This window comes from Eublepharis macularius, chromosome 9 (assembly GCF_028583425.1).
Source record: "Eublepharis macularius isolate TG4126 chromosome 9, MPM_Emac_v1.0, whole genome shotgun sequence".
Taxonomy (NCBI): Eukaryota; Metazoa; Chordata; class Lepidosauria; order Squamata; family Eublepharidae; genus Eublepharis; species Eublepharis macularius.
The window spans coordinates 49,386,248-49,458,336 of NC_072798.1; the positions used below are offsets into that span (position 1 = coordinate 49,386,248).

The 72,089-nt window shown below is 41.5% G+C and overlaps 1 long non-coding RNA gene across 1 annotated transcript; it reads left to right on the forward strand.

Annotated features, from left to right (window-relative positions):
* Positions 1-31,313: 31,313 nt before the first annotated feature.
* Positions 31,314-52,019, forward strand: LOC129335396 (uncharacterized). Its single transcript, XR_008597605.1, has 3 exons — positions 31,314-31,401; positions 42,975-43,038; positions 51,532-52,019. It is a non-coding gene; the product is annotated as an uncharacterized LOC129335396 (long non-coding RNA).
* The last annotated feature ends 20,070 nt before the right edge of the window (positions 52,020-72,089 follow it).

The window sequence follows — 72,089 nt, forward strand, 5'->3', positions numbered from 1 at the left end:
TCTATGGGGAAGAGATACAGACATATTATCAGGTAAGCGCTGCTCCAAACAGCATCTGCTCTCCAGAAAGATATTAGATCTGTTCAGGCATTCACATGGGAACAAATGCAAGGATCTGATCAAGATTGTTCCCTTGGTTGTACTCCTGCAAGAGCCTACTTGTGTATGCTTAAATATACATATGGTCTTGTACATGTAATGCAATATTGGAAGTTTCATATGTATGTATGCATGTATGTATATATGTCTGTATGGTGTATGCAGATGATACCGCCGCAGACTGTACCAGCAGACACCACACCAGTGAAACCCTTCAAGCATTAACTTAACATCCAAATGAGTGTCTTAGCAGGAATTATAAGATCTTTGATGAGAAAGATTTTATTACTACATCTGAACTAATACTACAAAACATTCAAACTTGTTTTATAGCAACAATACATGCAAATTGTTCAACATTGTTAAGACACAAAAAAGTTGTCCACATATATCCTAAGGTAAGATTGGAAGGATCATAAAAGTAATGATACTGAAAGTATACAGGTATAGGTCTGGTCACTTGAATTGGTACTGGGCTTAGAAGAATCATTAGTCCTGGGAAGGGTTGCTGGCCATGCTTGGCAACTGGACAACAGTCAAGAGGGTAAGAACATGGGAGGTATCTGACAGTGCCAGAAGTAATGTCACACCACTCTAGGAATCTTATATACCTCTCTGGCTAAAACCAAAGAGTTTCCTGTGATTCCTAGAGAGGACTGTCATCATTTCTGGGCTTCCCCTGGATGTAATGTCACACCATTTGCTCAATGGTGTTTTTTTTATTTCTCTCCCCACTGTTCTGAGAGGGACACTTGACAACCCTAGTCCTAGGCCCGGAAGTGATTCTGAGGCCTTGCCTTCTGGGAATCTTACATATATTGTCTTGATTTCCATAGTTGAACAAAGGGGCATATACATTCAACAAATAAATATTCTCTTCCCTGAAGAAGGATAATATGTATCTAGGGAGACTTGGGTAGTAGTAGGCACTTACGAAATTGTATCCTGTTCAGTTTTTAATTATTGTGGACAGTTTTTTTCTCCTATTGCTTGGCGTTTTCTACTTCTTTGTTGTATATTTCATACTACAAATCAAAGTCCTTCTGGTCTGGACAATTAGGTGATACCACAAAGACAACCCAGATCTCCCAGAATGGCTGCTTTTGTTCAGATTTTGTAGCATATTACTGAGAGAGGCTGTCAACCATATTGAAGCCAATACTGGAGAGTCCATAAGTCTGCCTAAAATGAATAGTGTGTGTGTGTGTATGTGAAAGTGCTAGTTGAAGGATGAGATGGGTTTCCCTGGCTGAGACTGGGGAAGTCCGAATTCTCTGTTCCTCTTGCCCTCCTCTTTCATCACCTCTTCTAGCTCTTCTAATATTTACTTCCACTTCTTGGAGAGAAAATTCCTTTTTCCTCCCCTTTCTTATGGCTGGTGATGGAGCTACTTTTGTGAGGAAGTAGTTTCAGGCAAATGTGTTCACCTGTTCCCATCCAGCTTTAGAGGGAGGTGGTGTGCCTCTCATCACCTTCTGCACCATTACCACTGCTGTGAGTGGTGCAAGGTGGGCTGCAGAGGCCCTTCCTCTCCACACAGCATGGACCCTACAGGGGCACCAGGAGCAGAGGCTGCAAGTTCTCCTGGGCCACTGCTTCCTCCCAGGATCCATTGATGGTTAGATGCAGAGGAAATTTATCCAAGCCCCTCCCCCCCACAGCCCCTTGGAGTCAGAGTGGCACAAGTGGGGTGAGAACCTGCAGTCCCTCTGTATTGCTGCCTCTGCTCCAGTAGGCTGCATGGAGTTTCCAGCATTGCTTTGAGCTGGTGTGGATGCAAGGGAGGAGATGCTCCCCCACCCCACCATGCATGCACAGTTGGCCACCTGGAAGGGGCTCAAGTGAAAGGGCAGAGGCTTTCGCTCAGTGGTAGAGCATCTACTTGACATGCAGAAGGACTTATGTTCAGATCCCAGAATCTCCCACTAAAAGAATTAAGGGGAAGGTGATGTGAAGGACCTCAACATGAGACCCTGGTGGAGAGCTGCTGTCAGTCTGAGTATTTAATATGATATAATATACAATACTGACCTCAATAGACCAAGGGTTCAGTATAAGACAACTTTATGTGTTCATGTGAGTTCACTGGGCCATATTAAGCTCCTAAAAGGTCACTGGGAGCATGACAGCTGTTGAATGTCAAAATAAATTCATACAATACAATACAATATATGCAGTGGGGTGAATGGTGGGGCACCTCCTCCCATGCAGCACTCCCACTGCTTTGGGCAGCCAACCCAACTGAGCCAACCCTGCCCATCCTCCAGTCTGTCTCACAATGACTCTTTGACTGGGCTTGGCATCTTGTTGGTTTTCTTTCCAGTGAAATTCCCTTAGTTCAGTAAGCACTCATCGGAGATACAAATTTATCAAGCTCTGCTCTCAGCCTTATAAAGAATGGCTCAGTTTCGGAAAGCTTCATGTAAAATATGAGAAATTGGAAATAAATGGTATTATTTGAATTCATTCTGAAGTTTGAGAGCTGTCATGTTCCCAGTGACATTTCAGGAGCTTAATGAGGCCCAGAATGCTTCACTTTGCCTTGAACTACACAGCTTGCCTCCAGCCTGTCCCTTCCCCTCAAATGCACTTGACTGTGGTGGTGGCAACATGGAAGGCTAATGACAATAAGCAATTTTATTTATTTTTATTAATTTACCTTCTGCATTCATTTATACTCCACTTTTCTCCCCAGTAGGGAGGCAAATTGGCTTACAAATCCCCCCTCCATTTTATCTTTACAACAATGCTATGAGGTAGGTTAGGCTGACAGTGTGCGACTGGTCCAACATCACTTAGCAAACCTCCATGGGAGAGTGGGGATTTGAACCTATGTCTCCCAGATCCTAGTCCAACATTCTAACAACTACACCACACTGACCCTTTTGATGGTGATAGTGATGATAATAGAGCCTCTATCATTTCTGAGAAAGCTACCAAAGCAGTGTCCCAGATGACAAAACCTCTGGTCCAGAGGCTCTGGCAAATGTCATTGCCCGTGGTTCCTGAATCCTTCAGTACACTCTGGCAGCATTCTGAAGCATAACAAGACCTTCATGCCAGCATGAAAGGAAAGTAGCATCTGTGGCAATGGGGAAGGCTGTTGCTATAGAGAATGATGAGCCTATTATGATTAATGCCCAAACTTTGGAGAGGATATGGGCATTACTCCTAATGGACAGGGAATTCTGAACTGGAAACATTTCTATCCTCCAAATACTGGAATTCATTACCACTGCTAATGCTCTAATATAGATGTATAAATGGATGTTCACAAATGTTTTATTAGCTGTATTTTTATTTCAGGTAAATAGATGGATGTATTTCCAAAGATGGTGTAAAAACAAATTTTATATTGTATGAAAGATGTTGAAATGCAAAGAACAGGGCCAGGGAAAGGTGACATGAAATCCCAATGACCAGTCATTTAACCTTGTGGAATGAAGTTGGCACTTCACTTTTGAAGTGAACGTGACTCAAATCCAAGCAATATAAGTCTGAGAGATTTCCTGGTTTTGTAAATGCTATTTAATTTGCATTAGCAACCATGTCAATACTTGCTTCTGGTGCCTGTCCAGTTCTACCAGCTCCCTAGTCATTAATATTCATTTTGACATTGAAAAAAAGTTCCCAGAGGTGGCTACTAGAGAGCTGAATCTTGTTCGGGTTGACCAGCATAAAATGCTCAATGACACATTTGAAAATGCATTTTCAGTAGATCCAAAAAAACCTTTACCCACTCAGCATTTGCTGATTTTCCTCAGGGAGCAAAAATATTCCTTGAGTACTGTCTAACTTTCACTGATATCACTGTAAATATTTCCACTGACCTAAATAATCTAAAGCTTAAATGATGTTCTGAGTTCCAATAGAGAGAAATTGCACAAGTACACTGGTAATACACAGATACAACTGACTCTAGAAAAGAATATTGGATGCTATGCTGAAAGTGAATTCCTTTTTGACAGAGACACTGAGAAACTGTATCAGCTTCCAGCCAATAAATAGTTTATAACAGAAGAATTATAATAAAGTTGGCCTTAACTATCAAGGTTTTCACAGACTAACTTCTTATTTATTACCCAAGAATGTTATTAAATGACATATAAAAGACATCTTAGTCATTTCAGGGTATCATAAATCTGGTACGACACAAAGAAACTTGTAGTTTGCTCTGATATATTGTGTGTTTATTTTAAGGCAGAGCAAAATGTAAATAGAATGTCACAGTTTAAAAAAGAATATTTACAATTAGTAATTAGCATTTTTGTTGCAAAAATAAGGTCCAAGAGTGAGTGAGGTGTAGTGGCTAGAGTGATGGGCTAGGATTTGGACAACTCAGGTTTGATTCCCCACTCTGCCTTGGAAGCTCTCGGGGTGACCTTGGGCCAGTCACACCCACTCATCCTCACCTACTTCACAAAATAAATCTGCATTTTGCTTTTTACAATACTCAGAGCCAAGCTACAAGTGATGCCTTACACAGGTTGGACACTTGTCAGCTTCCCTCAAGTTTTGATGGGAAATGTAGGCATCCTGGTTTCACAGCTTGGCTCTCCATTACAGCTACTTGCCCTCAAACCATATGGTTCTTCCACCTTGGGGAAACTCTCAAGGTTGCAGAAAAATGTGAAAACTAGAAAAAATGGAAAGCCCACAAACAAGACAGCACAGTCTGTGCATGAGCAGACAATTGCCTCCTCCCCTGGGAAATGCTGGGGCTGGGAGAGAAACCACTGTGGTGAGCCTGGTGGGAGGCTGCCTATGGAGGGAAACATCTCTGTTGCCACTTCCAATGAGGCAGATAATATGGAGTCACCCAGGAAGTGGAGGGGTGGGGGAGATACCACTGCCATACTTGACATGGTCAACATGCACTCTGCTGGGCTGCTGGGCAGGCAGTATGGGGGGTACCACTACTGTCCTTCCAGCTCCAAAACTCCTGTCAGCTGTCATGGGTGGGGCCAGACACCACCACTGCCACAGCCATGGCTAAGATGGTGACCATGCTGTTCATCGGCCACCTGGACTGAAGGCACAGGAGACCTCCTCTGCCACCTTAGTGGAAAAGCTACACTTGACCAGGATGCGGGAGAAATACCAGGGAACAGAATAGAGGGGTCAAGTAACAACCTAAAAATATATATAGACGTTATTTATTATAGATGTGCACAAGTGTAGATTAAAAACAAGTTTAAAACATAAGGCCTGAATGGCAGGCTACATGTATATGCTAAAACTTGGTACATTGTATATGCTAAAACAAGGTACAGATGATGGTACAGTGCAATGACCAACACAAATAGACCAAGGTACAGTAAAAAAAAAACCGACCAGATGCATTTCTGCCCTAAGGCCTTTCTCAGTGGTCAGTTGTAAACAATTTATAATCAAACACACCCACACATATAGAAACCAAACATGAAATGCTCCTGGTGTTTTATCTAGAGCTGTAACAAAAAAAGGGAGGAAGAATTTTTTTTAAAATATATAATATAGTCTGTTATTATGTAGTAGAATTATTTTAGGTAAAATACTAAATCAAAATTTACCTCTAGTATTGTGTGATAAAATGCAAATATTGTAGTAGACCCAGGACTGCATTCACACAATGCTCTTCATTTTTGTATTTATAGAAAAAATGTATGAAATTTGATAATTATTCCATAACAAACTCTTAACTATCAAAAAATCGGGTTCTCAAAAAACCAATTACAAAGCCTGAGGCTTGGTTTCCAACGTATAAGGGTGTGTCCCATCAATCTGCAGTAAAGATAGAATGGCACTTTAACCTAAAAAAGTTCAGCTATATTAAAAGGTAGAAGGGTGATGCAATGTCTCCCATGTGAAAAGTAGACATGGGCATGAACGGAAAAAAACCCCAAACAAGCTGTTCGTTGTTCGTTGCCATTCACGAACAACGAACATTGAACAGTAATGAACATGACCCTGTTCACAAACATGTTCATTGTTCGTTGTTTGTGGCCCCTTAAAGATCCCTTTAAATTATCAGCTGGCAGGTGGCAGGGGAAATTCCCCCCTGCCGCCGGCCAGCTAATAGTTTAAAGGGCCCTTTCCTGCCACGTGCAAGGGGCAGGGACCTTTAAACACCCCACAAACTGACCTTCCCAATGTCCAATACCCACCAAATTTGCAGGGGACATAGTCCTCACTGTCCTGTGAAGACTCCCCAAATTTCAGACAGATTGCACTCCGGGAAAGTCATGATCCATGGGTCCTTCCCTTTGTTGTCATTTTCTCTTCACAGTGGCAAAAATGGGACTCTCTGCTGGAAGTACTTTGAACGGTTAAAGCCAGAGGGAAAGCCAGAAGGAGTTCAGACTTCAGTCCCTGCCTTTGCCAGGGGAATTGATTGAAAGGCTCCAGACTGTCTGGCTTGACAAACGGCTGATGAAGGCAACGAACGAGGCTTGCAACGACCACTTGTTCGTTTAGAATGGAGCCTCACAAATGGCTTGTTCGCGAACAGACGAACTGGCTGTTCGTGGGTTTTTTTGTTCATAATGCTGTTCATCCCCATGTCTAGTGACAAGGAGGTATGCTCTCAAAGGAGGTGGAGGGGAGGGGGGGAGAGAGAAGGAAGAGAACACTGAAATGGCAGGGATACAGCACATATTCAGTTAGGGTCATTGTGCAAATCAAGTCAAATCTATCTCAGACACAGCAAGTCCAGTCCACTTCTTCATTAAGTCCCCCAGGCATCAATGTTTGTAGGTGGTGAATCCAAAATACTTCTTTTCTGCAGGAGTTTGTGAGACCCTGAAGATGTATTCTGTATAACTTCCACAACCCAAAATTGCAGCTGCTTCTCCGTGTGGCCAGCAGTGAGATAGTGGTTAACAAGTGGGGCATTCAGTTTCTTTAATCTAATACAGCTCTTATGCTCACAAATATGAACTTTAACAGGTCTAGTCGTCATACCTACATACATTAAGTTACAGGGGCACTGAATAACATAGATAACTCCCTTGGAATTGCAATTGCTAAAAGAATAAATTACAAACGTCCTAGTGTTTGATGAATTATGAAAAGGAGAAATACCACCAATGTCCTTGAGATGGCGAAGCATGAATCTGACAGAATCAGGGGAAATACCTGCCCTGCAAGTTTGCAGGGGCCCTGCTTGTAAAATCCTAGTGCTTATTTATTTATTTAAAACTTTTTTAGCTGCCTTTCCTCCAAAGGTGCTCAAAGTGGCTTACAAAGTAAAACAATGCTTAGAATTTATCAAGGTCAGAAAAACACTTAATGCTTTTCTTCACCTTGCTTATCAGTAGCTGGCCATGAAAATGCTGAAGTCCTCTTGATTCTTTCTGGCAGATTCAGCTCATCAGTCCTCCTGGAATAGAGAGTCAATGAGAATTAAAAATATTCACATGCTCTTACGGGCATTTTTTTGGTGTTGGCAAGATCAAACTAAAAATCCAACACCTCAACTAACAAATGAATGTGTCAACATGCAAACTTTTCTCCCTGCAGCAATTTGATGATACCTGCTATCTTTGCAATTCAGTTTTGACTACATTGCCAAATTTCCAAGTGAAGAACTCTCATGACAAGTGTTCCCCTGAGGTGGGTCAGCTAAAATGTAAACTCCTGATTATAGATGATATAGTGCTACCCTTGTATATCTCAAGGTTGTAGAGCTGCCAGAGTGGGTCTCCAGGCATTTTTATGACCTATTTATATTTCATATATCACAGTGGATTTTTTCAACATGTGAGAAATGAACTCTACAGGTAGCAAATCTGTGACTGTCAAATAGCCTGTGAAATCATTTTTTTTAGTAATGTTGTATCAGAGAATTCATGCCCAGTGCAGTGCAGTAGTGTAAAATGCAGAAGAGGGATGATGGCACTGAGAGCTACGGCAACCTGACCATACTCAATTCTTTGTACAAAATTGGAGAAAAAGGAGTATGGAGAATTTCAAATGCTTCAGTTCTCCTTCGGAAATAAAAGTAGCTAATTGAGCAGAAGTGATTTTGTAAGTATCTCTGGTGTGCATTTAAGCAATGATACCATTCACATATATGCTGATTATCCTCTCAGAAGGATGTTTTTAAAGTTCAGTATCACCTTTCAGCATTCAAACAGGCACTTTGTCTTAAAGCCCCACCTGCTACAACCCTTTTTTCAGCAAGGAAAACCAGCCATTTCTGCCTTTGCCTTAAATATGTTATATTGGCTCTCTTATTATGACATTCCAGTAATAGCAGTGTGCTTTTGAAACATGTCTCCTATCTGTTTTAAATATCAGAGTATTCTTCATGAACTGTGAGTATATTGGTCTATGCAAAATCCTGTTCAAATTGCATGTAAGTAGATCAATAATTTACAGGCCCTTAGTGAATAAGCATAACAGATGCTTTGGATTCCTCCCTGCCTTGCTTAGCTCCAAGGTTGAATATTATTATCTGTCTTTAAAAATGAACCTGGATGACATTTTCTCGATCTTCAGACTGTCCATCTTTCATCCAGAAAGCTGATTTATTTGCAGTGCATAATAACTCCATTATAATCAAAACACATTCTTGTTTCAGTACTTCCATGGCACAGAAACTCTGCCTTAAATTTTGCTGGCAGCATGAGAGCCATGGCAGTGAAGATCCTTTCTGTGCAACAGGTCAACGTGAGAAGTTCCGGCCTACACAAGAGGAGCCTACACTCCTCATACTTGTTTCCATGTGTAATCATAGAAACACTTGATATGTGAAAGCTTTCTATTGAATTCAACACAATTCCACACTTAAATATTCTGAATGTAAGGAAGAAATAGTCCTTCAATTGTTTCTCAGTCCTATGCTAAATAAATATGCTTGGGTTGTACAGCTGTCTTAAGTGAGTGTCCCCAATCCCTGGAAAGGATCTTTGACAAAGAGCAGAGGAGTTAGACGTGTTAGTCTGTGGTAGCAAAATCAAAAAGAGTCCAGTAGCACCTTTAAGACTAACCAATTTTATTGTAGCATAAGCTTTCGAGAATCAAGTTCTCTTCGTCAGATGCATGGCACAGAAACTGGTCAAATACAGAAGAGGAGGGAGGAAGAGGGGAGGAGAGAGAAGAGGCAATTAGGGCGTGAGAGGGAGGGTGCAACCAAAACATTCCTTTGCTAGTAAATGTAAACATCTCCTTTTGGTGTTGGGGTCAGTTGGAGTTTGCCCTGTTAGTTTGTAGCAGCAAAACCAATTCCAATGCAGTATAAGCCTTCGATAACCACAGCTCTCCCCATCAGATGCATCTGACAAAGAGAACTGTGGTTCCCGAAAGCCCACGCCAGGTGTCACATTATCACAGGTAACAGATTTCCTTTACAGAGGCTGGGTCTGGGGGAGCCCAGTGACACCTGGCGTGGGCTTTCGGGGACCACAGACCAGAGGAAAAGAAGATGTGATGAGAGAAGTCACTGGTATTCATACAAAGATGCAGTATGAAAATTGCACTTCCAAAGTCACCTGAGACACTGTCAGGACACTTTCCCCGTTTAAATCCACCAGGAGTCAGGGTGTGCATTCATTTCAAATTGAAAAAAAAAGAACAAAAGAAATCCAGTTTGTCATCATCCCTTGGAATCCATTTTTTTAAAAAGATATGGAAAGGCAACAAATGAACAAATGTGTTCTCCTGTTGCTGCTATACTTCCCTCACTTAATTTAGAGATCAAAAAGAGTCCAGTAGCACCTTTAAGACTAACCAATTTTATTGTAGCATAAGCTTTCGAGAATCAAGTTCTCTTCGTCAGATGCCTGATAGAACTTGATTCTCGAAAGCTTATGCTACAATAAAATTGGTTAGTCTTAAAGGTGCTATTGGACTCTTTTTGATTTTGCTACCACAGACTAACACGGCTAACTCCTCTTAATTTAGAGAGTAATCCTAATCAGGTCTACTGAGAACTAAATTTCCTTGAACTCAATAGAACTTACTTCCAGGTGAAGTGTGCATAAGCCCTACTTTGTTGATACCAACTGCTGCTATCCATGGGGGTAGCAGCCTCTAGCCAGTAGGTTAGAGATGCATTGCAACAAAGCAAACCATGTCTGGCATTCAAACATTCCAGAAAGCAGAGTCCACACTTTAGATTATCACTTGCATATTAATCTAGAGAGCTTTGGCCACAAATAGACATAACAGAATTCTTGACCGGGGTCCCGGTACATGAGATGTTTTGTCACCTGGGTACTTGAGCATTTAGCAAGGGAACATTTCACAGCTCAAAATGCGCATGGGGTTGTAAATGGAGCAGGATGAATAGTACTTGCTATTGAAAAGAAAACTGCGAGGATCTCTTTACAATAGGGCCCCCCAGTTTGGTTGCTGTGCTGCTCTGCAGTATATTTTTTATAATGGTTAATTAAGCCCTTATTGCTGAATCATTTGACAAATGACAAGGCTGTTGTACTTTCAGAGGTCTTCTATGTAAGCTGCAAAAGTGTGTATGAAACAGAAGACTTTTATGCAACACTAACATTTTTATTTGTGCTCTGGTGTAAGGGTTGAGTCTCTACTAGTTCAATTTCTTTTCTGTTTTTAATTATATTTTTTCCTTCTTCTGGCATGATCAGTGTTACACATTTTAAAAATGTATATATATGCCCAGAAGCCTTCAGGAGCTGGATACATTTTTTTAAGTGCCTAAATAAAAGGAAAGCAGCACATCCTGAGCGCAGCTGTAAGTATAATGTATAAGCACCATGCTCAAGTTATCCATATTCTTAGTCAAATTAAATTGAAATATACCAGGCAATGGCATTTTTACATTATCATGGTTTCTGTGAGTAATAACAGCCAAAGCTGTATGATTTAGAGACAAAACCATATTGTGGGAAAATGAAAATCAGTACTATGAACCCAAAGAAGGTATTATTTTTCCATTTCTTTATAATGTTTGTCTCAGAGGATTATGAGGGGGTTTTTTTGGTTGTTTCATTTTGTTTTTATGGAGTCTTTTCTGTGAGCAGAATTTTATCCTTAATGTAGCTGGGTGGTCCTGCTGAGTTTCTTGTTTATCTTGTTTCCAAATATTTAATCTTGTGTTTGTTTTCACTAGGTTGCTGTTTCTTGTCATCTCATTCCAGCCACATATCTCTGAGTATCTAATAGTTACCTTGAGGTCAAACATAGTTTCTTTTTGTTTGGGACCTTATCACCAATGGACATTATCCGGATTTCATCTGATGGGGTGAAAGGATGCACCTTCATTCCTCTTTCACAGCCATATTGTGGAAGATCTTGCTCTCCCATCCCCCCACAGACTCTCTCTCTCTCTCTCTCTCTCTCTCTCTCACACACACACACACACACACACACACACAAAGACACACAGAGGCACATCTGTCATAATTTCGATGTAAATGCAAAAATATCTGTGAAAATTAAGGGCAATGAGTAAATCTACTATTTTTTTCTTGCCAAATATTTTATGAATGAAGTTTTTGCATGAAGAAGAACAATGACTTTTAAGATTCATGTAGAAGTGTATTTAAGAACCTGGGCCAAGAAAGAAAGTGCCTATAAAGTTGTTGGGAATGTTACTTGTCCAATATAATCAATTTAGACTCCAGTCCTAGAATAAAACTTCCTAGTATAGTAGTGAATCAGATAGGGAAGCATCATGCACCACCATGTTTAGCAGACTGGGCTGGATCCAGTGTTCCATGAACATACTGGCAGATGCAGATTTTTGCCACAATCTCAGCAAAGTTGATTCATGGAGTCATGGAACCTGTGTAGCTAATAGCCACATGAGTTGGGCCCATGTTGCCCAAATTGGCACATGTGTTGAGCCCATAGCATACAAAGCATTCTCTATATATGTAGAGTAGGACTATGGCACCAGAGCAGCTTGATGATATTTCTCTTGGTACGGGATTGAATTATTGGGGTAAGTTAAATGTATTTTATACCTTTAGGTTATTAACCAGCAAACTTGAATCAGTCAGTCTCTCTGGTGGAAGGGAGCTTCTGCAGGCTGAGGACAGCAGGCCTTTCATCAGTGTGCTATTTGGAACATTCTAGCAGGTGGGCTACTCCAGTGTGAGAATGTCCAGGAGGACCTCCCCATTCTGATATCAAGCTGATATCTGCTTTTTGATATCAGCTGTCAGAAGGTCTTCTGGGGTACACAAATATCATGGTTTTGGGGGGAGGGCAGCCATACTCACAACATAACTACAGTGAAGGAATGAATTTTACTTGTATCAAAAGAAATTGCTGTGGGGAGGAAAATACAGCTAGTATCCTTGCAATGGCAAATAGCTGGATCCATTCTAGGATACTGACTGTAACTCAGAGCTTCTGTAGAGCAGAAAGAATTATATATGAAGTCTATGGGACTCCTGCCCTGCATGGGTGTGCAGACTTCTCTCTGAAACTGTGTTGGAGGCACCTAGGCAATATTTTGCCCATGACAAAACAAGCTATATTAGTGCAAGCCTACATACTTTTGTTTGATAGCAAACTAGAAGGAAAGGGCTGGCTGTCCCAAACAATAGATGAGGTGGAAAACTCTGCTTGGGATTAACCGCTCCATACTGCAAGCAGAAGCTCTCATAGTTCAATGTTCTTACACACACGCGTGCGCACACACACACACACACATACACACGTTTTCTCTCTCTCTCTCTCTCTCTCTCTCTCTCTCTCACACACACACACACACACACACACACACAATCCCTGCATAAAGAAAACTAGATGTCAGGTAGTATGGATCTATCTTTTTGTCTCCCTGAGACACTAGTTTTCTGTGTGCATGAATCTTTTTGTTTATGGAAGACCATTTCATCACGTGTGCTCTCCAGATAGATTGGTGATGGGCAGATTTGGAAGTTTACAAAGCTAAGCTGTGAGCCTGCACTGCAGGGGCCACTGAGCTCAGAGCTGGCCAGTAGTGTCCAACGTGGGCATCAGCTCACCTATTGCCTCTGGTGGTGTTGCTGGAGGAAGCAGTTGGTGAGCTGATCCCAATCATTGTTGCTGCTGGAAAGTTTGAGCCAAGTGACTTCAGCAGCACTAGTGAGGCTATTGGGGCCTGGTTTTACTTTTTAATGGCCCTCTGGAATTTCCCTTGAACTTCCCTATAAGTTCAGTGGCCATTCTCCCTCTGGATTCTGTACCTCATCTAAGACTGATTTGATTTCTCACTACAAGCTCTCACAGCTGTGTGCATGTTTAAGATAGGAGTGCCCATAACCTTCAAATATAAATCCCTTGTCAATGTATAATTATAGACTCAACCCCCAGTAAGAATGATGATTAATCTTTTATGTTTCTTTCTGGCCATATTAAATTGCACAGCTATATTATAAACCAGTTGAAACTTGCAAAACAAAAACCAAGCCAGAATGTGTTTCTTGTAGTCTGTGGCAGAGGCACTCCTGATCAGCAGATATCTCAGTTGTGGGACTGGGTGCCTGGTAATTGACCTTGTATTTCTCTCCAAAGTTCGCTTTGAAGTTTTCCTCCCTTTCTCCAAGTTTTCCCCAAGGCGTTTATTTTGATTGGATCCTGTTCTCACACTTATAGTTGATATTGTAATTGCCAGCTCAGATTCTGCCTCTTCTTCAAACTCTCTGTGTTCACGTAAACTGAGTATACTAAAAAAAAAAGCACACATGCTTGTTTCAGTACATCAAAATGTGAACCACAGATATGTGCTTCTGATGAGGGATTTTTTAGTTTAAATGTAAAAGGATCTACTGACAGGATTGATATTTCTGCAATCTAAAAAATATGCAGTTTAATTGAAATCCTGAACAAAGTCTGTGCCATCCTGATGAATGTTTTTACATTACATCCACATAGACCTTAGCAAGGTCATGCTCAGGATACAAGAAAGTGGAAGCTTAAATAAAGTTGTGGGTGAGTTGTTTTAGTAACCTTTTTGTAACCATTTCACCTTCCTTTGTACATATGCTAATCTCTGACACTTAACACTGACTGCAGTCACCGACTCTCTTTCTTTTACACATACAAATATATATATAAAAAATTCACTTTCCCTCTCTGGTTGTCTGTTGACAGAAGGCAGCAGTGTGCCTGATGTTTTCAAAGTATTGCAGCTCTTATTAGCTATCTATTTTGGTGGACAGGGAATGAAAAATGTCTCCCAGTGTGTTCATTCTATTCCTGTAGCAGCAGACAGGGCTCTTCTCCCCTACTACAAATGTGTTTGCTCTCAAATGTTTATGTTTATGTAGTCATCTCCCCTTCTCAAATAGACTATATTTTGGCATAAACCATGCACAATGGTTCAACAACTATGTACAAACCTCAGAGTAAGACAGTAGAAAAATTCCAGACATGTTCACACAAAGCTCAGTTCTGACATGTAGCCACTTCTCTTCAAGGTGAGAGGAATTATAGAAAAGTGGCACGAATCTTATTTCAGAGTCTAACACTGCAGAGCTAGAAGGGTATAACTCAGTTTAGGATTGCACTATGGTTCTACTTTCACACATGTGGTATAATGCACTTTCAATGCACTTTGCAACTGAATTTTACTTTGTGAGATGGGAAAATCGAAAGTGCATTATTCAGTGTGTGTGAATGCAGGCTTAGACTCTGAAATAGGACTTTTGTTGGCTACAATGAGCTTCTATGGACGTAGAAAGGTGTAATTCTGTGTGTACAGAATTGCAATGTAAACCATCAACAGAAACCAAACATTAAAGGAAGATCCCGGTTATCATCTGTGTGCTTTTTTTCTAGTATTAACACTTTCTGTTCCAGCTCAGGCACATTCACTTAGTATGGAAGAAGCGTCTCTTCCATTAGTGAGATATGAGTTGGTTGTGCTGGACTGGAAGCTCTGTGATGTGGCTTCTTTTTCCAGTTCTCAGGAAGATTTTATGTGTAGTAATGAGAATGAGCTTACTCCTGAGCATGACAAGCTGGTAATATGCAGCACAGCCATCTTTTCTTTTATAGCTTTAGGGATGGGAAGAGTGCTAAATATTGTTTGTTCTGTTCCAGCTTTTTTAAAAACAGTGTTTCTCATCTACTAATGTAACCTCTGGCAGACGCCCCAACATAATTTGGATTGGAACCATTTGAGTGTCCTGTTTTCTTTTTTATAAATGAATGATCTTATTTGGTTGACAAAAATGTTTTGCTTCAACAATGCATGTTTCATTCTCTTAGTCTAATGATTTAAGAAACCTTGCCTCACCTCTTTCTATGTCTTACCAATAAATCAGAATCTCATATTTGGGCCACAGGTGCTACCTGAGAAAGGACAAAGGCTCCTCATAATTTTGGTGCAAGCCGTATGTACCTAGAAATAGAAAATAAATAGCGATGTTTTCCTTCACAGTATCTTGGCAACTATACCCCTAATTTTGCAAGTAGCTGGAATGCTCCAGTTACGCAGGAGGTCCCAGTATCAGTCTTTCTTAACATTCTTATTGGTTATCAGGATGTTCAAATTAACAACTAAGAGAGTCAGACACCTGCACATGTGCCAAACAGCATTCACTTAGCATCACTGGTTGGTTGCGGATGCTTCTGCAGCCCTATGCAAACAATGTAGGCGTGTAATATCAGGGAATGTGGTATCATGTTCTAGCTTGGATAGTTTGTGCAAATCATTTTGTAATACAAAATGTACACATTTATGAATTCATCCTTTTATGAATTATGATAGGCTTTGGTAGAAACTGAGTAAACCCCAATTCTTCACATGGCCTGACTGAAAAACAGGGATTCCCACACCATTTTGCTACCGTAGGATATGCAAGGCCCTGGTTACTGAAAGACCTGGGGATTCTGACGTGAAAAGTAGATACAAATCTCCACAATGTAGCTTGAATCATGATCTCTACCATGTAAATACCAACAAGGACACATTGGAGGATGACGGGTATATTTTGGGAACATTAACATGTGAACAATTAATTAAGGCCACTTAGTAAAGAGTTAATGAAAAGATTCACAGATATGCAGTCAGCAGTGGTGAATGGTGCAAGGGTAGTTATAGAGAGTTGCCAAATGATGCATAGTAGCAACAGGCACGTGGCTATTAAGAACCACAGAAAGCTAAAAAGAAAAGCTGCAGATCCAATATTCAATTCAATCCAATACTCACAGCATGTAAGACTGGAAATGAAGCCTATAATGTCTTGTGGTGTACCAGATCTACCAGATTGCTGGAAATCACAATAAACCTTCAGACTTTTGGGTAGCATCACCAGAGTCCCTTTCCCTCGTGGACTATTTTAGTGTGGCCTCATTTGCATTTCGAGCATGTTTAATTTGTTTGCAGAACAGGTATTGTTTCTGCTAGTGAAATAGTTTCAGACAGTAAGGGGGACCTCCTAAGAGAACAGCAGACAGTTGCCTGGGGAATATTTTCCATGATGTGCAGTACTATCAGCCAGATGTTCAGCATCTGCCAATATTCAAATAGCTTGAACATATCTGATTAGGGAAAACAGATGACTACTCATGCAGGATTATATAGCTGTTGTTGCTTTCAACTTAAAGGCATACTGTTTTTTTAAATAATATTTTGACTTGAGACTTACTACTATTGTGTCTCTTTGTATTTTATGACAGCATAATTTTTTTGTCGGTGTCTAGTTCTGGCTCAATTGGCATATGAGTGTTCTTACAAAGCCACCTGGGAATTGTAGTTTCTCTCCTCACATCCAATATAACTCCTTCTCCCCAAAAAGCATTGTTTTCAATATTTTTAGAGAACTAAAAGAGATTTGTCATGGGCTTGTTAACTTGTGAAAGTTGTGTCATGGTACATTATTCTTGCTTCTCTTTATTTACTCATCTTCAAGAAAAGCTGAGTTATGCATTGTGCTGTGTATAACATCTAATTTGTACCTAAGAGGGCTGATTCTTGGCTGGCAAAATCTTCATCATGTCTGCATCAGTTACTGGACAGATACAGAGCAAATATACAGTAACAGTACAAACAATGAAGGTCAAATGTGAGTTGGGGGGGTGACCACTCAGAGGTTGAGAGAAGCCTAGGACACTTCCATTTTTCAGCACCCCCCATTGCCACCACTAGGACCGGAGTGCCTCTTACGTGGTGCCCAGCACAGCTCCCAGATGGCTGCCATCCCATCATGGCTCCTGGCCTCTGTTGCTGCCCTGGCATGGCTCTCACCTCCACTGCTGCTGAAGGAGGAGGAGGCTGTGCAAACACAGACAATTCTCTTGGTTTTGGGGGGCAGGATTGTGTTTTTTAAAATGCTTTCCAATTTTTCTGCAAACTTAGGAGAAAGTCCCTCCACATTTACAGAACTACCAGTTTTCTGTCAGAGTGCCCCCAATCCACAAATTTAAGTTTCCACAGATGGGTGACATTTGGCTATTAGAATAGATGGTGATGATGATAGTTATAGTGATGACTATTAAATATTGTGATTAACAGCTCATAAAAACAACTTTATTGAAGCAGACAGACCGAAACCAGGCTCAACAGGAGCCAATTTATACTTAAGAAAACTGCACCCCTTTTTAGCAATAACCAATACAAAGCAAGTAGTTAGAATCCTTCATTTGCATGAACTATATACAAAACAACTATTTACAGAACAGCGATTGGATTATAAGGCAACAGTTATGATCGGCCGTTACCAGTGCAAAAACACCCAATAGCCATGTAGGCCACAGGAGCCTCCTTTCAGACTCAAGCTCCAGCAATACACAACAATGACAATGTTAATTCATAGTGTATTACAGGCAGTGCTGCCCAGTAATGAGATACAAATTTAAAGTTGTATGATAAACGTTGTCTTCTTTCAATCCTGTCAATGTATCTTTGTGGCTGTATGTAATAATGTCAAAAGTTGAGGCCCTCCCTGAATGTGAGGCCCAGGCCAAATGGCCCTGCTGCCACCCCTCAATCCATGTGATAGGTCTTGGGTGACTGAAATTGACATTAAGTCATATTCTACTGGCCCAAGGCCTATAAACATAGTGAGAATTCATATAAACACCAAAACCACTTGGTGGTGGATCTTGACAAAATTTTCCATGAACTCAATGGAACTTCTCTATTTCCCATTGCAGCCTATTAATCTCTATGAAGCGCTGCTCCTGAGGCACTAGGTACCCTGAGGCACAACATGAGGTGGGTTTGAAGTATGAAAGAGAATTGATGGAAACTGCCGAGTTAGACTGGACCCAACCTGAGGTAGGTACTGAATTGCTTTTTTAATCCTTAGTTTACCCTCACCCTGTACTAGCCTTATGTAAGTTTTAATTACGAAACTGTGCTCACTAAACAAAACAAATTGTCATTGTTCACCTTTAAGTCAGCAACATGACAAAACAAAACATTTATTATTTCTACAACAATCACTATGAAAATGCCAACACTAATTAGTCAAATATATATATAAAAAGACAATATTTTGACACTAATTAAAATGTCACAACAAATTAGGCATTATTCTTTCTGGTTTGTGAGCATTTAAAAATAGCATTGCAAGGACATAAATAATTACTTTGGGTTTATTACCTGGAGAAACATTAACTGATCTGTTCCAAACCAAAAAGGGAAAGTAGTATTAGGGCTAACAAGAAATGTTAGATTTGGTGACTCAAGGGTACTCAATCCAAATATGCTGTTTGGACATCAATGGGATTAATTTACTTAAAAATATTAATAACATGACCCACAGTGCAATCCTGTGCAGTTACTCCAGTCTATGGGCTTCAGTGGCCTTAGATTGGAGTAAGCGTGCATAGGTTTATGCTGCCAGAGATAAAAACAGGAACAGTGCTCTTAACCCCAAAAGATGTAAATGTACAGCCCTGTTTTATCGGCACTGACTCCAAACCCAATGTACAATCTGATATCAGCTGCTCCTCTCTTTTGTTCTGTCCTTGGGTGATGTCTCATCATGTTCATTAAAAGAACTTGAGGCAGAAAAGATATGTTAACCAATTATATAAAACATCTCTTTTCCATTTGATTGAAATCTGTGGCACTCTGAGTCAGTTTCTGAATATTTATGCTTTTTAAAAAAATATACTTGGCCAGGATCCAAAGAGAGATTTTAACTGTACCCAAGACCTTCAAACATTCCTAGGGAAATTTTTGACTACTTTCTTTTCCAAAGCAGATATCTGTATATCGTAACTGTTTATACACTCCGAACCCACCCCCTAGATTCACTAAGTGGCATGAGGCACTCATCTCTGAGAAACACTAGTTTGAGCAACCTTGGGCAAGCAGGAGTAGTTATGAGTAGAGATGGGCACGGACAGAAAAAACCCCAAACATGATGTTCGTTGTTCGTTGCCATCCACGAACAGGGACTCACGAACAACCACGAACATGGCCCTGTTCACGAACATGTTCGTGGGGGTCAGCAGGCTCTCCTCCAGCCATCATCCATGTCAAGATCCCTACTGCACCACTCCCAGAAACCTGACCTGAGCAGGCACTAGGAAAGGTACCAATAATAAATAATAGCTTGGCCCCAGAGCCTGGCAGCAGTCCTGGAACTTGAAGGGGTAGATCCCTACTGCACCACTCCCAGAAACCTTACCTGAGCAGGCAGCAGGAAAGGTACCAATAATAAATAATAGTTTGGCCCAGAGCCAGGCAGCAGGCTCTGGAACTTGAAGGGGTAGATCCATATCCCACCACGCACAAAGAAAATTCAAGCTCCAATGCACTCTCTCTATCAAAATGCCAACAGCAACTGTCTCTCCACTGTCTGCAAAGTAAGAGCTGGGAGCCCCCCTCCCCCCCCGGTCTTTGATCCTTTGTTGTAACAAATTTGGAGCTCCACACTTGAAAGGAAGACCTGCCTATCAAGCTAAATTGGGCTTAGATTGGGGTTTCCAGGGCAACAGCAGGAGTTCAGACAGAGTTCAGACAATCCCTGCCTACGTTGCCAAGGGAATTGATTGCAGGTGCCAGACTGTCTGGCTTGATGAACAGCAATGAACAGCAATGAACGAGGCTTGCAACAACCACCTGTTTGTTTAGAATGAGGCCTCGCAAACAGCTTGTTCGCGAACAGCAGATTGGGCTGCTCGTGGCTTTTTTTTTTGTTCGTATTGCTGTTCATGCCCATCTCTAGTTATGAGGTTCCTTGGGACAAAGACCTTGTGTCCTACAGATCTATCCTCTCAAAAGATAAAGACTGGTGATCTTTTAGAAAGTGCCAACTGCCAAGTGGTGATGTGCACAGAAATTCTATCTGGGTTGATTTGTTCTTTTGACATCTTTGTATGATAGGTAATGCATCTGGTCAGATTTTTTTCTATGTTGTTATTTGTTTTCCTTGTGAATCACTTCCTTCCACTCAGGCAACGCAAGCCTAGATCACTACAGCATGCTCAGCTGCAGAAGTGATAAAAATACCGGGTGATTTCATTCCCCCTTTGAAGTGACAAGAGGTTCAAACTTCAGGAGCATGCCTGGATGCAGTAGCAGCAATGTGTCTGAGGGCTCTCACTGCTTTTCCAGGGATCACCAAAAGTAGCAAAGCTGCTAGTGGCTCTCTGCCCCCACCCCCAACACATAATTCCAGAAGTGCTTCAGAGACAAAATCTTAAGATGCTGATCAGTGCTGCTTTGCTGTGATCCCTCACTTGAATAAATTCTGATAGGCATCTGGAAACACTGGCCTTTTTCACACTGCTTACCTGCCACGGAACATCGTGCCAAGCTCCTGGAACACCAGTGTCTTCCTGGCGCAATTTCGTGCCAGGAAGACGCTGTCATTCCCGGAGCTTGGTGCAATGCTCCATGGCTGGTAAGCAGTGTGAAGAAGGCCACTATGTTGGATGCACCATCACCACTTGGTGATGCACCAAGCAAGCAAAAGGTTGAGTCCAAAAGCAGGAATGAAAAATATACAGCCCTACATGCCCACACCTGATTGAATACCCTGTACAAAACATCAGTTTTCTTCCCCAAGCTGAATGTTTGTTGTTTAAAACTCTAAATTGACTGGCTAGTAAAATTGCCCCCCACTCCAGTTTTGGGCAAGAACGGTGCTTGCCCTCTATCTTGGTCCCGTAATTACTACTAAGAAGTTATATGCTGAGGAGCTTAAGTTCCAGGACGTTTAAACAATTCATGTAGTTCTGAATATTTGATGTATCATATAGACTACTAGAAGGGTTTGTTATTTCAAATTTATACACTATTAATGCCCTTGGATATTAATAACTTCTGGAATCAACTATGAAAGCACATAGGAAATGGATTGAATTTTCTTATCACTGATTTTACTTGGCACATAGTTTCCATGCATGAATATCAAATTAAAACATTATAAAGGTCCTCTTCATTGTTATCTGACACCATATCTTGTATATAACATGCATGGCAACGGAAATGATGCTTGGTGGAAGCATATTCAGACTATTACAGATTTTATACCCGTGTGTCCTAAGTTCATGGTGTTGTGGGGAAAGATCTTGCATGCTATTAAATGAATGACTGGCTATGACTTACAATTCAACCCATTGACCATATCGCTTTGAGAAACATTTCTTCATATGAAAAGGCTTGAAATTTACTTTCAGAAGCAAAGATTTTGATTGCTACTAGTTTGCCAGCCACCTGAGAATAGATTGCTAAAATCTGGAAAGTTTTGGTTTAATGAGATGGATGATCCAATCATAAATCTAGCCAGTGACTGGGGTCTCATTGGTCTTCATATCTATAGATTAAAATCCAGCAGAAGGAACTGTAATTCTGTAAACCGTTTGTAGTGCTTAGGTGTTCATTTTTAATTAATTTTAATTAATCTCATTTTTATTTCACTTTTCTGCCACTAATGAAATGAGAGGTGGGTGCATGTTTGAATTTCTGGTGTTCCTAATGGGTGTAAGCACTTATTACAGAGCAGTGTGGCAACAAATGGCTCTGAATTTTACCAAAAATGTTTGAAGTGCAATTATATAATGCATTCAGATAAGCACATTTCCCTGTTACCTTCAATTATTATGATAAAGATCTAATTCTAAATCAAAACTCTGACACATGCCACAATAAAACAGTTACAATTATGTAATCAGGTTGCATTTGATTACATCCATGGTTGCAAGTCATATTTGTGCCTTGTGGCAGAGTGCTCCGTCTCTGTCACTAAGAAGCTTGTTTGGTCAAGTGATTTGTATGGAAAGAAAAAAAAAAACCCTGCTTTTAGATTCAGAAAAAGCAAAGGGAAGGAGAATAATTTATTTATGCTGCTCATGTTAGAGCGATCATTTATTCATACTGTTGATATAGTTTGTTCATTAGTTTCATATCACAGCTGACCATGCTTTGAAATACAAAGCAGAGATCCAAAAAGTGAAAACAAGTATCCCAAATCCACAGTATTTTATTACAGTAAATACTACACATGCACAAATACAGTGGCATTTCAACACATTTAAGCTTACAGGAGCGCACATGTGCGCGCGAAGCACGCGCACACTCCCTCCTCCCAGGTAAGAGCCAGGCTCCAATCTCCTGCTGGGAGATTGAAGGGGCCTGGCAACCCTATTTCTAAGCTATGTATATACTACAGAATTTCCTAGTTATATGTTGTGCCATCAGGTTCATGTTGCTTTCTGCTTGTTTGCATTTAATCCTCTGTGGTATCCCATATTTTGTGTACTCAATCTTTGTTGCTGAGTTGTATGCATATCATGGGATCCTGGAGTGTCGTCTTGTTGCTTATGATGTGTATATATGGATTTCATTTCTCTCTCTTTCGGGCAATCTATGACATCTAACACAACCCTGAATAGTGTTGTACATTTATAATCAGACTACTGTAACAACCTTCAAATTGTCATAGTGACTCATGTTGCACAGGTACACGATTATATAACTATCCAGAGAAAAATAATGCTGTGAACTAGGTAGATACATTTGACTGTATGTTGGCATCACATTTTGGCAAAAAGCATTCTATGAGACATTATAGGTGTGATATAATAGGTAAAATCAGGTATGTATTAATGTATAGTACAGATTATGGGCATGCTTACAATTCATAGTGCATATATCTTGACACTACATATTGGGAAGGCTGATTTCAAAGATTATGTTATTACAGTTTAGGATTTAGGACTGTTTTTCATGCAGGCAAAGGTACGGAGCAGGGATCTCTCACTAAATGTAAAATAGATGATTATCAGAGTTTGGGGTAGTAAATGGGGGAAAGACAGTTTTGTGTGTAAAACTCATGGGTCTGTCCAGTCTGTCAGGGTTTTTCTTTGTTGGAGATAGCAGCTCTGGGGCTTCAAACTACCATATAGTTGCTCTGAGAGAAAATGAGGGGAGCCACTTTCTCAGACAAAAGTCTTGGAAGTCTGGTTGTAGCCCTAGGTTTTGTGCTGCCAGTGCCTACCTTTTTGTAGATGAAAAACTCCGAATGTTTTTTTGCCTATGTAAGACTGCAAAATCAGGTCTGACTAACCTATCTGCATCATCTTTCAGGAAATGTCTATGATTGGAAAGAGCTGAACAGTGCATAGAAAACATGATACAGGAATCTCTTGGAATGCTCATTCTTGCACGCAGTACATTTGGCAATAGCTATGTAGAAGCCAAACTTTAATTTTACACCAAAAAGCAGATGATGAGACTGATAAAGAGAAACCAATCATGTTAGCACAGAGCAGTACTGGGATAACTTATTGTCTACATGTTCTTCACAGTTCTTTTTGTCTCTGTGTTCTAAACATAAATGAAAAGGTACACTTTGTTGCTCACTCAGCCATGAGCCGTTGCTCAATAAAAGTCAATGAAAATCCCCTGCCTGATTTCATCGGGCAATTAAATAGGCCCTCACAGCTTCATTCTGCTGCTGTTGGAGTCAATGGCATAGCCCTCATTCAGTTCAGTAGTAGCAATGTGAGCTTGTGAGAGTACTTTCACAGGCAACACAAAGGATGCATTTTTGCCTCCAATGCAGTGCCTCTCTAAACTTCTGAACTGGCATACAGAAAACAGCCAGTAGGAATGTAAATCATAGTTGATATTAATGAAGCTTTTCATAATTTGAACAACTGAATGGTTGCACACTTCTCTAAAGCAGATGCAGTCTCACCAAGGTGCAGTTTTTTGTTTCCAAATCTCCATCAGAAAACAGGTGCCATCAAAGCATATGCGTTCATTGTTGAACTAGGAAGCAAAATCAGTGGCATAATTAGAGCACAAAAACCATCCTCTTGTACCCGCATAACACATCTTTGCTATCATATGAACATGGGGGAATATGAGATTTTAATTAGCACTGTCTCCTTAAGTGGGCCAGAACTAGGGTTGCCAGGTCCCCTTGCCCTCCAGGTGAGAGGGTGAACCTGGCACTTACCTTGATGATCTCATGCCAATTTGGACCCTTGTGAAGCAGGGGGCATGCCTACTGCTGGGCATGATGACATCACTTATGGGAGGTTTTTGCCTCTTGGGTCTTCCCTCACTGCTGGCCAGGTGAGTGGTGACAGAGGGCAGAAGCTGGGAGTGGGGGATTTGTCATATGTTCTTAGCCATAGTAGGAATGTTTTAGCATTCTAAACCAATCCACAGAATTTCTTACTATCTCAGTGTACCTATTTATGCAATATTATACACTAGCCATTAGGCAAGGTAATAATTGAAGAAGCTTTAAAGATACAAATTACTGGAAACAACACACCTAGGCTGAGGTTCCTCTCTGGCCTGAAATACATGTAAGAAACAGGTAACAACTTTTGGATAGAAATGCAGCAGATTGTGATTACATGATTTTTTTTCTTTTTAGTTTATTGTTGCTCATCATAATGGGCGGGAGAGAAATACTTGTAAAATGAATAGTTGAAGTTGAAGAAGGCAAAGAATCTTTGACGTTTTAAGAATTCCAGTGTCTACAATGGTGGACTTTTTCATACAGCCTTTGTAACCTCGTTGTTATCCATTGCTGCCTCGACTTCATGTAAAGTGATGTGGGTACAGTAGTTTCAAACAGCATTTACATCCATTTAGGAATCATATGTGAATTGTGTGTGAGTCACTGTAGCCATTTCAAACAGTGGTTTTTTTTTTTAATGGTTCAAAGTTTAGCACTCTGTAGCATCAATGCACTAATGGGAGAAAGAAGTTTTCAAAAAATTGGCTCAACCCTGCATTGCAAAAGGACACAAATAGCTTTGTGTTAAAAAGTTAAAAAAGGGAGCGAACTAAGGGTTATGCCAGCATAACCTGTACTTACGCCAGTGTGATCCCCCCCAGGATAGCGGCCAGCCATGGTGCCATTCCACTGCAGCTTTACGCTAGTGCCTGGCGGACATAAGTGTAACATAACCCCCTGCCTCCCCCCCGGGGGGGGGTGTCCAGGGTGCAGAGTGCGAGGTAGTCAGCTCCCTCAACTGATCCAGGTTTATCTAGGATTGTCCAAGATTATAATTTTTTATAGATTTGTACTGCTAATAAGTGAGTTTGTAAAACCTGAAAACAACTACAAACACAGGGACACCACAGTATTGTACACTAGGAATTTCAAAGCCTGAGGAAGAATTTTTCCTTGGTATTATATACTATTATATCATTTTGTATACTACAGATGCTACACAGTATGAAATAATGGATGATAGTGTATGTTAATGGATGTAGGCATAGTAAGGAGTATATTTTTTACTTCTACATATCATAATCCTTTATATAGATGCCACAAATGTAACAACTGCTTATATATGAGCTTGTAAAATCTGAAGACAACTGTAAGCACAAGAACATCACAACATTGTACATGAGGATTTTCAAACCTGTGGAAGATTTTTTTCTTTGAAACGGGAGAATTACCAGATGCCCGTTGCTGTGTAATCTAACCAACATTTTAATAGTATTGATAAGTTATTGGATATTTTATCAACATCTGAATGGTGTTGATAAGTTGGACCTTTCTATTAGGCATTGTTTCCATATAAGAAGGGTGCTCTGTACTTGAGTATTATGGAGATATGTTATTTTTCTGTCATGTATATATGTTTGCAGTTGAATATAAGTGTTCCTGGCTTTAGGTGATTTTCTGATGTGTAGTTTATTTTTGAATTAAATATAATTGCACTTGTACACTAAGGATTTTCATCCTACTTATCCTAGCAGACATCTCAAATAATAATTATTTGTGGTTGACTATAAAAATCTACAATAGATTTATTATTCCCCTCACCCTGGCCACCATGTGGGAAACAATAGAGAGGGATAGGCTGGAGCCAAGCTGGGACTGGTGGGAGCCTGTGGCACAGGGCCATGACTACCTGGCTGGCCTGGTGGCAGCAGCAACAGCAGTTCCAGACTCCCTCTGGAACCTGGACAACCATCTGGCTTGCATGAAGGGCCTGCTGGAGGAGCTCGCAAAATCCCCCTGCCCAGCCCCTCCAGCCCCACCTCCCCTCCTGCCTCCCACAGAGTTGACCCAGGTCATGGCATGGGTAAGGCCCTGGCAAAGTGAGAGCATGCCCTGGCTGGCTGGGGACCAGATCTCAGACCTGGGGTGGGGAGAGGGGGAGCTGGGCAGCCCACAGGGCTGCTACTGGGCCAAGGTGCCAATCGCTAGCCATGGCATAGGCCATGGTGCATATGTCCTCTGTTTTATGCCAACGGCCGTCAGGCCAACATGTATGCTTCCTGTGGATGAATAAAGTTTGTTTTGAACACCGTGTGTCTTCCAGCATGCTTCCTCGCCTGCCAATGGGAGCTGTCCCCCATCACTGTCCCAGAAGTCTAACCTATGGGACATCCCAAGGGTGGGGACCTTGCCTCACTCCAGCCCTGTGGGGCAGGCATGACCAGCAGCAGGTAGGATGACTGTCCTGGACAGTCATGGCCCTGGCACCAGTGTCTGACCCCTGATGTATGGGTCCTGCCAGCGTTTCCAGGGTTACTGGGATGCGCCCTGTCATTGGGAAATCTCGCCAGACCCACCCCATGCCAGGTTGCACCTCCAGCCCTGTTCCCCAAGGGGACACAGCCACTGACCAATCATGCAGATCATCCCCGCTGGCGCACTTCCCTCTGAGGTGGTATTTGCCTCAAGCATGCCCCAACGCAGCAGGCACCTCTGGGTCCTGGGCCATGTACCCCAGCTTCTGCTCATCTGGGTGCCCAACCCCAGCATGACACCATAGTGCAGGTGCCACAAGCTTCACCTGGTCCCCAGCTGCCAGCTCCCACAGGGGAGGTGTTTTTGGGCCACGGGGATCGCAGCCAGCCCATTGGCCGCACCATTGCTCGCCACTGTCATGGGGGCAGCACAGCCATTGGTGGGTGCAGTTGGGGCCATCAGAGGAAGGGCAGGGTGGGCACTCATGACAGTGGCCATTCCAAGCCTTCCTGGGCTCAGGTGCTAGCATAGGTCTCCTGCTGAAGTGCTTAGGGAGGGAATGAGTGGCACAGTAGTTATACTGGCACACAGGCGCTGGCCTGGCCCTTTGGATTGGGCTGTAAGCATCTCTTCAAGGGATGCCTTCTTCCCCAGAGCATCAACGATATGAGTATGACACTAAAAGCACATTCCAATCTTTCCAAAAGTGGGACTGTGGAAAGGGAGAGGAAGGAAGCAGAGACAGTGAATGGGAAGAGAATGAAAGAGGGAGAAGTACTTTTTGGGAGCTGTGCTTCTTGCAATCAAACCCAAGGATCTCTTCTATGATGATCTTGTTGGCAGAGTGGTTATGCAGCAGTGAGGAAGGACTCTGAACTGATTAAGAGTAATGAAAGCTTTATTAATAGAGCTAACAAACTGGATAGGGAAGAGAAGAAATAAATCTACTTGTTTGTTCTAGTACAACAAGTTAATCACAGTGCACCCTGTTTTGTTTTTCAGTCAGAAGATATGTTTGTATTTCTCTTACCCTGGCTGTGGGTCTCTGTTTTTCTTTGGAACAACTAAAATAAGCCCATGAAGTACACCATGTACTTGCAGCTGGGGTTGTAAGCAAAGGGAAAGGCTGTTGCTCAGAATAAAAATGCTCCTGTCAGGGTTGCTGTTCCCTCCATAATTTCAGCTCTGCAGTTCTCCTTGTGTTTGTTGTTCCTATCCAAAAGAAAAAAAAATGATTTGCAACCTCAAGGAACAAAAATGACTGTGCATGCTTTTGTGTACTGATCTCTTCTGTGGCCTGAATCAAATTAGCACAATTAGCCAATACTGAATTGAGAAATCATTTTAATACATACAGAATAACTGTGTGGATTTTAAAAAAATGGATGTTAATCATGTGCTAACTTAAGAATCATTAGTGTGTGTGTGTGAGGTAGATCAGCATTCACAATGTAACATATAGGTACTGGTAGTTTTCACAGTTTCATATTTTGTGGAATAAAGAAAGCAGACAAATTGTCCTAGCAAGTTGTTTATTGTTCTAGCAAGGTTTACACTATTAGCATGTCATCATCCTGTATTCAGAGTAGCTTTGGATGTTACCTTCCCATGCAGGAATGGGATGTGCAATTTCCTTGGATGTCTGATGCAGGAGATGTGCATGCCCTGGATACAGAGTGTCCTCTTACACAACCCTTAGGCAAAAGAGGTATAAACGCTGAATTTCTGGCATGGTGCTGTTACAGGTTGTGTGTCCCTTCTCTTTGCAGCAGTCAATTTCAGAGAAGAGAGAAAAGATTGTACATCAGAATGAAAACATGATTGAGCAAATCATGAATATCTTTGCAGAGGCATCTGATCATTCAGTGGTCATCTTTGTGGAAACAACTCTCCAATTTCTGTTACAACCATGAATTAAAGTCATACAATTTCAGGGACACAAGGCTTTTGTTAACTTCTCACTCCTTCTATGAAACCTCCTTAGAATGTGCCAACTGTGTCCTAATTATGGTTGTCTGATGAAACAAATGTCCAGGCTTAAGGGGATATTTGCCAGGTGATGTAAATTTCCTCCGTGCCATGAAAAGCTCCAGTTGCCATTTCCCATATAGTAAACCTCTGTTAAAGGGACAAGATATTTTTCATCAGGCCTGTTGGCAACCCTATTCCTAATTATTTTCTTCCTTTATTCAGTGCAGATATACATGTGATCAAGAAGTCAACATAAGCATCTTTGATTCTATATGTGCAGAAAAAAAGAAAAGGGCAGAGAAGCTCTAGAATCCCCACTCCCCTACCACCTAGCACTTACCTATAGCAACTCTATCCTGTCCTAAATGGAGTTTAGTCTGGCCCCGCAAATGTTATCTGGAATATTATCTTTCTAGCATTCTATTAAGTCCATAACCAACATAATGTGCTAATTGATCTTAAGGGCTCTTTAAAAACATAAAAGATCATTTTATAAATTATAAAAAGGCCAAGAATTTGAAAGACACCCCCCTTTCAGAACCAAAATCAATTATTTTGCATATTATTCTGGAGATCTGTGCAAATTCACAATCAAGCTACGCATGAGACTTTACAACTGCAATCCTTTGCTATTTTGTTAAAGCAATTTAACACCCCCTAGATGCTGCCTTGAAAAGTAGAATGTAGTTGGAAAAGTTGCACAAAACTCTAGTAAGGTATACTTTGGCTTTCAGCTGAGCCCATATGTAAATATAAATACATAGAATGGAACAATATGGAATCTAGCTTCACGATCCTGATAAAACAATGTGCTGAGGGGCAGTACACCATAGAGAAGCAAGTGTTCCCTGATTAGACATTCTTACATTTTTTAAAAAAAAAACTCTTCAAAACCCCCATATAAGTTTTTATTTATTTATTTATTTATTTACAAAATTTAAACCCTGCCTATCTCCCCTCATAAGGGCCACCAGGGCAGCTAACAAATTAAATATATATATAATAAAATCATGCTTTAAAAAAACACCAAAAAGCACATCCTTAATACAATTAAAACCAGAGAGAAAATAAAACATTGGTCTAGAAGGAGGGATCCCTGAGGGAACACTAAACCAAACAAAAAGTCTTAACCTGCTGGTGGAAGATGGTAACAGAAGGGGACAGATGAGTCTCCCTGGAGAGAATGTTCCAGAGTTTTGTTGACTCAACTAGGAAGACCCTTTCCCAGGTTCCTACCCATCTAATCTCAGAAGATGGGGTCACCCAAAGCTTGGCCTCAAACAATGACCACAGGAGTCACAAAGGTTCTCTGCCAGCTCTTTTTTTCCTTTCAAAATCTCCTTCAGCTGCTCCTTCTAAAGGGCACAGATCCCTATGCTTTTTCTCTCACAGGAAACAAAATAACTTGGGGTCAAGCTAAATGTGCAAGTTCCCCAGACCCAACTCAAGTTTCCTGCAGTTACACAACAACTTTCAGGAATCACTTTTAAAAATAAAAGTGAGCCCAAATGGCCTTAGAATCCATCTGTGGGGGGAGGAGGACTTATTTATTTATTTTATTTATTTATTTTATCGTATTTATATTCTGCCCTCCCCGCAAGCAGGCTCAGGGCGGATAACAACATTAAAACATTTAAAACATTTCATTAAACATTAAACATAAAACATTAAAAACATTGTATAAAGATATTAAAAATAGCAGCACTCTTCCTCCCTCCACCCGCCCTCCTCCCTTCTCCCTCAAGCTGTTTTCCCATGTCAAAATAGCAGGGTATGGCAGTTCCCCCCCTTTTTTGCTCCACGTGGAGTATTCTGTGCACATAAAGCGGTAAAAACGGGGGGGGGGGGCTCCCCTGGTGTTATTTTGACATGGAAATGGCTTGAGGAGGAGAGAGGAGCCCCTCCCCTCCATTAGGGTGTTTGGTTCTCCTTTATTTTTTAACAACCATTTACTTTTTTAATTGCTGTATGGCTGCAGAAACTCAAATAAAAACCTGCATATTTAACTTGACCCTTGGAGAGAAATTATTCAGAGTAGAAAAATAGAGAAAGAGTTCAACACTCCCTTGAACACCTGTTCTTCTTCTGTTTCTGGCTGAAGCCTGCAGCTGCTACTTTTCATTTTTTTTAAAGAAAAGTTACTTGGCGATCTCTTCATCATGTCATTTGCCTCCTACTTTTGCTACATCGGAGACTTTTTCTTCCTGGAACTGTGTTTGTGGAGACTAAGGTGACTATGTCTCTGTTATTCACCAACTAGAAACTGTTGGGAAATATTCTGGCATATTTATATCACAATTACTCAGCTGACATTTTTGAAAGAGAGCACAGTGCAGAACAAGCAGTACTTGCAAACAGAACACATCGATTGGGGAATTTGCTCAGACGGTGCAAGTGACAAAACTGTTGCCTTTAGTATGATCTAGGGAAATCATTTGCAGTAGATACCTTCTAGGTTCAGCTATGGTGAAAGGTCACTTTGACGCTTGAGAGGGAAATCTGTGAGGACAGCACTTGCTCAGTAGGTTCAGACTTAATTTGTTACAATTGTTTCTGTTTGTATGAGTACATAATGACTTTTAATAGCTTTTAAGATGACATTTTAAACTGTGTCTATTAAATTTGTTAGCCGCCTTGGTGGCTCTGTGAAAGTAGAAAGATGAGGTAAAGCTTTTGTTAATAAATAAACAAACAAATAATGGAATGCCTATGCTGTACATTTATGCCCATAAAACACTTCTTTAAATCTCATAGCCAATAAGCAATGAACTTTGTGAAGTGTAGCTCGGTGAAGAGACGAAGGATCTCTAACAAATACTTCTCAATGCTTCCAGAAAAGCTAGAGTTATAGTGAAGAAGCCACAACAATTTAACCAGTAGTTAAATTTGTAGCATGAAGAAGCTAAGCTTATCATGTTCTCACCATCATTGAGTGTTTCCAGTTGCTGTTCAGCTGGGCAGCAGGAGGAAAATGGAGAAAAAAATGGGAGGGGCAATGGGCAGCATTCTGATGGGCTGATATCATTCCTTGTGCACCTGGAAGTGGCATCAATGCATCACTAGGGATGCTCTAGCATTTGGGCCAAACTCTATGGTCAAATGCTAGAGAGTCCCCAATGATGTGCTGGTGTCACTTCTGGTCACACAGGGAGTGATGTCAGCATGTTGCCATTATTACATCACTGGCATGCCTTCAACCAAGTAAGTCTCCTGCCTATTGTTAACCATGTGCTGGCAACCCTAGAAGAAGTCCTTTGTGTTGCCTAGCAACTTAGGTGCAAATCCTGACTGAGTCTTGGGCTTTCTGGGTAGTATTGTATAAGTAACTCTTGCAGTGTTACTTGCTCATCTGTAAAATGGAAACAGCATCCTGACACCTCTTTTAGGTTGAAGAAATCAACAATAGGGTTGCCAACACCGGGTCAATAAATTCCTGGAAATTTAGGGGTATATCCTGAGAATGGTGGGATTTGGGGAGTATGGTGTAATGGCATAGAATCCATCTCTCAAAGCAGCCATTTTCTCCAGGGCAACTGACCTCTTGAGTCTGAAGACCAGTTGTAATTCTGGGAGATCTGAGCATAGGCCTCAACATCATCAATCATTACCATCTTTCAATGTTCCATTTAAGGCAGTGACAATAATAAGTGAGAGTGCCACTCAGAATGTAATTTTAGAACTTGGAGTTTGTCCTGAATTAAATTTACTGGTCCATGGAAAGAACTGGGTTACTACTGAAAAGTCAGTGGCTTTTGGGATGGTTTGCAGTATAAACGTACGGTGGAGTAGATGGAGTAGTTGCAACTAGAGATGGGCACAATCAGCATTACGATAGAAAAATACCCACGATAATGGCGTTCGCGCGATCAGGACCCAGCAAATCAGTGCCGTCCACAGTGACTAATCCAGCGTTGGGGGGGGGGCTTCATCGGGGCTTGATTCGGGCCATCGGGATGTGATCGGGGATGCAGCCAATCAGGCACCAGTAATCTATTCCTGGGGCAACGGAGCCAGGGGAATGCCTGAGCTGTGTTTGCCCTCCTTCTGTCGCCCTGGAAACACGAATGGAAGCCCAGCTTTCCTTGATCAGCAGGGCTTCCTTCCTACCACGGAGCAGCAACGCACTCACCACCAGTTGGGAGAAGAGACCCAGGGGAGAGAGGGGGAAGGGGGTGTTCTGTAGCCATGGGCACTCCAAACTTTTTGCTTTTTTAAAAAACGGGGCTTTGTGGGAGGAATGGCTGTTTTTCTGTCTGTCACTCTCAGTTTTTAACCTGCTTTTAAAACACTATATTTGGTGGGAAAACCTCATTCATGGCTCTGTGTGTGTGTTTAAAATATGCTTTTGGAAGACTGGCTGCTTGCTTTTCAAATCAGGTGGGGAGGAATGGAGGATTCTGTCCCTGCTTTTTTTAAAAAGCTGGCTGAAACATGTTGATGGGGTGTCTCTCTCTCTCTATTTGGAGAGGCAGGGATGGGTTAAAAACTCCCCCCCTGCTCTAAGTGTGTGTGTGTGTGTGTGTTTGTGTGTGTGTGTGTAAATGTCCCCTCCCTGAGGGGAGGTGGCTCATCGCCAGGTTAAAAACTTTTTTTCCCTCTCTGCTCTCTGTGTGTGTGTGAACGTCCCCTCCCTGAGGGGAGGCGTCTCGTAGCCACGTTAAAAACATCCCCCCTCTGCTCTAAGTGTGTGTGTGTGTGTGTGTGTGTGTGTGTGTGTGAATGTTCCCCTCCCTGAGGGGAGGAGGCTCATCGCCAGGCTAAAAACTCCCCCCCCTCTGCTCTAAGTGTGTATGTGTGTGTGAAAATGTCCCCTCCCCGTGCCTACTGGGCCCGGTGGTCGCCGCCACCACCCACCTTCCCACATAGCTGGGAACAGCGGGGCGCCCCTCTGCTTTGGCCTCCCTGATCTGATCCACAGATCGTAAATGGGAGATGATCGGTGTGGATTGGTGATTTGGGGTCATTCCTGGCGCGGATCCACGATCAGCTTGGTCAGTAATTTTTTTGGGATCATGCCCACCTCTAGTTGCAACTTTTGAAGGAGCGGCAGATAATTGCTAAGTATTATTAAAGTAAAGCTTCCAATGAATGGCTGTATATTTAACTGCTAGGTATGAGTTCAAGAATAGTAGGAGTGACTTTATATCAGCTGCTGTGCAATTATTTCTGGATAAACATAATATTTAAAAACATGTCTTATACCATTAACAATATATAGCAGTTGAATGAAGCAAAGGGGTTTTGCTTCAGTCAAAGGGTTATTGAATATTCTTTGGAATGGCTTCTTTAATAAAACATTTGCTGTTTGTAGAAACTTTTTACTTTTTATAACAACAACAACAACTTTTGATTTATATACCGCCCTTCAGGGTGACTTAATACCCACTCAGAGCGTTTTACAAAGTATGCTATTATTATCCCCACAACAAATCACCCTGTGAGGTGGGTGGGACTCAGAGAACTAGAAGCTGTGACTGACCCAAGGTCACCCAGCTGGCTTCAAGTGGAGGAGTGAGGAATCAAACCCAGTTCTCCAGATGAGAGTCCTGCGCTCTTAACCACTACACCAAACTGGCTCCCATATAAATTTTAAAATGTATATTCTGCTTTCCTTCTTAATATGGATCCAAAGCAGCTGATTGCATTATTCTTCCCTTTTCTGCTTTATTCTCACAACAACCTTGTAGGATAAAATGAGAGATTGTGATGGGCCCAGGCCACTGAGCTTCCAGGGCAAAGTGAGAGTTTATATCCAGTTGTCCCAAGTCCTCATCTAATACTCTGACCACTATGCCTTGATGGCTCTCATTCTCCTCAAATATAGAATAATAATAATAATAATAATAATAATAATAATAATAATAATAATAATAATAATAATAATAATAATAATAATAATCTGCACTTATATACTGCTCTTCTAGACAGATTAGTGCCTCACCAAGAGCGGTGAACAAGTTAGTGTTATTATTATCCCCACAATACAGCTGGGGAGCTGGAGCTGAGATGCTTACCCAAGGCCACATACAGAATTCATGGCAGGAGTGGGATTTGAACCAGTAGAGTGGATTCGCAGCCGAACCACTTAAACACTGTGCTACAGCATTGTGTGCATAGGAATATTTTGTGCATTTTTATTCTTTTTTATTATAGCAGGATTTGAGTCCAGTGGCAGCTTAGAGACCAACAAGATTTTCAAGAGTCAGAGCTCTGACCCAAATCCTGCTATTCTACTACAGACCAACACAGCCACCCACCTAACATTTCTTTTTTTAAAAAAATGAAAATTCTTGACAGTATCGAGATTAAAGGACTGCAGCCCAGATCATATGCAAATATTAAAATGTATCCTTATGTCTAGAGGTGGGCACGATCAAAAAAAAAATACTGATCAAGCTGTTTGTGGATCCGCACTGGCAACAACCCCAGATCACCAATCCACACCGAACAAGTCCCATTTCCGATCAGGGATCGGGGATCGGGGAGGCCAAAGCAGAGGGACGCCCCCCCCACACACTTAGAGCAGGGGGGGGAGTTTTTAACCTGGCGACGAGCCGCCTCCCCTCAGGGAGGGGATGTTTTCACACACACACACACGCACTTAGAGCAGAGGGGGGGAAAAAGTTTTTAACCCATCCCTGCCTCTCCAAATAGAGAGAGAGAGACACCTCGTCAACATGTTTCAGCCAGCTTTTTAAAAAAAGCAGAGACAGAATCCTCCATTCCTCCCCACCTGATTTGAAAAGCAAGCAACCAGTCTTCCAAAAGCATATTTTAAACACACACACAGAGTCATGAATGAGGTTTTTCCACCAAATACAGTGTTTTAAAAGCAGGTTAAAAACTGAGAGTGACAGACAGAAAAACAGCCATTCCTCCTACAAAGCCCCGTTTTTTAAAAAAGCAAGAAGTTTGGAGTGCCCATGGCTACAGAACACCCCCTTCCCCCTCCCTCCCCTGGGTCTCTTCTCCCAACTGGTGGTGAGTGCGTTGCTGCTCCGTGGTAGGAAGGAAGCCCTGCTGATCAAGGAAAGCTGGGCTTCCGTTCGTGTTTCCAGGGCAACAGAAGGAGGGCAAACACAGCTCAGGCATTCCCCTGGCTCCGTTGCCCCAGGAATAGATTACTGGCGCCTGAGTGTCTGCAATCCCGAACAGAAACCGATCGATCTGATCAAGCCCCGAACAAGCAAACCTCTGACTGCTGGATCGGTTGCCGTGGACAGCACCGATTAGCTGAGTCCAGATTGCGCGAACGCCATTATCGGTTTTTTTTTTCAAATCGTAATGCTGATCATGCCCATCTCTAATTATGTCTCACAGTTTTAGCATCAATGATTGTGTATGAAAGCTGATCTAAAATAACCATTTTGCAGAACTAGATGTCTCCTGATGTCTCTAGTTATGACTTGATGAAAGTAGCTGTGGGTGGTGTCTGTAGAAAAAAAAGGTCTATTTGTTCTAGAAATGGAGCAATGAAAAGTCCTGGTTCTTTGTCTCAGATGCTGGGAGTAAAAGCTAAAGACTACAGGTGGACATGGACTGAAAAATGAACCAAAATTTTACATGGACTGGGCTGGTTTGGCCTTTGTGAGCCAGCAGGTCACGGGACACGCCTTTTTTCATGGATGTGATGAACTTTGGCCAGTCTGTTGGTCTGTTGGTCCATGAAACCAGACATCCCAGCGCTGAGCAATCAATTCCCTAGGCAACATAGGAGCTGCCTGCAGACCTTCTGCTGCCCTTGAAACTCACCAAACTTACCCTGAAAACCTTGATAGGCAGGTTTGACAGCCAACCAGAGAGCTCCCATTATTCTCTATGTGAGCATTTAGTATATAAGACACAGCACGGAGCTGTGGTTTCACTTTCCAGCTGGTTATTGGATTAGAGGAACTGCTTTTTGCAGGAGTTTTTTTTTCATATTGCACCAGAGGGAGGCTTGGGGCTTGTGTTGCAGCAAGGCTCTGGGTGGGAACAAGCTTATTAGGTTTCCTCAGCTGAGGCCTCATTCTTGTTTCTCCTTTATTCCCTTTCAATTCTTTGCTTGTGGGGTGGTGGGGCTAGCCTAGGGCTGTGCTGCAACCCAGACTCAGAGCTGCAGTCAGGCTCTGAGTGGAAGCTTATTGGGCTCCTTGAAGGCTCACTCTTCTGTCTCATTTTTCCCGCTTTCAATCCTTTTTGATTATGGGGTGTTGGGCTAGCCTAGAGCTCTGTCAATTGCTGCAAGCCAATGCAAGTTGATTGGGATTTGTGGCTCCTATTTATGTACTGGAAATTTCCGGGTGGTGGCTGCTTTGGGGTCTGTAACTCGGACGTCCAAAATGCAATCTTGACCAAACTTGGAGGGTGGATGGAGGAGAGCCAGCTGAAGACTCGCTGTGGGTTTGGCATTTCTGAGTGCAAAGGGAACAGTGCTACGGCCCCAGAAGTGATGGACCATGGACTGATAAACTGGTCCATGAACTGGGGTGGATCCGTGAATGGTCCATAGTCTGTAGTCTGTGAAATGTGACAGACCATGGAATAATGGTCCATGGCTTTTTCCTGGTCCATGCCCATGTCTACTAAAGACCAAATCCAGACTTGCTGTTTCCCAAGCCTCTTTTCAAACAGACTCAGTTGAAGAAAGAGTTCTTTTCTCTGATAAGGGAGAGGTCTTTGGATGCCTGTGGTATTGCAGTCACTGTTATTGTGCTGGGTTAAAAGTCAGTTCCCCGGTAGTGATATGCATTGTTTTCATCCTACTTTGTACTTCAACAGGTATTCTCACTTTCTTCTTTTAACTTCACTTATCATTATCAGTATATGACAGTTCCACAGTCTTAGCAACAGGAAGTGCTAGAGAACACTGTGTTCTCACAGCTGGCTAAATAAAACATGTTCCTTCAAAGAATGTAAAGTTTGCTAGGGTAATCTGGCAAATGAAAAAGTCATCTTAATGACAACAGAAACATCATTTTAATAGGATGAAGCTAGATATTATGTTTTGTCTATCATATCATAGGGAACCAATGCTTTTATGGCTCCCTATTCCACAGTATCAAAAATGTCTTTCATGAAAGAAAAATAATCATGATGGGAATAATAAAGTGAAAATATCATTGCTTGCATATGTCACTTATGTGCAGAATATTCATATATTTCATTCTTACCAAAAAACAAGCATGGATTTTTCATTTTTACAATTCTGTGCAACACAGGTTTTAAAATGTGAACATCTTCACTGATTCATAAATAAAATATAATGTGAAAGTTTCATATTTGAAGCTCAGATGTTGAACTCCCTTGCTTAATGAATGCTTAGAGATATTCACTTTAACACAGTAGAGAGAGGCAAAGCATTTTGTGACTGGATATTGCACACATCACTAAAAGATATCCGTGTTTGTTTATTTAAAATATGTTTTATTTGCTTTTCTCCCAAACATCCAAAGATGTTAGGTTTTTGCAGGCCAAGCCTTGGGAAATCTTAATTTTGGATAGGTAGTAGTGTTGGTCTACAGCAGAACATCAGGATTTGAATCTAATGGCACCTTAGAGACCAACAAGATTTTTAGAGTATAAGCTTCCGAGAGTCTAAGTGCCCTTCTTCAAAAATCTTAGAGACTAAGAAATTTAGCTTGCATTTTTTTCAGACTGCATGCACATTGCTTTCCTTCCAATGGAGTAAAATGTTTCCAAAGTTTATAAGCACAGAGGGATCTCTCCTTATGATGACCCACCTGATTGGCTGGGAGACAATGCTGTTTCCTGGGTAGCTCCCCCAAAGATGCATCCGTGTACATTGTGCACATTCCCGCTTTCTGCCAACAGAGTTTACAGACTGCCATTACCCGGGTAGCAACGAAAAAAGAGATACACTCATGTGCACTGTGCAGTTCCACCTTCCCACCAGCAGAGTTACATAAGGGCCCTCTTCTCTTCCTTTGGATCTGATTGGTGATTTGGTGTTAAGTTAAAACAAGATGCTGCTGGTCCAGTGCCTGCCTAACTTCTACCTGCTGCAGTGTGGTAAAAACTGAAATGAAACTCATAGACTTTGGGGTGAGAGAGTACTGTTATAATTATGTTTCTTGGATTTGGTTCACTGTTCTGTATGCCGCTTTAATGAATCAAAACAGCAATTTCTGGATGTATTTCCAGCTCATTTGTTTAAGTTTGTACACCCCAAGTACTCACTCTCCTGCAATTTTGATGTCATTTAGTTGAAAAACAGCCTTCTAGCCCCTCCCCCCCAAAGTTCTCCATAGGGAATAATATTAGAACATCAGCTCTCTCATTCTCTCCCTCCTTGTGCCCCTCCTTGTGGGGGTGGAGGCTCCCCCTCTCTGAAAAGAGAAACTAAGCCTGGAGGAACCAGTGGCCATAGAACTGGAAAGCTTCGGCCAATTAACTTCAAACTTGAGAAGTTTTTAGCAGACAGGTTGTTGTTGCTTCCCTGCAATTGTGGTATCATTTGGTTGAAAAATAGCCTCCTCAGCCCCCCCAAAGTCCCCTGTATGGAATAGTGGAAAGGCTGCTGATCTCATTCTTTATTTTGTTAAACATATAGACCTCAACAAGAAAGCATGGCAAACAGAGAGTTTCAGCAGAAAAGTAATTTTTTGTTGTTGTCAGTGGATTACTCTAACAGGAAAATGAAGTGAATGCAATATGAGTTTTTAATGCTAATATACTGCTCTCCCTCTAGGCTGGAGCCATTTAGGAATCAGTAGAGAAAGAAGTGTGGCTGTATAGAAAGGGACCTAATTTGTGGGTCTGCAAAATCAACTCTCTTTGTTCAATCTGCTCAAAACTTAGGGAGTTTTTAGATTAGAGGGAAGACTGTGATCTGCGCAAATTTGGTGCCATTAATTTTATAAACAGCTGCCCCAGCCCCTTGAATAGATTCCTCTTTGAAAATAATGGCCCAAAGAAAAGCCATAGCAATTTGACTCCCAAACCAATAATATCCTACACAGAAATAAGCAATCACAGTAAAAAATTACATCCCACCCCGATCCAGATCAGAAATTATAATAAATGTTCTTGGTTGGTTCTCTGTTAAGTAACCTACTATCATGTGATACCATCCCCCATAGGTTTAAAGCAGGGGCAGTGTTAGTGATTCTAGGGCCCTGGGCAAAAGTAGAGTTATCCACCGGGGGGGGAGTGTAAAGCACACTCCTCCTCCTTTCCTCTCTGCTGGTCTCTTACAGCAGACAGCGGGTTGAGGAGAGTCCTCCTTGGCTATCTTCCCCCAGCCCTTTAAATAGGGCAGCACATCAGGCCCAGACCATGTGGGCACCCCCAGCCTCTTGACCATTTGACAGTGATGATCAGAGGTGAGCCAATCACTTAGTCTGTTTGGCTCATGCAGAACCTCTGCAAATGCCTTCTGAACCAGTTTGAACTGGTTTTCCCCAAAGCTGAGCATATATAAAGACACTACTAATTCAAACTCATTAGAGTCACTAAGGACTACTTAGAAAAACATTGATGGATAGGTTTTATTGAAAGATAGCATTTACTGATGATTGATTTATATGATTTGTGAGTGATATTTATTTAAATAATTCCCTACTGAGCATAGCAGTTATGCACCAAGGATTTGGGGGGCAGGGAGGAGATGCAAGGATTTGGGGGGCAGGGAGGAGATGCAGATTTGGGGGGCAGGGCTGTGTGCATTCTCACACAGCCCTGTTGGGCTGTGTGAGAATGCACATATTGTACTGCATGGTTAAGAAGGAACATAGTGATATGACCTGCTGAACACCCACAAAACAGATTACTGAAAAATCAGGACTTTGTTCAAAACCAACAAACAGGACATAAGCCAAATGGTTGGTGTTCAAGTATCCCTAGGTACTGGGTTATGTATATATATGGGTAGCCAAACTTACATATTTAAACTCCAAGGACACCGCTGAATATGGAGAAGTTAGGGCAGAACTCAAGTCTTCCAGGCATTCATTCATCGTTGCATACCTGAGTAGGGCTGGGGACTTTCTTCCTTGAAATTCACAATTAAAGTTTCCTTGATAATTGACAGTTCCTCAAAAGAGCCGTCTGTTTGTCAGTCAGTGGACTTTTTCCTTAAATTTGGAGTCTCATGTGTTCCTATTAACACCTCACTAGTCAGGTGTATCTGGGTCTCCATACAGTTATCAAGTCTGATCAAATGCCCAAACATTGAAAGCATAGCCTCTCAAATATTTTACATGGATAAACTCTTGTAGTGGAAGATGCAAAAAAAATTATTTTAATTTCACTATTCAGTGAACAAAAAATAAATCATTGGTAGGACATAATGTGAAAGGACAGATTTATATTTACAACTTTTAGGGGTTTGTCTTTTAAAGAAACATTACCTTGTTAGACTAAGAAGTTCACTAGAAAACAATTTTAATCTGAAAATTAGGTATAGTAAATATACTGGCTAAATTTAGACAGTGACAACATCTCTCTCTCAGTTTAAAAGAAAGCAATTATGTTCTTGTTATCTTTTCCTTCAAGATGAAAAACAATAATTCTTTTAGCTTATTTTTCTTAAACATTGCCTGACATGTAAGTTATAAATTATTCATCATTCATATCTATGCATTAATGTATACAGGTAAAAGATAAGCACCCAATATACCTTTACCAAGTAAATGGTGAGGGGTGGGGATTATGATTTGGCTATATTTCCATTAACTTATTTTCTCAGGATTTATTAAATTTCTTGCTGAACATCTAATGTCTTTGGCAAACACAATGGTGGAAGGAAATTATTACACAATTCATCATGAATCCCTCAAATTATGTGTTCTTTGTTCTCATCCAATTCGTACATTATAAATCCCCTAGTCCCTAAGGTTCCATAAAAATAATGACCTTGTACAAAGAGCAAACATTTCACTGAGATTCATGAGAAGCCAAAGTGTCCAGGTAGTTAGTGCATTACGGGATGCAACTATTTGTAGACTGGTGCCATGAAGAAGAAGACATTTATCTTCATTCTACTTCTTGGTTCATCCTCTGACCTTTTGATGAAAAGCAGCACCAGATTATTTCTGCAAAGTCGTAGGGATATAGTGACTCACAGTGTTGCAAAATGGCTGTAAAGCTGCCATTAAATACACTGTAGTTAAGAATAGACATGGGCACGAATCAGAATACGAAGCAAATGTCATCATGAAACAGGATGTTTTGTGTATCACAAAACTGTGTTTTGTGGAGGTGCAGTTATCACAAAATTATCACGAAATTCATGACTTTTTGGCCTGTTTCTTTAGCTTCATGAATGATTCATAATTTCAGACAGGCTCGTGCTGATCCATTGATTCCATTGGCAACAATGGGCCCAGACCTTTTGTTGCCATTGGAAACCCCAGCTCTCCTAGCCATCTGAAGAGCTTCCATTTTGCCCTATACTGCTAGGAGCTGGGGGTCAATCCCCTAGGCACCCAAGGAGGTGGGCCTTCTGTAGCCATGGGCACACCAATCTCACCCCTCCAAACCTTGTTAGGCAGGTCTGTCAGCCAACCACAGACTCCTGTTCTGCTCTATGTCAGTGTTTTTAATAAAAGGCACCTCTCCCTGCCTCATGTTTCAGTGACCTTCCCAGTCAATGTATTGCAAACTGGGAGGGTGGGTGGAGGAGAGCCTGCTGAAGTCTCCCTGCGAGTTTGGCATCTTCGGGTATGAAGGGGGCCTTGAAATGCCCCGGGTTCTGATGAATCGTGAAACTAACAAATCATTTCAGCAAGCATGTGAATTTTGTGAAATTTCGTAATTCGCGATTCTTGGATTGCAATGATACATGAAACTCTCATTTCGGGCTTTTTCCGTTTCATGCCCATGTCTAGTTAAGAAGTAACAATAGTGAACAATTATGACCACATCACCAAGCTGTTGCTACTACCAACCTCAAAAGCCCTATTAATTTCTCCCAACTGTCCCTCCTCCTATTTGACAAATCCAGGGGCAGGGAGGTAACTGGTTCCTTTTTCATTTCCTCTCCTCATGAAATATGTTGGTGAAGGAAAAGATAAGGGACAGCTAGTGTGGTCCTTGGGACCTCTGACCCCTAAACTTGAGCAGCAGCCATCACTGTCTATTCTCTCTTTCTAGGCCACAGCAACAGGATTGGTCCCCACCAATGGACTGGCCCTTCTTGCCACACTGAATACAGCTGGTGAGTGTTTCATTCTCTTTGCTGGAGAGGAAAAGGGCTGCAGCACACCAAAAGGGACTTCCTATTGGTCCTACTGCTCACAGGGGACAGGTGAGCACATGGCTGTGGCTGCTGCTGCTCCTTGTCACCATTGCCACTAGCTCACATCAGCAAGCTTCAGTGGAGCATAGAAGCAGCAGCAGGCAGCACCCAGAAGGACAGGCAGTGAGAGACTGGTGGATAACTGTAAGTGGCATTGCTGCTCCATTTTCAGCTACACGAATAAAGAGTCATAGTGCCTTGGAGCAGCTGCTGCCACTGTGTAGACTAACCTAAAGAGTTTGTACAGTTAGAACATCAGGACCACTGTTAAGACAAAGCAGAAAGTGTTGGATCTTGCTTAGCATTTTGCATGAGAGGAGGGGATAGTTTGGGAAGCAAAATTTTCTATTAATTCTTACTTTTAAAAGAAGAACCATACATTTACTTACACAATTAATTCAGAAGTCCGTTCAAGTTAGGCTATTGAAGAGCCAAATACAATAGGAAGCAGAGAAACACATTCAACAATGTGTAGGGACTCACTGTGCAATCCTAAACAGAGTTACACCCTTCTATGTCCATTGAAGTCAATAGTTTTACAAGTCTGTCTTTAGGATTACACTGTCAGACAATTATCCTCTGTGTGATCATAGGAGTGACATCCACACTGTCCTTATTTTCATTTTAATGTTTCTTATATAGTTGTATTTATATTTTAATATAATAAATTGCTTCTGTTGCTGTAAACTCTTTGTGTTCTGTATAAGAGCAGAAGGTGAATGCAGAAATTTTCAGTTTCTTAACTGGACAGGAGAACTTCCTAGTGGATTATGCATTTAGTCATTATCATTTATGTAGTTAACTGTTTGGGATTATGAGGTGACTTGTACTGAGACAGACCATTGGTCTGTCTAGCCTGGTATTGCTGACTCTGATTGGTAGTAATTCTCCAGTCTCAGACAAAGAATGATCTTTCCCAGTCCTTGCTGCCCCACATCCTTTAATTGAAACACCAAGGAGTGAAACTGGGATATTCTGCATGCATAGCATATATTCCTTCATTAAGCCATAGCTCCTGCCCAACATAAAGACCTATCCTAGTCAGCATGTAAAGTACGTGTGTTCTTTACCTTCCTACATTTAGCACTTAAAGGAGACCTATTTGTTATCTTAAAGTGATGAATTGGATAGTTTTAAAAGGCCACATCTTTGCTTTAGCTACATGGAAGAATGTGATAGGATATGTGAACTTTGCAAAAAGAGAAGCGTCTTACTGACATTCCTGTACAATGTGGAAAGTTGAGAACATGTTTCTTCCTGACATGAGCTTGCAAAGAAAAGAGCAGAAAACCCAGAACACGCCTTGCAAATAGCTTCAGAGGTTTTAAGCATTAGGCCATAATTATACAGAATTGGCAAGCTCTGGCAGGTAGTGGTGATAATTATAAGATGCAACTAATTTAAAATGCTGAATCCTCAGGGATATGGTTTTGTGATACAGCATAATTGTACTTCCCTCACATGAAAGTTCAGTTTTCATTTCCCAGAGCATTCAGCCAAACCTAAATATCCTTTAAAGCCCTGATCCACTGCCTAATGAGAAATCCACAAGACATGTTATGGCTGAGTATATGAATTTAGAATCTTCATGTCCAGTTACTTAATTCACATAATTGCTGCAAAATGTAGCCAAATTTAAGAACCTTGCTGAATTTGACCAAGGGGCATGTCTAATCGTAGATGTTGTTTTCAACAGTGATCAGCCAGATACTTTCAGGAAGCTATGAAGTCAATAACAACCATATCCTGTAGCATGCCAACTTAAATGGATGTATTCCAAAGACCAGCAGTAAAAGGTCGAGGGATAGTATTTCTTTGGTATGTCTAAAGATAAATTGTGCATAGGATGTACAGGCATAAAAATGGGGTTCAGAAGGTGCATTTGGCCAGAATAATGCTCCTGGAGGCATTCAGTTGGATTCTGACAAACAGATCTGCGTGTGCACGGGGAGAGTGATTTTCACTTATCCTCGACTTCTCAGGACAGCTCTCCAACACTCCCTCAAATGCTAACCTTGGGGGGAAGGGATACTTAGGAATAGGATTTGGGGAGGCATTTTATGCTTCAGTGAGGGATCCTCAGATTGAAATCCTACAGACAGTGTTACATTTCGATGTGATCTCTAAGTCATAGTCTCTGGACATTCAAGCTTTTTTCTAAAGACGAGTTTGTTACACCCAGATTTGGCCCCCATACTCTGAACTGTCTAGTATAATTAGCAATATGCAGCTTTTCAAAGGTGTAGGTGAGATACATGAACTTGTAACCTATAATCAAGCAAGGCCATTAAACCCATAATTTACTTTGGCCATGCTAGAAATTCTGCTGATTTGTTTTCGACTAAACTTATCTCAATCCTTTGTGGAAATCAAGGATCTTAAACAGCATGCAAAGTCTGGCCATATAAGGAATAATGCATGTGCTCAGTTTAGAACACAGAAGGCTTAGATATTTTCTTGTGGGAAATATTGTAAAAAGCAAAAACAGCTTGGGTGCTACATTATTTAAAGGATTAGGGTTAGAAACAGGCACAGCTGGCCATCAATCAAGGAATTTTTTTACCTGCTGCTGTTTTGTGGTATAGAAATGGCACTCAGCATATGGTGTTTGAAGTCTGTTCTGTGTTTTCAGAAGAAGACATCCCAGTGAGGTTAGAGTATTTCATTTAATCAGTTTCACAGATAATGACTTAAAGAAGCCCCTGCAGTGAAAAAGTGCAGTGGGTGGTGCCTGGTTAAACCAAGGATGTGAGTCTAACCTCAGGGTTCTTACCTAAACGCCTCCTTGGCAGCTCATCTGATCAGGGTTTAATAAGAATTATCTTGCAAGTTTTATCATCTCTCTCTCATGGGCAGAAAGCATCTTCACACTGACTTGGAAAGAAGCTCTATTAAACTCATTGTAGTTTACGGCCCATGAAAGATGCAGAGGAGAAGAGAATCAGATGGGTTCTATCAATTTCATAGGGTGACCCCAACTTCTAGTATTATGAGAGAGGGAGAAGTTTCTCTGTATTCACTTCCTCTATGGCATCTATAATTTTGTATACTTCCATCATGCCTCCTCTCAGTTGCTTTAGCCTTGCCTCATACAGCAAGAGCTCCAATCCCGTGATCATTTTGATTGCTCTTTTCTGTACCTTTCCCAATACTTCGATATCTCGTCTGAGATGTGGCAACCAGAACTGTACACACTTTTCCACCTTAGGCTGCATTAGGGCTTGTAAAAAGCACTACTAAAACTGGCAGTTTTATTCACAATCCCATTTGTGACATGGGTGGGAATTGGGGTCCTATGTTGAAATGGGAGCATTAGGAAGCACTAAATCATTTTTCTTCCCAACTCTACATAACTTTACTAACTTTCCATCATCCATTCAGAAACCAGTGAGCTTGCATGGAGAATATTATATATTTTACACAATGAGGGGAAAAATGGGTAAATGTGAGTTTTACTTACTTACTTCACCTTGGTTGTAGAAAATATACACGCAGCCTTACTGATGTTTTTCACATGAATGGGCTGACTCATGTATAATTTGGTCCCCCTAGAACTGCCTTTTCAGTGAAATCCTTAACAGAGTTACTCCAGTCTAAGCCTATTGAAAGAGGAGCAAACAGATCTAATCCTTCAGGCAGCTCACCTGTCCCTGTGTGTGTGCACACATGGTATTTTTACTGTAAGATGGGAAAAGCCTACAAAGCAGGCAGGGTGCTTATCGCAAAGCGTGAGGAATGGAGAACAGCAAGACTAACCTCTTGATCTCTGGCTGCCCCCCTAAGCAACAGAACAGTCTTGCCTGTCTTGTGGAGGAATATAAACAAAGCCTTAGGCCAACCCTCTCTGCATCCACTTTTAATCACACCCCTCAGCTTCTTTTCTACCCAGGGCTGGATCTTGGGTTCCTGGCACCCGGGACAACCCAAGTCCAGCGGCCCCCGCATATGCGTGCAGTGCGCGCATGCTCCCGGCACTGCATGACGATGTCACTTTGTGACATCATCACGCAGGGCGGCGTGCCACCAGCAGAGTGGCGGCAGCACTGGCAGCTGAGAGGCCGCATGCGCCACTCACCTGTCCCACTGAGGGGGTGGCTGACTTGCCGCGCACTCTCTGTCCTGCGGGGCAGGCAAATGGTGTGGGTGGCCTCCCAGCCCTCCATGTCACTCACTTGCCCAGCAGGACAGGGAGCGCGTGGCAAGCTGGCCACCCCCTCAGCCAGGCAGGCGAATGGCATGGAGAGCTGGGAGGCTGCCCATGCCATTCACCTGCCCCACAGGACAGGGAGCTCGTGGCAAGCCGGCCGCCCCCTCAGCAGGACAGGCGAGTGGTCTGGGCGGCCTCCCAGCTCTCTGTGCCATTCACCTGCCCAGCTGAAGGGTGGCCGGCTTATCGTGCGCTCCCTGTCCTGCTGGACAGGTGAATGGCGTGGGCGGCTGCTCAACCGTCCACGCTGCCACCGGCACGCTGACGGCAGCTGGCAGCTGTGCCCAGTGCCCCCTCTTTAGTAGCACGGGGGCAGACTACCCCCCTCCCCTCTCGATCCAGCCCTGTTTCTACCACGTTGCCATCAGCTGCAAGCAAGCTATTTGCCCACCCATTAGAAAAAACAGGTCTTGTGAAGAGCATCCCTGGTTACATGGAACAACAATCTTCTTGGTGAGCTACAAATGTGATTAGGGGAGACCTTGCACATAGAAACACTAACCACTGCTAGATATTTCTTCACCAGATGTATGAAGAGGCTATTCTTTGTTTTGTGCTAACAGAGTAACAGAGCTCTTGCTCTGGATTTTTAAACCTACCAACAGAGGCTTGATTTTAATCCTGTGGTTTGTAATTGTAAGCCACCTCAAGCAGGACTCTGAAGAGACAGCATAGAAATGGTCTAAATAAAAAAAATAAATAATTCCTTGCAGTGGGCAGCACTTTCTAGAATTGGCTATATTTGAAAACTTCTTTCTCTAAACTAGTTTGTCATTTACTAATGCAGAGAGCACATTTAAGGTATACCATGTGATGCAAAGAAGACCACTCAGATGCAGTGAGTCTGCTATTCTAAGCTTCACTTAAGAGAAAGCAAAGTTAATTGGCCTTTTAGTGCCTTTCACTTGGTGGACCTCCACCATGCCTTCCACCCTCTACTTCAGATTTAGCCACTACCACTAACTCTTCTCCCTAGCACTTTTTAGGCCAGGAGAAGAGGCATCAGAGGAGGTTGCTCCCTGCTATTAATCTTCTAGTCACCCAAACCTTCCAGAAATGGAGAGGTTGGTAGAGGTGGAGAGCAGTGGCCAATGCTCTCCTAACAGATAAGGAACAGGAACCAACAAACCACCAATAAGGAGGGCTAGCAACAGAGAAAAAGGGTAGTAGCCACTCACTAAGATCACCATCCTCCAAGTGAGACCTGGAGTTCTTCTGGAATTATAACTGATCTCCAAGCTACAGATATCAGTTCTCATGCAGGAAATGGCAGCTTTGAAATGTGGACTCTATGGCATTAGATCCTTGCTGAGCTCCCTCTATTCTTTGTTTTGTGCTAACAGAATAACAGAGCTCTTGCTCTGGATTTTTAAACCTACCAACAGAAGCTTGATTTTAATGGCCAAACTCTGCCCTCCCCAGGCACTGCCTCAAATATCTAGGAATTTCCCATCCTGGAGTTGGCAACCCTACCACTCACTAATGGTAGCATCCGTCCAGTGAGTAGTAGTGTGAGCAAGAACTGATGCTCCATCTACTACTCACTCACCGTCAGCACCTCCTCCTCCTCCATTTATAGTCTGCATTTCTCACTGAGATCCAAGGCAGATTACACAGCGCAAGTGAGATACAATATAACCAACAGCTAGAACATTCACTGAGAAACAGTTAGAATTTTCATTGAACAGATAGGGTATGATAACAGGAAATGTGAAAACAAGTATAAAGTTGAGCATAAAGAAGAAATCTTCTGAAACAATAAATAAGTAATTTACATAGCATATTAAGAAATGGGGAAACTCCCTAGCGGTGCTTATCTGCATTAGCAGATAGTACATAACAATAACAACATTTGATTTATATACCGCCCTTCAGGACAACTTAACACCCACTCAGAGCAGTTTACAAAGTATGTTATTATTATCCCCACAACAATCACCCTGTGAGGTGGCCTGAGAGAGCTCTGGAGAGCTGTGACTGACCCAAGGTCACCCAGCTGGCTTCAAGTGTAGGAGTGAGGAATCAAACCTGGTTCTCCAGATTAGAGTCCTGCGCTCTTAACCACTACAAACCTGGTTCTCCAGATTAAAGTCCTGCGCTTCTAAAGTATGTGGGTGGGCCTGAGAGAGCTCCGGAGATCTGTGACTGATCCAAGGTCACCCAGCTGGCTACAAGTGGAGGAGTGGGGAATCAAACCCGGTTCTCCAGATTAAAGACCTGCTGCTCTTAACCCCTGCACCAAACTGGCTAGTGCTAGCATATAGTCCATGTCCCTGCCAAAACATGTCTCTGAGAGCCAAACCAGAAGAGATGTCTGACACATAGAAGACACACGTCAGTTTCCTGCAAGTTTCCATGGGAAATGTAGTGAGAAGGAAACTCTGTTTACTGATGAGAAGCCATTGGAGTGACTGCAAAATGGGAGTGATATGCATGCTTTATCTAGTTCCTGAGAGTAAGTGAGCTGCAGTGTTCTGCATCAGCTGGAGTCTCTGCTTTGCAGGAAAACCTATGTAGAGTGTATTACAGTAGTCTACCCCAAATTCTGGGAATTGCTGACAATGATGAGGTCTCCTTGGATAGTAGATGAAAATATGAAGTTTTAGCTAGGAGGAGAGATGGTGTCAATGGGGTTTAGGCAGCTGATGTGGAAGACAGGATCTTGGTGATGGGCACCATTCATGCTACTCCCTGAGTACAGGGAAAGAGTTATGATGAGGCAGGTTTTTGGGGCTGACTGGGTTTCCTGGAGACGACGGTCTATTGGCAATTGCCTGAGGGTACTGACTCCTGAAGTTGTCAATGTAATTAAATTCCATTGAGACACAATTTCTGAATAAACATGCATAGAATCATGAAGAACGAATATGACACTAGTAGTCTCAGAAAATGTGTTGGTCCTTCAAGAAAGAACTGTGACAAGGGGCAAGCATATAGGGCCAAATCTAGATATTCTAAAGCAGCAGACATAAATGTACCCAGGGCTTTTTTTCTGGGGAAAGAGGTGGTGGAACTCAGTGGTGGAACTCGGGACTGCACAATGACATTACTTTGGGTCAGATGGAACAAGGGAGGAGTTTTTTAAAGTTTAAATCGCCCTCAGTGAAAATGGTCACATGGCCAGTGGCCCCGCCCCCTGATCACCAGACAGAGAGGAGTTTAGATTGCCCTCTGTGCCACACGGTGCGAAGGGCAATCTAAACTCCCCTTTGTCTGGAAATCAGAGGGCAGGGCCACCGGCCATGTGACCATTTTCAAGAGGAGCTGGAACTCCATTCCACCGCATTCCAGCTGAAAAAAAGCCCTGAATGTACCACATATGACACCAAAAGTTATTTTATTGCATTTCTATCCCACTCTTCTTCCAGGGATCTCACAGTGGCATATATGTTTTTCCATGCCTCCATATTGTTTTGATCTAATTTAGGTTAAACAATAGTGATTGGCTCAGTGTTACCTACTTTGTTTCATAGCAGGCAGGGAGGGCAGGATTTGAAGCCCCCTTCCTAATCCAACACTTGAACCATTACACTATACCAGCAATCACTGTATGGAATTGTTTATATCTTTATGGAGCAGTCTGTGGAACAGACTTCTCCATAAAGATCTATAAGTGGCTTGGCAAACTCTGTGGCTAGCTGGATGTTTCTAGGCTGGATTTGGCAGCCAGTTATTTCCCAATAACTGTGTGCTAGCACGCTGACCACAAAACAGGCCTGTTTTCAATCTATGAAACTGAAGAAAAGAAGCCAAGCACAAATAGTCTTTCTAGTTTGAGTGTAAAGTATTAATGAGCAAGGTAAAGAGAAATAGGATCTTCGCTTCTAAGCAGTGTATGGTTCTCTTTGGAAAACTAATTTCTCTCAAAGTCAGGGGAATGTGTTTTTCTTTGTTAAAGGACATTTATGTATCAAGTGTTGTTGAATGTAAGTGTACCAGGAGCAAGCCATACAATGACTGTTGTTGGCCCTCTCTGTTCATATTTGCATCTTACAAAGCATATGAATGTAACATCTCTTTGCTGTGCTCATTACGCTGTAATAGAAGTTCATTGGAGATTAAAATTCTCAGTAGAAATTAATGGATAGCTGAATAAACACAGGAAGGCATTTTAAATCATTGGCAAGGGGTTTGCCAGCTGAGCCTCTTGGCAACTGAGCAATAAAAAGGAAAATACAAACCTGATGATCTTTCTTGTTTGATAGGTCACATCCAGAGAACTTTTTTTCTGAATGTTACCAGGTCTTGAGGAATGCACACAATATGCTTATCCCTGGAACTCAAGAAGACTCTTCTCATTTTCCTCTGTGACTGCATTCAAATGTCATATCATCATTTAAAATGTCTCACAGTTTGTTTGAATTGTGACTTGTACAATAAACTCAGTTTAATCTGACAGACATGAGCCACAAACCTCGGTTTGTTTACAGACCCAAGTTTGTCCAATTTGGAGCTCTAGCACCCAGCATGCAGAACAACCTGTTTAACTGTATCTGGAACTGAATTGCTGTGAGAGGCAGCACTGATCTACAAACTGGCTTGTAACTTTAGATGTCACAAGAAGTTCCTGTTAATTTTATCTGTATTGCTATGACACAACTAACCATGTTTTGATCAAACCACCATTTCTAAGCTATGGATTATTGTGTCATTTGAATGCTGCCTACCTGTCTACCTAATAAAGGGTCATCATGGCAATGTGGCCAGGCCATATCAATGCTGGTACTTGTGAAATGAATTGAATTGAAAATCTCAAGGAGCTCATCACATGCTCCTATCTCATATATTTGAGAAGAAGAGACTATGACACATTTCCTCAATCTAGGCAATGACTTTCCTAAAGAGGTCTGACATACATAAAGCAAAACTTAAAAAAAAAGTTTAAAATAGGTTTTAAACATTTTAAAGAGAAAAAAGACCCAAACTCATTTTTAAATTCAGATTGCAAAGTATGTTATATGAGTAACCTATTGATTTTGCCTGGACATAAGGAAGGTTTAAAATAATGTTTTTCTTTCATCTAATGTTAGCTTTTTACTGCAAATGATAGTGGCATATATTCAATAATTATGTACAAAAAAAAATTGTTCTGATTTCCTACTATGTAAAATAGTGCATATCCTTGCTGAGGTTTGATGATTTAAAACATTTAAAAAGATAATGAGTTTTTTTTTAAATGAAAATTTTCTGGTTCAATAGAGAACAAAATAAAATAGATTTTCAGATAGAAATACTATATATTAGCTGTAGGTGTCCCCCCCCCAAGCTATTCTGTTTCCCAGCTCAACTAAATACATCCAAACAGTTTGTCTGGCTATCTGACATTTTTATCTAAACTAGCATGAACCTATTTTTGGGATTTGGAAAAGTCATTGTTCAGCTGCTCTAATCGGTAGTTCAACTAAAACAATATACCTAGGATTTGCAGTAAATGGGGGCAAATACTAATTACTGTCATCCTCAGTTTCACTGAAAGCTAGCAGCATTTTTCTGTTTCATTCATCTGGACCCCATCTTTTACAAAAATAGAAATGTTTCACTTATGTAAGTTTGACATGTAAGTTTTAAGTTTGACATGTACAGTGAAGACTCTTTGTTCCTATAAGTCACATGCCAGCTTCCATGTTTGCTAAAGGCAAACAATTGGGATGTACTAATCCCCAACCTCCACTGTTCAGTGGAGTGTCCCTGCCTCATGGCACTGAGAACATAGAGTTCCAGGGTATAGCTTTCTGGCAAAGCAACATCACACACTTGGGAGCAAAGGCAGAGAAGATTAGCACTATGGATTTTAGAGATGCCTTGTTTTCCATAGCATAGGATGAAGTGTGTGATCGCCAACATCTAATACATATGGAGGAATCAGGTTCAGAGCCACTGCTACTGCCCCTGCCAGATCAAGTCAGGCAAGGGAATGGTGAAAGTTGAAGAGCTTAAGGATGATGTTTGTGAGGCTCCTGGAAAATTTGAGATGTTTGGGCCTCACCGCACTATTACAAAGCCAATAAGAACATAATGGTTATGACTGGATTTAGAATTGGGTTTAGAATGAGCCAGAGCCAGGATCCAGACTAAATTAATAATTTCTGCTCATTCCCTCTTCCTGATGCAAAGTCTTTTCCTAATACTCCTCAAGGTCGCCATGATGTTCCCTCATTCTTAAACCACAGAAATGGTACCAGAGGCATTTTTAAAACTTCAAAAATAACTAGTTAGTTTACTTACATTAGTTGGTATAGGTTAGGTGAAGTTAGGAGTTGAAACTTTTTGAGGAAAAATTCAACAAATATATATCTAGTTCACTGAGGTAAAGTTCAGAACATGCACAGACTTCAGTTCTTATACTCTTTGCTGTTACTAGAGATGGGCACGAACTGGGAAAATAGCGGTTCGTGGTTTGTCACATTTCATGAACCATAAACCACCATGAACTTGCCCCGTTCACACACTGGTTCATTTGGTTCATATGTACGTGACTTCTGGGGCTGCAGAAGGTCTGTAGAAAGCCCATCCCCCCCATTGCCTAGGTAACAGATTGATCGGAGCCAGACTGTTTTCAGTGACGAACCAAAAAACAAACTAAACAAACCACTTTAAAAGTCATAGTGGTTCATCGCAGTTTGCCAGAAATGAGCTCCGACAAACCACTAGTTCGCGAACCAAAAACCGGCCCAGTTCATGACGAACTTTGGATCGTATATCAGTTTGTGTCCATTTCTAGCTGTTACATAAGGCTTCTGAGTTTAAGCTCCCCCTCTTGTTCCCCCCCCCAAGCACTTGAGTATCCTTGAAAGAAAAAGCTCCCCATAGGAGTTGGAGGATGAAATCTTCAGGTAAGTTGAAGGAGGAGGGGTTGCTGTCCTGGACTGAAATCTTTCCTTGCTATGTATAGCAAAGCAATGTTTAAAGACGTACTCCATAATAATGTTTTTGTAGGCTGCTCCATTAAAATGATAAATAAGTGTAAAACATCCCACACACGTAATCTTCTCAGAGTTTAATGAAATGCTAATGTAATGGTTATAAACACATGGAATTATAAATGACACATCTTAGATAATAGTTTCAACTGCCATAAACTGTCGCATAAACTTTGATGAAACACCTTAATAATGAGACTGCTTGCCTATTAGATTACAAAGCCCCTTTTATAACTTATGTCAGTTCAGCAGTGTCCCCAAAGATCGATAAACATAGTCTAACATAAAGATAAGTATTTTATAAGGACAAAACACCATAGATCACATTTGGGATCCATAGATATGTTACTGGATTTGGGGTAGGAGTGGTTGGAGATTGCCTTCAAAGATTGCTTTGTTTCTCCAGATTTAATAAAGGTAGTGTGGCCTATAATCTGATTTTGAAAAATGCCATTTATGAAAAGTCACATTACTCTAGCATATTAAGTAATATTGACCTTGGACAGGACAATCAGTAACTCTGTCACTATAAACTGAAGAGAAGAATGCTTCTTGTTCTAAGAAGGAGAGGGAGAAATATAAATAATATTTAAAAGCCCAGCAGCACCTTTGTTTGCTCTTTTGGTTCACCAAAGTGTTCTACTCAAACTCAAACCACCAATTAGGCAGTAAGGAAGTAAACTTGGTTAAACGAGTCATGGATGACTCAGGCTGCTTCTTTCATCTGTTGGGATTGGGAAATTAGCCAGACAAGTCTCCCCCACATAGTGAATCTGTTTGCTCCCAACTCAGTCATTTCTACAGTTAGAATCATGGCTGCCTGTTGGTTTTCTGTTAGCACCCATCGTCCATTGTCTTGCTAAGACAAACATAATAGGTACCTCCTGGTGCTGAGGCAAACAAAACAAAACACCACAGGCCCAAGTTCTACTTACTGGAGGTGTGGTACAGGGACTTATTGCTGGCTGCAATCTAAAGCAAGGTGAGGCAGTCTGAATCACCAGTAGGCTTACTCATCTTGGACTATACAGACTCTGCCACCCCACCCTGTATTTCATATCTGAATATTCAGACACCCATTGCCACCTGAATGAAAGATACTGAGCCCACACACCCTCAGTACTCCTATGTTTTAGTCTTTGTTATTTAGATGAGTTCTCTAAGAACAGGATATCAATTTATACAACGTTTCACATTGGAGGTGGGATTAATATCTTACATGGGTAATTGCAAATTTATTTAAGACATTTTAGAAAAACTGCATGTATTCAGTCAGACCATTGTGGGCAGTAAACCTTGTTGTGGTTAACTTTCCAGCTTGCTTTGCATAGCTTAGCTTTTTTTGTGAGTTTATTGGAAGGACTGCCATTTGTCATCAGTGAATTTCTAAAATGAAAAGTGTGAAATCTTAGGCTTGTGTGGATGTCACTCTGAACTGAGTGACTGACACCTCAATCTGGAAGACATTTTCCTTAAGCCCAGACAAATGGAGACTTGTAGTGATTACTCAGTGATGAGATGAACTTTTCATACAAGGTCAGAGTTTATTCACATTTCCAGGACTGATTCATGGCACTACAAATAGTCTGTTATGATTTTAGATTCAGATAGGCTCTGCGTAGAATTAACGCATTATCTTCATTAGGGTGGCATTAAGGATCACGAAGGTGTCAAACTGATAGGCTATGTAGACAGTATATAACAGGTGACTTTATTGTAACTACAAAGGTGTATCAAGAGAATACCCTGAACTGTTAGCAAGAACCAAACTAAAGTGTAAAGTGAAACTGCATTTGCTAATAGTGTAGTCCTAAACAGAGTTCCCCTTTCTAACCCTGTTGACTCCAGTGGATTTAGGAAGCGTAACTCAGATTAGGATGGCAGTGTAAGAGACTGAATTTCACCAGCACTTCTTAGTATGGAAAGCAAGGAAGGCCAATACATTACTGCTGTGATACTTAAAAACAACTTGCTTTTTGAATGGGTTTGCCTCCCCTCCCCCTGCCAAGTATGCAACCAAAAGTAAGTGTTCTTTGAAATATTAAAAAGTATTTGTATCTTTTGGGAGTGGGGGTAGTGTATGTGTGTTTTGCTAAAAAATTACATCCCAAGTCTCAGTATCTAGGCCTTCCATTCACCTGTCCAGGGTGGGGAATTGCATGACCCTAGCCCAGTTTCCTGCTCTCAAGGAATTGAGGAGCTGGAGAAAAATGGCCTCCACATACTGATGATCTAGAAATTCCCCCGGTCTCTATGTCAGGGATGCTGCCATTGCAGTGTTCATGATACCAGGAAAGGAGACATGTGGGTGGTGGAGGAATTTTCTGGGAAAATGTACAGGAGAGCATTATTTGCAGAAGTTCCTATACTAGCAGTGCAATTCTAAAAAGAGTTACTCCAGTCTAAGCCCATGGAAATCAGTGGGCTTAGACTGGAATAACTCTTCTTAGGATTGCACTCTGAGACACTTAGTTTTGAACTTAATAGCGTCAGTAATATTATTTATATTTCAGCATTCAGAGTGAGAATGTGCTGTCATAATGGTCTTTTATACAGTAGTTGCTCACTGAATGGATTCCAGTGAATGAGATCCTGTAGAGAACATTAGCAGGTGGCAACAGAGATATTTGGGCAGGTATCTCAACACTGTGCACATGCACTGCTCCTGAATGGATAATAGTACCCTGGATGCATATCATCATCATCCCCACCCATATCAGGTGACCTGCATAATGTTTTGGTTTCAGCCCTGGTACCTCCACTACCCCCAGATGCCCAGTAATGGAATTAGAGACTCCTTTTTCATTCAGTGTCAGAAGCTGGTAGCCTTGCAATGTTAGCCATGGCCGCTACTTGTACCAGAAACAAGTTAGTACATACTAACTTAGCACACACACTTCAGTAGTTCCATACACCAATGGAAGGTGATTCATCTTCATATAGGTAACAATAGGTATAGCTGATCAAGCTTTTTCATTGCATTTTTTCACTCTCCTTTAATGAATTTCAGTGGGCTTGCAAGAGCTTATGTTAAGAAGCTGAATGGCATTAACACTTGATAAATTCATACTACAGGAACATAGGATGCGAGGCATCTCCTATTGCAAGATATATTTATAAACGTTGATGGGCAGTTTAAGAGAGTTGATTAGCATATTTTTATAAGTCAATGAACACAATGTAGCAAACTAAGTTCCAGGTGAATTAGCACTTGAGCAGGAATTCATAAAGCTGCAAAACAGGAAAGTGACCCCCCCCCCAAGCCAGGTAAGCAAAAACCCCTGGATGATAACAAAGGCTAGTAATTATTTAACAGAACAAATATATTTTGGAATGACAACTTTTGTAAAGCTTTGCATAGTAGAAGTGCTGGTGTTTTTCTAGAGATGGAGGGCATTGCAGTAGCCCCTTGTTGTTCTCCCACCTAGAGTCATTTCTGTAGTGTAGGTTTTCTCACCATATGTTGTCACCATGACAGGAGTGCTGCTTGCAAGGAAAGTTTCCTGGCTGAACAACTATCAGTGGCAATCAAACCAGGTATCTCATGATCTTTCTTTTCTTACTTCTACAACCTCTGTGCATATGAGATGAACAAGATGTGATCTGTCTTCCACTGATTTAAGCCATTTCCTCCCCCTGCTACTGTGAGGCTTTTCATTTTTTAAAAAATTTGGCACCTACATAATAGCCATCCAGGCTTTACTACAATCCTTTCAAAAACTTTGGAGCAAGCAATTTTGGAAAGATTAGGCAGGAAAACCTCTGGAGGTAAACAAATGCAGCACAATGCTTTGGGGAAACAAAAAAACCCTACTTCCCCAAAACATTGAACTTGGGACAGGAAACCCTGTTGGAAATCCCTGGCATTTACTTCAAGTGGGGAGGCATGCTAAGACAAAGTTTGAGAATTCCTATGCTACAGCAACTTGGGAAGTTCTTACTTACTTATTTATTTAGTGATAGCCAGCAGGGTATGCTTGTTAACCAGAAGATCCAGGTGTGAATCCCCATTGTGTCACAGATGCTCACTGGTGATCTTGGGCCAGCCACTCTCAGCCTAACCTGCCTCACAAGATTGTTGTGATGACAAAATGGAGGAGTGGGAAATGAAGTAAGTCATTTCAGTTCCCATTAACATTAACTGTAAATGAACCAAACCCAGCAACGGCCTAACCAGCAGTACAGGTCAAGCCCTGCAGTCACTATTCCTGGACCCCACATTGACCTGTCTGGGTGAGACCCGCTGCCCCAGATGCGAGCCATCCAAATGCATGGCTGAGATCTGGCTGGCCTGGCAGATGGTTTCCCCCCTAAAGCTCCAAACACCCCTGCCATGGAGCATGAGGGAAGGACTTGTCCAGGAGATCCCACCAGGCAGCTTGCCCTCTCAACTGGCCGTCATAAAGCATGCCAGCCAATCCTGACAGGCCCCTATATCCCCACCAATGAGGATGTGCCAAGGGTACTCACTGTCCCACTCACTTCCCGGCAACTCTATCCTGCCAATGACCACCTGTGTCAGCACCACTGTAGCCAATATCCACAGCACCAGCAAGCAGTACAAGGTAGGCAAAAAACTTCCTTCCCAGGTCCAATCAGGGAAAAAAGAAAAAAATTCCTATCTGGCCCTAAAATAGCGACTGGTCAAAATCCTGTACTGCCACAGGGCAGGCGGGTCAATCACAAAGCGGCAAGTGCCGAGACTGGGGGCCGGCTGCCTTTTAAGACACCTAGCCCGGCCTCCATCATGTGACCCCTTAATGAGGCTGGGGAAACGCTGCCGCTTATCCTCTGTGGCGGCAAATGTGGCCCCCGACCACAAGCCTTCAGCTGCCAGCCAGGAGGGCTGGCATGTATTTAGAAGGGCTGGAGAAGTGTATATTTGTGTTTATATATTCCTGTTTTTGCAGTCACTTAAATGATTCATCATTTTCTCTCCAGCTCCTGTTCAATATAACTGCTTAGCAGGTGTTCACATGCCACTTTCTGTGGCATGACATAAGACAGTCAGCATCACATGCCTCCATTAGTTCAACAAACAGAAACTAGTTATGTATGCTGCCAACAGGAACAGTAAAAAACTCTTTCTAACCAAGCCATATCAGCATCCACAATGTCGTATTTGCACAGGGACGTTAATTTGAGGCAAAAATGGACACGGCTCCACGGTAGCTTAGAGGAACAGCACATTTGGCACATCCGTCACTATCACCTGTTCTGCTGAATTACAAGATTAAGTATTCCAGACAAAAAACAATGCAAAAATAAAGATATCGAAATAAAAGAGATACATTACAGCTGGGGGCTGAGAGCAAATCTCTATGTGGAAGTGAACCAAAGAAGACATCTGTCAGCGACAGCAAGCTTCTCCTAGGCATGAGAATGATTTCAAGTCTTGCTTTTGAGGGGTGAACTACCAGCTAGGTTGTGATTCAGTCTGATAAAGAGCACAGGGGAATCTCCTTCTCCATCGCACAGGACCCTCAAGAAGGGGTTTGCATCAGAGTGGGATTGGAAGAGAAAGGAGTGCTTAACTTTTCCTCTGCTGAAATTCTTTCCCCAGCCATATTTATCACCACACAGTTTCAGGCCTGGGTTTGTGAGGTGTTAACATGTTCAAAACATTAGGGCGGGAGGAGATATAAAAGAAGCAAATCGAAAGTTGTGGGGAGAAAGTGACTCTCAGGGAAACAGTGGCCATTTCCACACACGTTGAATAATGCACTTTCAATGCACTTTTGCAATCCATTGGAAGTGGATTTTTTGTTCCACACATGGAAAATCAGTTTCAAATGTTCACTAAAGAGTATTGAAAGTGGATTATCCAATGTGTGTGGAAGCAGCCAGTCTATCATCCCTCCCTTCCATTCCTTTTTTCTCACCGCAAGCTGTATGCCAATACACTCTTCCACTTTTCTACTTCCTCTGTTTGAGATATAAGGTTCTGTAACTTATGGAAGGATCTATAGGGTTTGATTCCCTTTCCTGAGGTCACTTTGTAATTGGAAGGGGCTAGTGTGGCTTCTCTAACTATGACTGTGGTGTAATGTGTAGTTTGTACATCTTAGAGGAACTAAAGCTCTGAGAATAGATTTTTTTTTGCATTACATATAAATCAATCAAGTATCCACAACTGCTTTGCCTCCAATCAGAAAGCGTTATTTGCTCAACAAAATGATAGGAAGGGTAGCAGAGACAATCACCCATATACTGGATCATTATTTAATAATTGTTTCGGCTTATAGCCAGGCACAACCCAAAAAATCAAGTTAGACTACAGTATGCTAAACCCTCATTTGAAAAACTCATTTGTTAAAAGAGAGGCAATTTAATGAAGATTTAAACTGTTGGTCATTAGGAACCCGCTGACATAAAACAAAAGACACTTAGGTGAAAAATTTGATTTATTTATGAAGGATAGTTTTTCCAGTTCTTAAATAATCAGAGGCTGTGTGGATAAATTTCTCCTAATATGTAAGTGGGAAATCTAGGTGTTTAGCCGTGATCAAATAAACACATTTCAAAGTCATCCTTATAATATCTAGGTATAATATTTAGGGTTGCCAGGTCCCTATACCCTCCCAGTGGGAGGAGGGAACTTGGCACTTACCTCATGCCGTCCGTGCATGTATTTTCGCCTACGTGCAAAGTGCCCAGCACTTGTGTGATGACGTCACTTCCAGAAATGATGTCACATTGGCCACAGGATCACTCCTGGGGAGCACTTGGCCCCAAACGCAGCCCCAAATGAAGCACGGGAGCACTCCTGTGGCCAGTGCAATCATGCCACTTCCAGAAGTGCTGTTGTTGCGTCTGCTGGGAGCACGCGCACTACACAGTTCCTGGGGGGCCTGCCAGTGGTGGGTGATTTCCGGACAGCCCAAGACCTCCCATCGGTCTTCATCAATGGGTAGGCAAGCAGGTAAACCACCAGGAGATTTCCTTCCAGCGGCAGGCACCAGGGATCCCTAACCATATTAAAGGAGGCTGTCTAGAGTGGGATCTGTCCCAAGTATTTTAACAAAAGTGTGTGTGGGGGGAGCATCAGGCTGAAGATTGTCCTATGGATCACCCCTCTGAAGTGGTAGCCATCATTGTAAAAGAGACATATCAGCCATGTGATAGTTGCTGGGAGGATCCTGCTTCCCATATCACTGTGCATTGTCTCCTTTAAAGTGGGTGGCAGACTGAGCTGAAGCAGGCTTTCAACTGAACTATCTGTACACGCAAATACATCAGAACCTTTTCACTATTAAATGAACATACTTTTATGACTGGAGTGTAGCCAGCACTGATTTCAATTTAATAATGAAAGGGAATGTAAATGCATGAATTTGCAACACTTGATCATTAGAGAGGTGATATAATTAACAGGAGAACATGCTGGATCTCATTGCTGCATGCTCTTGAATCTTTTCATAATGATTCGGTGATTGAAGGAGAATGTCCTTTGATGCACATAAACATCATCTTCAGCTGGTCCACTGAGCATTCAAAGCATGTTCAAAGAGCTGCCCCTTTGTAGAGGCCTATGCTTTCAGGCATAGTTGTTGTGCACAACATATTATAGGTTCTAAAACCTTCAAAGTTTTTGGCAAAACATGTTAGTACGAGATTTGTGGTTTAATGGCATGGCAGAAAAGCCATGATAGAATTCATTTGGCAAAGTCATTTGTGAATGGCTTTTTGGATTGTGTTGAATATAGCATAATAGTATTTGGAGTTCTCTATAAACAGTAAACATAAAAGATAAAAAACCCAGCATTCTTTAAAAAAACACACTAACAATACATATAAACATAAAATATAATACATGTAAACATAGAATAACAAACAAAACAAGTAATCAATCAAACCCAAATTGTCCATTAAATCAAAGAAAGCTTTGAGCAATTTTCCCTGGAGAGTCTTAATGAGTTTCTCAGAACACCTATCTATCTTCGGGTCAATCAGTCCATTCCAGTCCCCCATCAAACAACAATTTTCATATGTTTTTCATACTATACGTCTGTTAAACGTTCCCCAATCTTTTTATAAAATTTTTATAAAAGAAGTTCCTGTTCGATTTTTGTGCGAACGGAAAGTTTACAACTTCCTGGTGGAAAAATTAAAACAGAAAAGCATTGCTTTTCAATGGGATACTCCAGAGGGTGTGATTTTCACATTTCAAAGACAAATATTTAAGCTGAGCTCGGTGCATAAAGCCAGAGTTTCTGGAAAAATACAGAAACTTGGATGACACTCCGATAGAAAGTTCAACAGAGGCATCAACAGGGCAACAACTGGAGTAAGAGAGAGTAAGGAGGAGGCAGAAATGGGAGCTAGCAGTCTTATTTAACTCCGCTTCTTCTATCTTCCCATATATATTTCTTTATAACAACAACAACATTTGATTTATATACTGCCCTTCAGGATGACTTAATACCCACTCAGAGTGGTTTACAAACTATGCCATTATTATCCCCACAACAAAATGCCCTGTGAGGTGGGTGGGGCTGAGAGAGCTAGAAGCTGTGACTGACCCAAGGTCACCCAATTGGCTTCAAGAGGAGGAATGGGGAATGAAACCCAGTTCTCTAGATTCGAGTCCCGCACTCTTAACCACTACACCAAATTTGATTTTTCTTTGATTTTTTTCTCCCATTTTATCATCTTTAAGAATCTGATGGTGATATGGATTACAAAAGTTTAACTTGGAACATTAATGGGGCAAATTCAGCCCAAAAAAGGAAGAAAAAATTACTTATTTATGTCATTTATTTCACTGTTTGAAGAACCCAAAACATGATATGATTTGTTTGTAAGAAACTCATATTAGAAAAAAAGATACAAAATTTCTGACCTATAAAGTTCTGGGGGAAGAATTTATAGCAGCAGATACTAAAAAGAAGAATGGAATTGTTCTATCAATCCACATTTAAAGCCTAAATTGATACTGAGCGATGAGCATGGAAGATATGTCGTGGTAGATGTTGATATACAGGAGATTGAAATGTTGGTGGTTGGCCTTTATGCTCCAAATGAGAATAGTATTTGGAGTTCTTTTTCAACAAGTATTATACAGAGTTGATTTTGGATTAAATCTTGAAATATTTTAAAGGGATTCTTTTAAATGTAGTTCGTGCTTTCTAGACTTAAGCTTACAACATGATAACATGATGCAATTAACAGTGCAATCCTAAACAGTGATACCCTTCTAAGTCTATTGAAGTCAATGGGTTTAGAAGGTTGTAACTCTATTCAGCTCTGCACATTAAAACAGTAAAAAAAATCAGAAGGTGTCTGAAGAAGGAAGCTTTGAGTGTAAAAAACTCTTATCCTGAAAATCTTGTTGGTCTCTAAAGTGCCATTGGACACAAATCCTGCTGGTCTACTGCAGACCAACACAACTATCCACCTAAAACTAACTTCCCAGAAATGTTAAGTTCCATCAAAAATCAGATTTCATTTGAAGATGCAATATGACTGACTATGGGATGAATGAAAGAAAATAGGAGGATATGGTATTTGTATTTCTTAATTTTGTTACAGGAAAATACTTTAGAATCAACCTTTGAAGCTCTGTCATTTGTGTCATACTTCACCAAAAGAACAGAAACTTTAGACCTTGGATGAGAGTAGAAATCCCTAATACTTAACTACTTCAAACATAATGAGGCTCACACCCTTCACAAAGTGTTTTGATTCCTTTACTTTCTTTCCAGTATAGCTGTATGGTGTTTATACCCACTTATACAGAATTCTTTAGCATAATTTCTATTTACCAGATACTGCTGGCACTTGTTGTGATAACAAACACATAACAGGTCTAAAGTATCCCAGTCATTGACTACCACTCCAATGAAGAGTGGCCTTCCCTAGCCTAGCCTCCCTCTAACTCAGCTGGTAGTTCTGTTGGAGCAAGAGCCACTCAAGATGGAAGAAGGTTTAGTCTGGAGGAAGGCTACTTATAGGATGGTTGGACACCCCCCACCCTATCAACAATGTATTTAACATTACGAATCCTAACACAATATATTCTCGATAAAAAAGTAAATTTGCTTCATGTATACATTTCTTCATTTTTCTCCTTGTTGGGCTCATTGGAAAAGCTCCCAAATATGGCAAATTGTTCTTACCAAGGGAGTAACATCTAGTTTGATATTAGGTGGGTAGCCTTGTTGGTCTGCAGTATAACAGCAGGATTTGAGTCCAGTGGCACCTTAGAGGCCAACAAGATTTTCAGAGAATAAGCTTTCAAGAGTCAGAGCTCTCTTCTTCATATACGAGTAGGAATGGAGATCCCTGAGCCTTTATATTCCAGCCAGAAGGTGGGAGGGGTGTTACAAGAAAGGCATCAGGATGCAAAGGTACAATGGAGCTCCATTAGATGGGATAGGTGTAGCAAAGGAGGATGTCAGGATGTAGAGGTACAATGGTACAATGCAGCTTGATTAGATGGGAGGAGGGCAGCAAAGAGGAGGACATGATGGAAGATTTTGGCATCGGCTTTCTACCCACCAACTCCACCCTTTGACCCAGAAGACATACCAAAATTTGTGGCAGGTACTGCCCTCAGATTAGAACTGGACATTGCAATCTCTGTATTATGAATGTTTTAAGAATGTCAATAAAGGAATTTGAAGAAAAAATACTAGAACTGGGCCAGCACTCTATTGAAGCTGGAGCTTGGACTTTGGCTCTTAACTAGACATGGGCACAAATTGAAATACAAATCAAATTTTGTGACGAATTGGGCCGATTCGTGTTTTGCAAAAATGTGTTTTGTGGGGCTGCAGTTTTCACAAAATTCATGACTTTTTGGCCCGATTTGTTCGATTCGTGAATGATTCATGATGCCAGACAGCCTGGCACCAATCCATTGATTCCCTAGGCAATGTAGGCCCAGAATGTCTGCAGACCTTTTGTTGACATTGGAAACCCCAATCTTAGCCCACATAACCTTGATAGGCAGCTCACCTTGCCAACTGGACAGCTTCCATTCTGCCCTATACAGTGAGGAGCAGGAGGGTTAATCCCCTAGGCAACTGAGGAGATTGGCCTTCTGTAACCATGGGAACACCAATCTCATCTCTCCAAACCCTGTTAGGGAGGTCTGTCTGCCAACCACAGACCTCCTGTTCTTCTCTATGTGAGTGTTTGTTATATAAGGCACCTCTCTCTGCCTCATGGTTTTAGTTCCAGTAGACAGAGAGAGAGGGAGGATCTGTTGCTGGGATTTGGAGTGCGAGAGAGTGGAATTGGGAGCTTTTGGCTGGATTTGCTGCTGCTTCAAAAGAGACTGAAAAGCCTCTTTCTTATTTTCCTCACTTGTCCTTGATGGGAAGGTCTTTGGGTAAGGGTGTCTTTTTTCCTCCACCCCACCCCACCCTAGTCTCAGGCCTTTGCCTGGTTCCGGGGCCTAGCTTGACTGAGGCCTCCCTTATTATTTCTTTGCTTGTCTTTGTTTCTTCTTAATTCTTTCTCTGCTCTTTTGCTGGTTCACACTCTTGTTGTTTCCTTTGGTTTTATTTTGTGCACCTCTGCTGCTGGGGCAGTTGTCTGTGTGGTGGTTTTGGGGCCCTCCCCCCAAGCCCAGTCTTAGGGCCACTGCCTGGCTCTGGGGCCCAGCTTTGTGGGTTCCTCGCCTGAGGGCCTCACTCTTCTGTTTGCTCTCACTCTTATTGTGCACTTCTTTGGTGCATCTCACTCTTGTTTTGTGCACCTATTTTGTGCATTTTACTTTTATTTAGAGCACCTCTCCCACCTGGGCAGTACTTCCCACTCTTCCCGTTGACTGCCTCCCAGTCAACATTTTGCAATCTTGGCCAAACTGGGAGGGTGGGTGGAAGAGAGCCCACTGAAGTCTCCCTGTAAGTTTGGCATCTCTGGGTATGAAGGGGGCCATTGAAGTGCCCCAGGTTCTGACAAATCACAAAACTAACGAATTGTATCATAAAATGGGACAATTTTGTGGAAGTTCATGTTTCATGATTTGTGGAACCCGACAAAATGCGAAACTCTCATTTAGTTTTTTTTCCCGTTTCATGCCCATCTCTCCTCTTAACATGAAGTTTAAAATAATTTTCTTAGAGAACAATAGCTTACTGTTTTACTTGAAGCATGATAACTACTCTAGTGCATGGAGCCAAGTAATTGAAGGAAAACTGAATATTATACGATGTTCAGAGGATGTAATCACTGCTCTAGGATGGCCTTAAGCTCGTAAAACCATCAAGGAATTAATTATGAAGATAGACATGAACAGCACCATCTGTAGAGCCAGGAGGGTTTGTTCTTCCCTTTATATGGGGAACCCTCCAAGTTTATGATTCCAATGTATTTCTTTGGCTTAACAGTTCCTAAATGTAGATGAGCAATTATGCTTGCAAGACTAAATGTACTACCTTCTGCAGACTCCAAAGGCTGCATTTTGGGCATACCTTTCTCAAGCAGATATTGCAGCTGTGGTCTGGGTGTTATCGAATCTGTAACCTGTGTTTTATTTGAATGTTCCTGGTACAATAAGGTGAGACAGAAATGGATCAAACCCCTGATATTACACTGGACAGAGTTTACACCAGATATTTTAGTTCCTAAACTGCTAACAGACCCAAGAGTGGAAAATTTTCTCATTTTAGCCAAATTTTTAGTTCAGGCCATGAGAATTCAGGCAACTTATAAGAAATCAGACTTTTTGTAGTTTATGGACTAACTTTCTCTGGCCTCAGTTCTTCCTTTCTTCCTCATATTCTCAGTTAATAGTAGTAGATTTATTGTCATTAGCCATAGGCCATCACAAGATAAGAAATACATGCTTCATCTGAAAACAGTTACATTCATGTTCTCAGTTACTACTTAAGCCATTTCTCCTAGCCAAGGGCAATGGAATTGGGATTCAGAACATATGTACTACATTTATAAAAAGCCTGATACTGCACTATTTTTACATTCCCTGCCACATATAGCCTTCCCAGCACACACCCAAACCCTTACCCGCAAGGACTACCATGATTCCAGACATTAAAACCACGGCACAAAGAATTGCGTAAACAGTGATTTAAGTTAGAATTCCCAATGGATCTTGTGTGAATTGCAAAATAATCTGAGAAAGACTTCAGGGTATACTTTTGCTGTTTGGAAACACTAAATAGCAGACATGCTTGTGGATCACACTGAATTTGTGGTATGCCTCCTTGTCCTATGAGGTTTCCAAATGCTGCTGCCATCCTCGCCATTCTAAGTTTTCCAGTATGTTCATGAAAGCCTGCCTGAAGCTCTCTGCCTGTGTTGGTGTATGCAGCTTCATGTAATAGTCCAATAGCAACACTGACTATAATACATCAAGCTCATCTAATCTTGAAAAGGATGCCATGTTAATAGGAGCTTTAATGCTGCCAGATAAGCTTTTGCAGGTGAATAGTGAATTAATTCACCTTTTGTACAGGCATATTTGACAACTTTAGTAAAGAAATCTTTCTTTATAAAATCAAAGATTTACAAAATTATTGAGGAAAAGCCATAATGAAATATAGCAAAGATTTGGATCCTGTTTAGATTTCCATGGGTGCAAGGAAGGGAAGGGATTTTTATCAAGAAAAAAGGTTATTAAAGACGAATTGTATACCAGATCAGGAAGAATTGTCTAACAGGATGTGAAATTCATGCCCCCCCCCCCCTCCAATTGAAATAAAAGGCAGACACAAAGCTTGAGTATAAAATTTGGCCACTTTATTAATTACAACATAAACTGTCAATATGGGATGGGATCTAACTAACTAGTGGTACAGGTCAAGCCCTGGAATCACCCTCTACCTCCCCCTTGACCTGTTTGGGCAAGCCCCCACTGCCCTGGGGGTGAGCCATACAATGCACAGCTGTACCCGACGGACAAGCAAATGGTTCCCTCCTCCAAACCTGCAGCACCTAACCGTACAGCAGGAGGGCCTTACTTGTACATGGGGAGCTATGCGGCGGTTTGCCTTCACAGCTGGCAGCCATATAGCCTACCAGCCGCCCCTGACAGACCCCAATTTCCCACCAATGGGGATGTGCCAAGGGCATCACTGGCCTACTCATTTTCCCATCCTAACCTGCTAGTAGCCTAAATATTTATAGCTCCACCATACCAATTACCATGACTTCATCCTGCAGTACAAGGTAGGCAAAAAACACCTCTCATTATGCCAATTGGGAGAGGAGAAAAAATTCCTACCCTGGCTCTGATAAACAGCAACCAACTAATCCTGCACTGCTATACGGAGGGTGGGTGGGCCAAGCAACAAAGACAACTGTGTGCTGGAAAAGGGTGGAGCAGGCATATATACCTTTGGCTTCACCTGCCCAGCAAAGCCCCCAGATGCCAGGGAAAAGCCCAACTGTCTTTCCTTTTTCTGGGGCTGCAAACGCAGCCCCTATCCAAATTGTGGTTGCTGCCATCTGGGAGGGCTGAATTCTAAGCATAGAAAAACTAAGCAAGTTATCTACTTAGAAAGGGAAGAGAGAAGTGAAGGTGTGCGTGAGAGAGATATCTGTAGCTACCAGTCCTGGGATCTAATGGAGAGGCAGCACAGCAAATAAATCCAATAAGAAAAGGTAGCACTATGGGTCAGGCATATGTTCTCTGCAGCTCCCAAAACGAAGGTGGACTTGGAGGAGGCAAAAAACGTATATGGGGTAAGATTTATGTCACCAGTTATAGAGCAAACACAGTTGTGGCTTGGAAACTGAGAAGATAGAAGTAACAGCTAGATCTGTGTGCAGTAGGGGGTACCTTGCAAATTCTATGAAAGTGAAATTGGGGTGGTTATGTAAAGAGACAAGGACTTCCAGCATGAAATTCAAATGTGGTCAAAATCATTGAGCCATCTATGGCATAGATCTCGGGTAAGGTAACTAGAATGACAGTAAAGACTCTATTATGCAAAAAGGTTCAATGAGGAGATTTGGTGATTTTCTTAATGACCTGAAAGCTTTTTATTCCTCCCAGGATATTTCAAAGGCTTCCTAGCATGCTTGAATCTCCTCCCTATATTTTCTCTCCATGTGAAATTTTAGGTTGTAAGCATCTCTGGGGAAAGACCTTGTATTTTGCAAATTTTCAGGTTTTGTTTCTGCTTTTTGCTTTGTTCTGTGTTTGCCAGAGGCTTGGACTTGGATCCTATGAACAAGTTACATGTGCCCTAGATAGTGTCTGTTCTAACACTTCTGTTTGTGCAAGGTTCACTGAAAGCCACTGATCTTCTATAAACCTATTCAAGTTGTGCATATTTATATTCTTTCCTATTTTAAAGCCCCAGACATATTGATGGCACTATAGATGATGATGACGACGACGATGATTTCATGCAATATGTATAGTAGCTGCTCTTTTGGTAATTTCTCTCCTATGGTTTCTTTATAAAAAGCACTATCTCTCTATGTACAAGTAACTGTATTTGCATTCTGTACACTGTGAATCATATTTCATATATTTGTACATTGCAAACTGTTCTTCAGAACTTGGCCTCTGAGTATTAATTTTGAAAGGTCCTTCTATGCACCTAGAAGTTCTTGCTGGATTGTAGCTATTACCTCAGTCAAAGAGCAGATATACAAAGATTGTTTACAATAATAATTGTCTGCACTGAATGTTATTTCAGAAGGGCCAAGTGTGATTAAAATCCAATTAGAAACCTATTATAGAACCTGTTATTTATTGAGTTGCTTAGATAACTGCCCTAGTTAATGTTTTTGGCCACAATCATAATGCAACCATGATTCATGAATAAGGAAGGTCCTAATCCATGGCAGTTTGGGAGAGGGGAGTCAAGCAGTACAAAACCCATGATGACTTGTAAAACTTTCTATGCTCTGTAGGAGGCCCTATCCACTTGAGGTCATGCAGTGATGTCATCTTTTGGAACTATGCAGAAGAGATGGAAGGGTGACAGATTCCCTCAAAGAACAATGTTTTGACAAAGAACTCGAAATCTTAGAAAGTAAAGTGAAAGCCACACTCAAAGCAATTGGGAGAAACAAATCACCGGGAATAGATGGGATTCCAATAGAGCTATTTCAAGCTCACGGAAACTGAGTCCATCAAATCTTAACAAGAATTATGTCAACAAATATGGAAAATCAAACAATGACCCACAGATTGAAAATGCTCAGTCTATGTTCCAATTCCAAAAAAAGGGGATGCCAAAGAGTGCCCAAGAGAGAAGAAAGTGGAGTGAAAATTGGTGGAAGGAACATTAACAATTTGAGATATGCAGATGACTCCACATTAGTGGCAGAAAATAGTGAAGAGACTTGAAATGACTACTGATGAAGGTTAAAGGAGAAAGCACCAAAGCAGGATTACAGCTGAACATAAAGAAGACAAAACTAATGATTACTGAGGAATTACACAGTTTTAAAGTTGACAATGAGGACATTGAAATTGTTCAAGATTTTCTATGCCTTGGCTCAATCATCAACCCAAAGGGAGACTGCAATGAAGAAATCAGAAAAAAAGATCGAGACTTGGAAGAGCAGTTGTGAGGGAACTAGAAAAGATCCTTAATGATAAAGATGTCTCTCTGGAGAGCAAGCTCAAGATAATCCACACTAAGGTATTCCCCATCACTATGTATGGATGTGAAAGTTGGATGGTGAAGAAAGCTGTCAGGAAGAAAATTGATTCCCTTGAAATGTGATGCTGGAGTAGAGTTTTGTGGATACCATGGATGGCCAAAAAGACAAATAAGTGGGTTCTAGATCAAATCAAGCCTAAATTTTCCCTAGAAGCTAAAATGACAAAAATCAGGCTATTGTACTTTGGTCATTTCATGAGAAGACAAGACTCTTTGGAAAAGTCAATAATGCTAGGAAAAGTTGAAGGCAGTAGGAAAAGATGAAGACCCAATATGAGATGACTTGACTTAATAAAGGAAGCCATCTTCTCCAGTTTTTAAGATAAAAGCAAGTCTGTTAATGTTAGGACACTTTAGAGGCCTTTCATTCATAGGGTTGCCATAAATTGGAAGTGACTTGACAGAACATAATACACACACACAGTGAAACTGAGTTTATAGCAATTATATTACATATCATATATAGTTCCCTTGAGTATCATTTGGAGAGTGGGGACCCTCAAAAACACTGTGGTTGTCTCCATGAACTGCATTCAGTAAAGATCTGGCTAATATGGTAGGGGAAGACACACACACACACACACACCCATCTCTGCTACAGTAGAAGTTTATGGCAATTGGTAGTGAATTTCTAAAAGGATGTTTTAGTTATGGAGCAAAAGTATTCATCAGTCAGGGGGATATTGTTTGTAATAGGCAGGCAGTGGTAGTGTTTTTGAAAAATGAAAAATGTTATCCTGAAGGGCGCTATATAAATAAAACACTATTGTTATTATTTATTATTATTCAGAAATGGTGTCCAAAGAAGGGAGCTCCTCTGACTCTTAAAAGCTTACACTCTGAAAATCTTGTTGGTCTCTAAGGTGCCACTGGACTCGAATCTTGCTGTTCTACTACAGACCAACATGGGTACTCGCCTAACCATATGGAACATTCTTACAAGGAGTGCAAGGCCAATAAAGCCATTCATAGTTGTGCTCCATTCCATCAGCAAAAACCCATTCTTATAAATTTCATGAAGGGAAGTGGGAACTCTCTCCACCCCCATATTTGACAGTCCTGACTCATATCTGGAAATATACTGTGTACTTCTAAAACTGCTCAATTTCTTCTAAGATGTTGTATTGAAAGAATTTAACACTGAGGACAATTTGGTGTGTTAATTCTTCAGACAACTGTTTTGTCTTCTGAAGTAGCTTTATTAATCCTTTTCTATTTGAGTTTTTTATTTTAATCTTAAAAAATATG